Source organism: Pleuronectes platessa, chromosome 11, assembly GCF_947347685.1.
Source record: "Pleuronectes platessa chromosome 11, fPlePla1.1, whole genome shotgun sequence".
Taxonomy (NCBI): Eukaryota; Metazoa; Chordata; class Actinopteri; order Pleuronectiformes; family Pleuronectidae; genus Pleuronectes; species Pleuronectes platessa.
In genome coordinates this window covers 13,055,440-13,127,528 of record NC_070636.1, presented here as the reverse complement: position 1 = coordinate 13,127,528, position 72,089 = coordinate 13,055,440, and the positions used below count along the sequence as shown (strand labels likewise).

General features: G+C 42.0%; 3 protein-coding genes across 4 annotated transcripts; 2 read left to right on the top strand and 1 right to left on the bottom strand.

Moving 5' to 3' along the window:
- Positions 1 to 8,543: 8,543 nt before the first annotated feature.
- pax1a (paired box 1a) lies at positions 8,544 to 13,392 on the bottom strand. Its single transcript, XM_053435329.1, has 5 exons — positions 12,900 to 13,392; positions 11,656 to 12,276; positions 10,485 to 10,609; positions 9,753 to 9,969; positions 8,544 to 9,258 (listed from the first exon to the last, which is right to left on the bottom strand). The coding sequence occupies exons 1-5, from the start codon at positions 13,120 to 13,122 to the stop codon at positions 9,104 to 9,106; spliced, it is 1,341 nt and encodes a 446-aa protein (XP_053291304.1). The 5' UTR covers positions 13,123 to 13,392; the 3' UTR covers positions 8,544 to 9,103.
- A 34,099-nt stretch (positions 13,393 to 47,491) lies between these two features.
- On the top strand, positions 47,492 to 49,168 carry nkx2.2a (NK2 homeobox 2a). Its single transcript, XM_053435144.1, has 2 exons — positions 47,492 to 47,854; positions 48,612 to 49,168. The coding sequence occupies exons 1-2, from the start codon at positions 47,590 to 47,592 to the stop codon at positions 49,166 to 49,168; spliced, it is 822 nt and encodes a 273-aa protein (XP_053291119.1). The 5' UTR covers positions 47,492 to 47,589.
- A 20,354-nt stretch (positions 49,169 to 69,522) lies between these two features.
- nkx2.4a (NK2 homeobox 4a) lies at positions 69,523 to 71,083 on the top strand. 2 transcript variants are annotated; one of them, XM_053434961.1, is made up of 3 exons: positions 69,523 to 69,892; positions 70,395 to 70,837; positions 70,922 to 71,083. In XM_053434961.1, exons 1-3 carry the CDS (start codon positions 69,523 to 69,525, stop codon positions 71,081 to 71,083), a joined length of 975 nt encoding a protein of 324 aa, XP_053290936.1. The 2 variants fall into 2 exon arrangements, with proteins under 2 accessions (XP_053290936.1, XP_053290935.1); XM_053434960.1 differs by having other exon boundaries at positions 70,395 to 71,083.
- Positions 71,084 to 72,089: the final 1,006 nt, after the last annotated feature.

Genomic DNA, 72,089 nt, shown 5'->3' with positions numbered 1-72,089 from the left:
AAAAACTATATATAATAGTTTTTATTATATATTTCAATTTAAATGGTATCTATGAAATAAGTCAGAACAAAAACCAGCCAGTGGAGGTAACTTAAATCATTCCTTTCAGTTAGAAAGGTCTTTGAAGTGATCTGATTCAACCTGCAGCTCTGTGACCTCAGAGTGAGAGCAGCCATCACGGAGCCGCTTCATCTTGCTCTGCTCGATGTGTTTTCATTGGGTCGACCAGTCCGTCCAGCAGGACACTCTCTCTCCTTTGGGGGGAATCGAAGCCTTCCTCCGAGAATTTCCCTGTTTGCATTTGCAGGTGGACCAGAGATGGCATGATGGTGTATCCATACAGTGTCTTGTTTTCAATGGACAAAGCCTCTGCATTCTTTGGCACATTGCAGGCCCCCCGAGTGAAACCCCAACGAATTCATGTGCGTGTTTATTTGTTTTTTTTTCTTCCACGTGACACACGGACGGACAGACGGACAGCCTTGGATTTCACTTATAGGTCTCACTTGTAGCTGAGACCTTGTTAACTCAGTAATGGATAGCCCTGGTGTACATGGAGACATCCTCTCCATTCTTGTGCCACTGCGAGCAGGAAGAGAAGACAAGCACTTCCTTTATCACTCTGACACTCACCTTTTGTCCGACTCAGTCAGCGCTGCACAGAGGCCGGCTCTCTGTGCGGTGGTGGTGGTTAATGGCTCCTCTTTGGCTTTTCCCGTGAAGCAGCACATAAAGGAAATATTTTGCTTTATGTGAGGTGTGTGCGATGTTACTGATAAACATGACTCCATTGTCAACTTACACAATACAGAGTGTGCTGTGTATGTACCATCTGTAAAACAACACGTATACATGATGTGTTAGGAGATGTCTTTATTGAAAACATTTTGTAAAAATCCGTGGATGATTTATATTCTGATATTAAACATTTATTCATTCATATTTGTTTATTTACAGGATTGGTTGTTATCATGCAAACCAATTGTTTGAAATAAGTTGTTTGGACAAAACTTGAGTCTCCACAACTTGGACATACAGAAGCACTTATTCTCAAACACACACGTCTTCTTTTCTGAGCTGCTAAAATACCCATCAGCCAGAGGACGACAAAATGATTGTGTTTCTCAATCGGGTTTCCCATCATGACCAATTTGGAGCTGAAAGACAGACGGCTCACCAGACAATTGAAGCCAGTTTAACTATTTCTGCAGAGGCCCACCTTGCTATTGTGGCTTGGAAGGGTGACTGGTGGTTGAGTCAGTCTGCAGAGGAGGGTGATGACAGGGAGCAACTCCAGTTCAGAGTACAACCACCCACATGGCCGTGTGTCTTGTCTGCAGATGAGTTCGATACATAAGAAGAAATCTTATTTTGAAATGTACTTTTTTGTTGCCTCAACATTTAGCAATGAATTTATTGTTATAAATTAGTTTGTCTCATAAATATATATAAAAATGATATATACTATTAAGCGTGAGTGTGTATTTTTACTGGTCATTATAAAGAGAAATACACAATAAAAATATTACACTGACTGACCTTTGACATATTATATGTTGTTGACAATATCTGCAGCAGTGGTAGCATTTACTCTATTAGAATCGAATTGTATGCAAATAAACGTGATATCATTTTAAGCTACTTTATATTCCACTCCAGTTCATTTTCCAATATTGTACATTTTTCCCCTCTTCATTTATTTAATACCTATATTACTAGTTATTTTTTTTAATTACCATTGTAAATACAAAACTATATTCTCAGCTTTATAGAAAGTGATATGTAGATGATATATATGATGCTGTAAGTATAAATATATGGATTAAATTGCCTAATATAGAATAAATTGGTCTCTATTTAGACCAATTGCTGCACTGATGTGAAATATGCAACAATAAAAACACTATGAAAGGAGCCACTCTGCATAATGAGAGTATTTTTTTCTAATAATAACTCTGTATAGTTAGGTTCTGTTTGTAGTAGTTTATATTAGTATAATGTAATGAATAATAAGTAAATCAATCATTCCTCAGTATCTCTTGCACGTTTCAGCGTCAGCCGGCAGACGTCTTCATTTCCGTTTCCCCCTGTGCACACACCATGTCCTGCTGCCTCTCAGTTATTTTGAATTTGGTGTTGTGTCAGTGGCTGTGGCCTGTGGGGCTGCGCTCTCTCCTCCCAGTGGAGGGGCTATATCAGACCCTTCATTCAGTTTAAAGCCATGTTTTCGCCATGCCAAATTAACAGCCACCCTTTGGGTCAATGCTGCGTGCGAGTGCTGAGATGGGAGAGGCGTGTCTGAGTGAGAAGCACCAAACAACAGCGACATGCACGCTTCTCCACAACTGGCTGCACTCGGTGTTCTTCAAAGGGCCGTTTCCCCTCTCACTGTCTCATTGTCTCTCTGCCTCTCGCTCTCTCAGCGAGCTTGTTTGTAGCTGCAGTGGACTGCCCGGCGCATCGAGCGTCCGTGAGCAGACCCCGAGAGGAAGGGCCTGTTGTTTTTTAGTACCTGATGAAACTGTCAATATGGGAAGGGTCGGACGACTTGTGTAAATGTTTAATTCACCCTGGATGTTGCTGAAGTCAGGTTAAGGTCGGGTGCGTTTGTGTTGATTTAGACATCAGCCTGTCTTGGTTATCAGCCAACAGGTCCCTGAAGAAAAAACCCTGACTAGTCATAGGGGCTGGCGGCTCCGACTGGCGCCGGTGTCACGCACGGCGAGGGAGTGGCGGCAGTGGCAGAGCGCGGTCAAAAGGTTGATTAATGACAGTCAGCGTTGTTTACCTCTCACCCTTTGTTGCATTATCTCTCGGTGCACTGAGGATCTGGCTCCACACATGCAGTATCCAACAACACAGCAACAGGCTCCGCTTGACTCAGACCTGTAGTTCCTGGTAACTCATTTGAATATGCAGGTGAAGGCCTCGCTCCACTCAGAGACCACAGGTCAGGGTGAATGCTTATAATGAACACAAGCTCCTTGACGCCCAATTCTGAAAAGCAGGGAAAACTATCTGAGTTTCCTTCAATAAACGTCGTGGTCTATTCGACGATTCTTAGGCCTCAACAAGATCAAGCACCTTTGTGTGTGCAAGCTAAGTATATGGACGCTACAAAATAAAAGATTTAGTATATTATTCCGCCTCTTTTTTTTTGTTATCTGAAAGTATGTATTTGTAGCCCATGTTTAAAGATTTATGTCTTCAGTAGGAACAAATAGGTTTTGGGCTGAGCGCCGCAGAGGGTAGAGAGGTCATAAAGTTCGTTGGTTTTGGTCTTTTCATGGGATTTGTGGACTTAAACTTCAAATATAGACTAATCCCAAGTCCTAAAATAGAAGAAAATACATGTGATACATCACTAAGCATCAGGTAAACTATCCAGCGAGTCAGATCGCTCCCTTTTCATCTCCTGAAATGTCTATCCACTCGTGTCATATAGCTCCAACCGAGCTGCAGGATTTTCCTCCCCAGGCCCACAGACAGTACCGTGGTTAACCACTCACATTTTTTGGGAGGAGAGTCATCATCTTATTATCACCTAATAAGAATTTGAGCCAGAAATTTACATGAAGACGACCCTTAAATCCAACGTTGCATAGATATTTTTTTTTTTCCAGAGCTGGTAGCCTTTAGTGTGCGGGTGGCAACATTTAGCACAGTATATGTTTCAGCACACTTTAAATAAGTCACAGATGGGCAGCCGGGCAGAACATTAATTCTATAGTCTCCACAAATTAGAGAGGATCCCGCTGCTCCGACGACTGTCTCCGACTTTGCCCAGACCTTTCACCAAAATAGACCTCCACTAGAAAAACTGCTGACAAATTTCCATAAAAGAAAGCCTGTGTGTGGACTCTCCTCCCCTGCACACTCCTTCAGACGTCGATATTTACACACCAATTACCCACGATGCACACAAATCACAACAAATTACAAGCATTCTCAGAGTTTCTTGTGAAAATCAGCCGGCTTTGGTGACGGCGCTCGTTTCAAAGAGTGCATTTTAATTGTGTTTGCAAACATAATTTCATGCTCTTTTAGTCATCTGTATGTAATAATCAGCGCTGGGCCTCTGCAATTCAATGTGATCCTGTGGTTAGTCCCTTTTATTGCCGTGTGTGCCGTATCCCTCCGAGGACCAAAAACAGCGGCGGAATCTCCGGAGAGAGCAAAGAGTGAAATGATACGTTTTCATTTAGAAAGCCAAAATGTCATCATCATGTCTCTGTCCCTTTTGCTTTCAGAGCGCGTCTGGTTGATGTGGTGAGCTGGCAGAGCGAGTAAGAACATGGGAGGGAGACATTTATCATCCTCCAGACTACAGAGCTGTAACTCTGCCTGCTTGGAAATCCTGCGGACAGTCAAAGGAAAGAGAGAAGAGCAAGAAAAAGAAAAACGACGGTGATTGCATTACAAGGATGACATCGTTGCAGACCTCGCCGCTTTGGTGCTTTAGTTTTGGGTGGTAAACTCGGAGATGCATCACTTGCAAATGAATCTAATAAGAACATGTCACTTGTGCATCTGTGCGTCTCTGAGCTCTGTGTAACTTTCCACGCTGTTTGACTCTCGCTGCCCGCTCACTAAACCGTCACACAGTGAAAACATCACGCTATGACCAGAATTTCAAGTTCTCGCTCCGCTTCTCGCATGCCAGTCAAAGAATTACACCCTGCTTGTCAAACAACGTGACAGGGCACATGTTGCAGCGTTGTACATGTTTGCACTCACCGTGTTTCCATAGCAAGTCGATTCATTTTATTTTTTTTTAACTCTAGGCCCTCTTTCCAAAAAATCTGATCCTTTGCCAACTTGCCACTCTCTTTCTAAAAGGTTTCTCGCGTATCTTTCGTATCTTTCTTTTTCTTTCCAGGACCTGTCTGAGCTGCCGTGTCGCCTGTCCTGAGATGCTCTCCTGTTGACTTTTTTTTTTTTTTTTTTTAGTCGAGCAAAGGCAGGAGTGTACAAATGATTCCCTGCCAACTTGGCGAAGGTAATTTCCAAAAAGCAGAGATAATTTTTTTTTTTTAAAGTCTTATATCATACCCAGCAAAGTGTCAAAGGCATAAACTGAACTAAAGAACACTCAATCCCTCCTGTACACATGGCAGACAGTGATGAATCGATACGTCTGAAGATAGCAGTGACCTGTTATTGCTTTTTTTTCCAGAGGCATCTCTGTCGCCATTCCACCGCTGCTCGGATTATGAACAGTGCTTAATATCATATCCATTAGGATCAAGGGGGCCAAGTCCCCCATCCGTCTCTCCAAGTATCTGTTTAAGCTTGTGGTATCTGAGAATCCTTTCAAGTTTAGAGTCGCAGAGGTAACACTCTCAGGGTCATGGAGGTCAGAGCGCTGTATGGTCTGGACCTCTGCACACTTGTGTACATTGTAAGTTTGGCCTTTGCAGTGTCTATAGTCTCTTTTTGTCTCCTTTTCACAGTTTTGAAGTAACATCGAATAGATGATGATAAATAAATAGGGGAGAATTTGTATTTTTGCAAAATTATGAAATAAACAAATGTGTCTCTTCCTTCAAATAGGAAATTCTATCCTCAGCCTTCTAATCTATCTCGTCAGGCCTTAACTCCACATTTGCATCCAACACACTGCACACCAGGATGTAAAAACAACAAAATATCGCCAAATATTTTGACTGTAATAAACTTGGATAGGCATGGTTTCACTACAGGAGGAGATAAATTAATTTACGGCTCAGTGGAAACAATTTGAGCCCTATCTAAAATACACACAAACTTAGTTGGTATGATCATTCTGGGATGTTAGAAGTGGCCCCAGTGGCAAATTGTCGTGTTGCAACCGTCTCAAAACACGCTAAAGGTTCCTAAGAAATATTACATGTCCTGTATAAATAGGAAATACCTATTTAGAATTAGAAGCTGCCCACCTGCTGCCCCTCCGACACAGAGGGGTCTGCAGAGGACGCAGTGGGGGGCATCACTTGCTGCCCTGATTGATGACCATAGGTCCCGCAGGAAGTAACCCCGCCACCATGAAGGAGTGTTTTCTGAACCCCAAGTGGTATCCGGGAAAACATGAGCGACTCCAGTCAGGGAGCGTGTGTTCTCGTAGGCCATCTTAATGTTTGGATTTACTGAGTCACTTGGGATTCCGCCGCAAACGGGGAAATGAATCAGTGACTAAAAAATAGAGTTCACAGGCCATGCAAGTTCCGCTGTGTGTCCTTAAACTTGCTACTAAGCTTGAAGAGTATATGACACCTTCCTTCTGTGTGTTGAGGACCTTGATTGAAGGACCTTAGCAGTGAACTCTATGAATAAATTCATATTTTCTGGGAAATTTTTCTGAAATCTCAGATAAACATGAATGATCATATCTACAGTATCAAGCAGGATGATATAAGACATCTCCGATATTGTTATAGACCTCTGAGCAAAGGCTGATCATGCAATACATTAGATATCAGGCTGAAACAATGTAAATATATTTATAAATATTGCCATTATTGGAATATATAAATTAAATATATATCAAAAAACCTCAAAACTATCTTTTACAACAATCTATTATCTATCATTTTCATTGCAGCTATAGCTTCAGTTAAGAATTAATGCAACTGTCCTTATAGGCAGAATAATAATAAAAACACAAAGAAATGTAAAGAAAATCCCAATCCGACTATAGAAATTATTCCAAAGATTAACAATATATTTTCAATTGATTTGAGGGTAATTGACGTGTATTCATTTGGAATAAAGTGGATTTTGTAATCACTGACAATGCTTGACAAATATTCAATTTTTAAATTCCTTTCCTACACTTAGGTTATAATATTTCTCTCAGGCTATATTCTGACTGACTGTCAAGCTTGATCTGAAACAGTGTGGTACTCATTATTTATATGGTATTCAACCAATCGTCACATTTGGATTCTAGACAGCATCGGAAACTTTTAAGCAGTTTTTGCTGATCAGGTTTATGAATGTTTAGAGTAAACAGGTAATCAATAATCGAATTGGCTGACCTTCCGTTCACCTCAGTAAAATATCAATCAAGCTATTTCTCGATCTACCCTTAAGGTCAACTGCCTATTTACAATGAAAACTACTGCATACGACTGTGTGGTTATGTGCTTATTAAAATGGGAGGAGACTACGTTCATTACACTTTATATAATGAATCATTCTAAGTTACAAAAATACCATCATAAAATATGTTTTCTCTGATGCCATCTACACTGTTGAAAATCACAGAAATGCTCAAACTCAACCCAACTTAATTGGCCTGTCACCAAACTGTATTTCACACATTCCCCCTGCAACCGTGGAGGAGACGCAAACTCTGTGAAGGATTACAAATAAATTCAAGATTTTACAGCTTGAAGCTGCCCAGACAAATACATAACTACCACAGGAAATAATACAATATCTAATCTAAAAAAATGAAATAGAAAAAGCTTTTATCAGGTTTAGATTTATGAAAAACTCCACTCTTCATTCCATTATTTGGGCTGCTGCTATTAATAAGAATAAAATTAGTAAATTATTTACTATGTTGATAAAATATATATATATAATTATGATTCCTTATGATAAACTAAAATTGATTTTATCTAACCTCAAAGATGAACGCAACATGGGAAAACTATGTTCACGTCCAAATTGTCCATTTTCTACAGAAACGAAAGAATACAACCTTAATGGGATCATATATTATTTGAAAACATGTGCATCCTACAAAACTATGGAACTTTATTTAATATTTTAGGTAACGTTATAACACAATTGTCATATATAGACTCGTCATGGAAAAGAAAGGTGAGATCACAAAAGACGTACAGTTCCGTGAAAATTCGAACTTTGGAGAATTTTTCGTTTGGACGATGCCATCGGAATAAAATGTTTTTCAGGCCTGATGCCATTTCCACACGGCTACACACATTATCCGCGAGGCTGAAAGTGCACGGGTGGATTCAGCTGCTCTCTCCTGCACGATCAGCCCTCACATTTCCATCATGGCACAGAGGTATCTATTACGAGTCAGATAGCATCTGTGGAGGCACCCGGCATGTGCGCATGGAGCGCCGTGCAAGTGTGGGGAGGTTACACCTGATCAAAGAAGATCACGTTTCCCACTTATCAGTTTGATTTTCTTCGATCAAGATTTAAATCGTGTCCACATGAGACTGGCTAAATGTGGATTATTCGCTTAAATTAACGAGCGACCCGAATAGGTTTTAGGCCATTTAAAGCAACATGGAGAGCAACATGTCTCCGCCAGTGCCAGGACTGAACCTCCAGTCAGATAAATGTTATATTTCAGTCATGTCCAATTAGAAGAAAGGCAACTGTAATGTGATAAATGGCAGGTATTGAGGGGATTGGAGTATATGTGTCTATGGTGCAGACATGAAAGTGGATGGTTTGGGGTTGAGGCCCTCGCTGGTTGAAACAAAACCGGAAAACAACCATATCTTTAAACTTACACCAACATTTTAACACCAGCTTCAGTTGCAGAATTAGGCAGAAATAACATGCGCTGCAAGACGATGTGGCATTTAAAGAAAGCCTTTATTTTTTATTTTTTTCTATATTTACAATGGAATTATAAAAATATATAATTAAAGCTTTGGCAAATATTTTACATTTACACAATTTAGTTATTTGTTCACATCGTTGAGTCACTGTAGGATCGAGACCATGGCCACATGTTAAATAGAATGGCGGCTTACAGAACAGCCCGTGGTTTTATAAAAAAAAACATCGTTGACAGACTGAAAGGGCGAGACGTGTAATTTTTTTAATCTCCAAAAGAGAATATAGAGTCTAGAAAACATGAAGTAATTCAATGGAGGGAGAGAAAACTATCAACCAATGAGGGGAGACACCGATACATCCATGCAAGCTTACATTCATAAGGCCACGAAGGCCGATAAAGCTACACTATACTGTATTCATAATGCATGTGAATGGGCCTGTGTTTGACTGTGAGTTACAGCACCCAGGGGTGGGGTGGGGTGGGGGGGCAGTATAGAGTTCAGACTTACTGTTGGAGATTGTTGAAATGAGTTCATTTAAAAGGGTCTGGTAATTAAGGTGGTGTAAGTCCCAGTTATGATGATGAGGTAGGGAGACTGAGTCCGTGCACACTGTTCATGTCTCCATGTTGCTGCTGCTGCTGTTGTTGTTGTTGTTGCTGCTGCTGCTGCTGCTGCTGCTGCTGCTGCTGCTGCTGCTTGCTCAGCGGACTGGACGGCTTTCTGTCTCCTGCACAACACAGACGAGAAATGTAAGTGCACGAGTCCTGTGTACGCAACTGCACATTATTTACCTCTTAAAAAATAAATCATCTAACGTGAATTGCTTCAGAGAGAAGTTTCGGTCCACAAACGGTTTCTATTTCCCCTCAATTCTTGTGCGTAAAAGTTGCCTTGGACCTCTTGGCACACATGACGCTGGCCAAGTCTGGAAGATCAGTATTTAATAATTGACGTATAATTCGACGTCATTTGGGATTTGGTAAATGTTTACACTCTGCTGCGGAAATTGCTTGTTGGACAAGTGTACGTGCGTGAGATGGAAACGAAGGAGGGGGAGTAACACCTCAGTCTGGCTCTAGGTCGATATGATAAAAATACTAAAATACCTGTTTATAGCCTATTACTACCAATACTACTACTATAATAATAATTAGTATTATTAAAATTATTATCTTTCATTACATAGGGGATACAGTTTTAAAGACACAAAGACACACACACCTTCTCGGGCATGGTGGTGCTTGAAGGCCATGGATGAGTGGATCTCCCCCGCGTGCATGCCCATCCCGCCGCCCGGGTGGGATAGGGCCTGGCTCTGCTGCTGCCAGTGGTGGTGTCCGGCGGCCACATAGCCGCCCGTCGACCCGCTGTACACCCCGTACTGGTTGGTGGGAGAGTAGGCACACGCCGACACATAACCGGACAACGCAGAGGAAGGCTGCAGGCAAACAGAGAGGACAGCATGAGCACAACCCGCCTCGTTCCCCTCAGGACTGAACGTGACAGTGTGGCCAACAGGGATTCTTAAAGATTGGGGTCAAACTGGTTTAGAGGTGGAGGGAAACAAAATGAGGAACAGCCTACACGTAGAGTTAATATAATTTAATTTACCACAAATAAGACTAATTACGGTATATATAGAAATAAATATCATCTTAGCCCTAATACAGAAACAAATATTATATCAGAAGTTATAAAACTCTCATAGGTCAGATCTTGTCTAACAGTGATCTGTGGCCTGACGTGACTTCTGAATGAGGGTCTTTTATATGGAAACTTTTCACAGGTCTGCCACGAGAGCAATTATTGACTTCAGGCCTCAGCCCACTTTGGCACCAAACATTTGGACTGTTTCCAAGCAAGCAGAGAAAATGGCGTGGACACAGCAATAGAAAAGTTGCAGGTAAAACAAATGTTCAAAGTTGTATTGTCATTATCCATTTTTATTTTTACCTGAGCGTATTTTATGTCGGCGTCAATGGCGGATTTGTCGATCCCGTTGACCGTGTGAGCTGCTGGGAAAGCTGCTCTGTTCCACTCCTCCATTTTCGGTGGATATCCCTCCGCCCCAGCCATGGCTGATTCAGAAACAGTAACTCCGTGTCAAACATGTATAGAACGTCGAATTGATAAAACGTGGGGGAAAACACAGTGCTGCCTCTTTTTAGATGGATAATAAATGATATACAATTTACCTATTTTTAAATGAATAGGCATTGATCCCCTGAGATATTAAACACATTGCATCTTTAAAAGATTATGTTATGGTTAACGAAAGCAAATATCATATTTAATATATAATTTATTGTTAGAATTATTACAATTATCTACATGCGTAATAGCGTGTAATACTTGTGAATTATAAAATTATGCCTGAGATTTAACTTCATGAAGAGAAAATAGGTTGAAAGCAAACAACATTACTTTAAACGCAATATCTATTATATATTTCTGTTTCATTTAATAATTTATATTTATGTTCTTACAATAATTATGTCCAATATAACCTCGCATTTTATTGTCCCAAGTTTGCGTGAAACAAGTTGAATATAAGCAATAACTACACAATTATAAGATTAAACTGTTGACCATTTTAAATAAGGAAAAATATATATTCTTTTGTTACATATTAGTTAATGATTAGACGTAGAATTTGTATAATAAAATACACTGGGCCTTCAAAAATGCATTGGTCCATGGCAACTTAACAGTGACTACACTAGTGTACACACCTGATCAAAAACAGCATGTAAAGGATCAGAAAGGCAAAGAGAAAGTGGCTGTAGAAAGTAACTGAAGGATTAGAGGGATATAGCAGGTGAGCAAGGTGTTTGCTGACGCTTCATCCCATGAAAAGGCCCATTGACAGTGGCCTAATGCCTTGTGGCTAAATACTGAAACGAAAGCCTGTATTACATCCAATGGACATATTGTTGTTCCTGGAGCCAGGCGAGGGTGTGTGGAGTGAAATTCGTCATGAAGAATAGGACAGTAATAACCAGCTGCAAGGATTTATTCAGACCTAAATTGAAAACGTTGGGAGCTGCGGGTTTAGATGTTTGGCACAGAGACGCAGAGGCCTGAGATTTTCTCCCAGAGCACATACTGGCTTTGATTTACTCACCTGTGGAATCCATGAAGGCTCGTATGCCGAGGATGTTGCTGACGGTGTGCGCAGAAGGCCAGGCCCTCGATAAGCTCATATGCCCGGCCGTCACCGGTACTCCAGCAGGGCCGCTCATCTTTGGCGACATGGTGTTGGGGTAGGAATAAGGGTATATGTGGTTGTACGAGAGGCCAGCCTGCGCGGACGCTTGCTTGCCGCCCTCGTACTGGTTGGGCTGTGAGAGATTCCCAATCTTGTTGCGTAAAATCCTGCTGATCGAACTCACCGACGGGACATTGTACTTGTCACAAACTCCGTCCGCCAAAAGCCTGTCCCGGATCTCCCACGCAAAGATCCCGGGGTCGTTTTGTTTGTATTCCCTGATATTCTTCACCACGTTAGGCGTCGTGACCCGCGGTTTGCTCCCGCCGATGGCACCGGGCAAGATGGAGCCCGTCTCGTTGTATCTCGCCAAGATCTTGCTCACGCAGCCGTGCGAGACTCGGAGCTGCCTGCTGATGTCGCAGGGCCTGATCCCGAGCTGAGCCAGCTCCACGATTCTCAACCGTATGGCGTTGGGCAGGGGTCGTCCATTGACGAACACGCCGCCCAACTGGTTCACCTCACCATAGGTTTGCTCTGCAGGAGGACAGATATTTCAAATGAATGCACAAATGACTGAAATAAATAAATATAAAAATCGTCCATGCACTCGTGACCTGCCAACAAATATATTTTCATTAAGCAACAAAATAGACAAAGGAAGCCACAATGTGCTCAGCCTGCACCAGTTTGACGCAGGCCAACTTTAAATTGCAACTTAAATTGTGGGTTTTAAGTTATTAAACACGTGCCGGCCTATACACATCATAGCAACCGTTATTTTTCGACCTAACAAAAGTGTGTGTGGCTGGGTTTACCCTCCACCATTCCTGCGTATTTAAAAACAACACTAAAAATGGCGAGCTTGAGGAATACACACCGGGAGCTCTTCAAAGAAACGCTGTACATAAGATAACTGTTTGCGTTTCCATAAGATTTAAAGATTTACGCAGCAACAGTGACTGCTCAGGGAAAAACTCCATCACGAGATAAACTTGACAAGCTGTCGCCGAAAGATCTTCCTCATATGCACACAATGTGAACTGTGGAGAAAAGGAAACACTAAACGCAGATTTCTGTTTTTACGCAGAGACACCGAGTCTGGATACGCTTCCATAACCCCCCTGCCTCTGAAGCATGCAGATGTAACCCGGGCTTACCCATTTGCCAATATGTTTCGAGATGCTGGGGGAATGTAGGTGCCCCTTCAAATGGCTGAATGCGTCCGAGAGACGGCGGAGAAGGAAGGGGAACTTGTGGTGTGAGCCCCAGAGGAGGAACACGAGACCTCCAGAAATCTCTTCCCACTGCAGCGAAGCCCCCTTCTGGTTTTCTTTTTGAAAGCAAGTGAGAGGTACACAGCGGCGCCGAAGTGATCTTCATCCGATAAAAGCAAATTGAAGTTGTCCCGGGGAGTCCGGGAGTTTGCTGGAATTAATTTGACGCGTCAATCTTCGCTGTTATACGCGGAGCCCGTGCCTCGGTCTCATTGGTCGTCCTGCGCTGGAAACAGCTGTCAGCCAATGCAAACCCCATCCGGTTGGAGCCGTGCTGCCTCCTTGAGATATTTTTGCATAGGGGGAAGTGGCAGAAAGGGACGCCTTTCATCCAACGTGCAGACTTCTGGTGAGGACTGTATACATCACAGGAGATACGCGCAAGGATGACACAGGAGAGTTATCCATGTTTTCAGCTCTAAATTAGACCCCAGCCGCTTTACAGCTGACAGGGAGTAGCATTCATTTAACATGAATTATTAAGTGAGAGGGTGTAATTACAGATAAGTTGCACCAATCACTGTAGCAAAGGTCTTTGATATTCATGCGTAATTACATTTTTACGCATGGGATGTGGGGGAGCTTGTGGCGTGTGGTGTACCTTATACTTAAACCCAATAGTCATGCACAGCGCGGTGAATTTAAGCGCACGCATGAGTGAATGGTTCATGCTTCCAAAGAGAATTTTGAAAATGATCTGTGGGAGATACGCGGTGCCATCTTGGCTAAATAGATTCCATGCGAATCCTATAAAAATATGTATTTCCCACAAGTTACTATTTTTTTTAGACAGTTCTGTTTCGCCATAACACCATATTCTACCCACATGGATTTATATTTCTGCATTTTGATTCTGAGCTATGGTGGGGATCTCGCGTCATCGAGTGATTTGGCGATCAGAGCAGGAGGAGACATTGCTCACGGGCAGCCCGAGTCTATTTTTTTATAAGCCGGTGTGAGAGCATCAAACACGGGCCTCGTGTAATCGATACCTCTGTGGATCGCTGCGCTCCCAGACTATGGGCCATATCGACTGGATTCCAGAGACGCGCATTATCACAGCATGTTTTGCGGAGTTTCCTGTGCAAGTTTAGAAGGTATTGTTTATACGCTCGCAAAACGTCACTTGTAAAAAGTTAACAGTCGACCCAATGGTAACAAGGTGCAGTGTCCTGATACCCCTCTCCCCCACCCCCCCCACCACCCTGTCTATACCACCACCACCACCACCCCAGCACACCCCTCTCTGTCTCGCGGCCACTCCACCACCCAGACCTGGGAGCTGCGGGACACATGGAAAGCATCAGGTTTGGTCAGAGGAGTTTTCAGCTCGTCTTTAAGTTGGACGGTGAAAACATCGAGAGATATGATGTGTCCTGTTTGCATGCAGGTTCCAGGATGTCGATGCAGGAGGGGCGTGATCTCATCTGATGCATGCCGAGCATTAAACCATTGATTTAATATTTCATATTTCCCTCCGTCTCTCTCTCTCTCTCTCTCTGTCTCTGTCAGTGTCGCTCGCTCACTCCCCTGCGTGTGTGGGTGCACCTCTCCTCTGTGGCCTCCATGGCTGCCAGGACTCCCCTCATCTGGACAAGTCTGGAATTACATGGTTTGGTCAGCACGCTGTCTCCCGCCTCTGAATTACGTGCTGTAAATTGGAGTATAGGTAAAGTTTCCATGTTAACATTTGTCCAATAAGTGAGATGAACTGTTTAATTGCAAATAACGAGAATTTGATAGAGAAAATGTGTTGATTTGCACGGGTTATTTACTTATATTTAATAAATCATTTTTCATTCGCAATATCCCAAACCATGTCACTCGTTATGCATCGTTCTCTAAAATACTTCAGCAAGTTTTATGTCGCATTATTTGTTGTTAATGAAGCCTATTACCGGTAATTGTATTGAGAAAATAATTGTTTTATAATTTTCCTCTCACCGCTGCATTCACCTTCGCAGGGTTGACAGATTCAAATTGAAAGAACGAGCACAGTCTGAAGTATTTTTCCTTTGACCGAGAAATATTTTTATTTCGTACGTTCAGACGTTTTAATGGCATCAGAAGCCAAAAGGTGTGAATGAATGCAGCGGTGGTTTGGTTTTACGATTTGGATCCACACCCATTTTGCTAAACAATTTTTATAATGTGTTTTATATAAACGGTATATTGGCGTTTTAAATGTTTGTATTGCAGGATGAAGGGGATATAAAATAAATAATAATGAATATTCCACGGGGTTAGAAGAGACTATTGAGCCGTTATAGTTCCTCTGCACATCATGAGACGTTGCAACCGTCTCCTCGGGTTCGTCATGTGTGACCATACAACAACATAGTTTGGAACGGCTCCCCTCATTCTCCGGGATGCAAAGTGTATTCACACAATATGAGCCCACATAAATACACTGCGGCACAAACACAACATGCAGCAGTATTTCTGTTTAAATGTAAAAGAGGGTGATACCGTTAATTATTGACGTTCTCCTTTCTTTATTCCCTGAGGTGCAGGTTGATCAGGTCACTTCTGAATAAATGTTTATAATTTACTGTGGTCATTGGACACGTTTATTTAGCCTTTTCATTTCGTGTTTATACTGTGTGGTCTAATGAGGATCATGGACTAAATGTCTTATTCACTCACAGCTATGGTTTAATATTGATGCTGAGACAAGTTAGTTTTTCTCTTCCTCATTAATATGAATCAGTCTGTGTTTCCAGAATGACGACAGTTAATTCAAGTGCAAGGATTACTTATTTATTTTTGGTCAATAATTCACGTAATGCTGCCTCAACACACTTTAACTTGTATTTAAAATATTAAAAAATTGATTCAATCAAAATAAACTAAATATACTTATTGATCAAATTATGCTTTCATTGGTCAGATGCTTATTTTTATAAAGCAAGGGAAATATAAAGTTTTCAACTTTCGTTTGGTCAGTGGCAAACGTTCCCTTCCAAAAGATTTAAATGTTATTTTCTTATTGCTAGCTTAGTCTAATAAGATACTTTTATACTTTGAGACGAATAGAGAGGTCCTTAAGTCACCTCTCAGATCACACACACACACACGCAAACACACACACACACACACACACACACACACACACACACACACACACACACACACACACACACACACACACACTGGCACACACACACACACACACGCACACACACACACACACGCTAACTCATGCGATCGACACCTGACACTCGGAAGGTGCAACGACCCCCGTCGGTAAATATTGATGTTGGTTTTAAGTGTCATCACAGGATTCACTTCCTCAAGTGTGAATTGTCTTTAAAGACTTGTGGAGAATTTAAAGGCTCGATTTTTGTATTGTCTTGCAGTATGTGTGAATGCGTGTGTGTATGTATGTGTGTGTGTGTGTGTGTGTGTGTGTATGTATGCGTGTGTGCTTGCTAGACATTTTTATTCTAGTGATGCCTCAGGTGAGTTCTTCATAAATTGCGTTGCAAATATTTAAATAGCTGAAATCAATACATTAGTGTGTGTGTGTGTGTGTGTGTCTGCGTGTGCGTGTGTGTGTGTGTAACTAATATAATCAATGGCTTCTTGTACTGTTTATATTATATTTGTAAAATATGCAGTAGCAGTAATGACACTTTGCAGCAGTCTGAACAAAGTCTCCTTCTCATCAGTTTAACACGATAATCACGTCCAGATAAATGTGTCCTTTCCATTATTTAAAAAGAGCCTGAATCTTGATGTGTTTTTTGACATGGATTCAATTTTCCTTTCACAAATGGGTGAATCTTAAGAGCCTGTTTGGTGCCTACAGTTTTGAGTTAGTGTTTGTGAGTTAAGTGATGTCAGGGCCCGGTGTGGAAGTTAATACAAGGTCCAGATCTGTGCGCAGTAAGCACACTGGGACCAAAATGAGTTAAAACCCTTTATTTCCATTACAGTACCAAAGCAGTGCAGGTAAAAGCAAACGTTGTATCGTATTTTAAACCAGAGCAATAACTAAAAGTGGGAAGCAGCAGTTTAAGGCCTTCACCCATTTTAGAATGTCCTTTTTTTGTAATAACAAAACCTTAAATACATTAAACCTTAAAGTTTCAAATGTTGTCTAAAAGCTACTAAACCCTTGTTGCTCATTATGAGAAAAGAGGGGGGGGAGGGGGGGGGGGGCGATCATTGTTTATTCAGTTCAGAGCCAACCCAGCACAACCTGTGGGCTAAAGAAACACACAGACTCCTCAGTGGAGCACTCGCACACACACACACACACACACACACACACACACACACACACACACACACACACACACACAGGCCAGCACACACACACACACACCCTCCTCTACTGAAAAGGTTTGTCCGCTCCTATCTGATCCGGAGGTGGTGATGTGTAGCCTCTTTGTGCCCCCGCTGCCGAGGTTCTGCTGAAGCTCAGTTGTTTTATAGCCACAGGAGCCACTCGGAGCCGCGGAACACGCCTAATGAGGCCGTGCAGCCGAGCCATGTGAGACACGCCAGCTTTTTACCAGGCAGGGTAATAGCGTGTGACCTTCACTGAACACATCTCATGTGTCTTCATGTACCGAGCATGTAGCTCTAATTGTTACAGTGAGGGAGAAACCTGAGGGTTATGTCTGTACTTTGACTCTTATTGGAGGAAAAGACAAATAATTACGCTTATAATTAAATCTTCAACAGACGGGAGATATTGTTCATTTTAGGTTTTTTATGAAATTGTAAATACTTGAATTGCGTTTTGTGTCCTTCTACCTTGACATACGGGCTGTTATAACATCTCAAAGAATATTAAGGCTGGCAAAATGTTACAGTTAGTCTGCACATGTATTTCTCCATCATTTACCCATTACAATAGTACGTCATCTGACAAATTCCAACTCCATCTGATATGAGTGGTTTCACTTTGTTTTAGATTCATGCCATTGAACGTCCTTGGGAATTCATGACACACTTGTTTTGTGTTGAGGAGCAATCTGCTTCTAATTCAAAGTGGAACCATGTTTGGAAAAATACAACAAACTGTTTTCTTTCTGCTGCTGTGACTCAAGAAACTGTCAACGCAAAATGTGACCAGCAGACGTGTGTGTTGGGATTCAGAGTCCCATCATCATCCCTGATTATATGGATTTAGGGTGTGTTTTACAGATGGAGACTCCCTGTGAGCTCTTAATGACGTTTTTGTTTGTTTGTCACTTATTGAAAACGCTTACAATTTTACTTTGAGTGAGCATTTTCTCTTATTGATGTAAACCAATAGGATCAATAATCAAGCATCAGTCCACACTGGTATTCAGGTCATCCTCTTAGCTTTTTCACTAATACTTAAAAACAAAATAATTATTTAATAAGTGTTGAGGAGTAGAAGCAGAAATCTCACGGGGATCCTCATTATGCTCCATCAATGATTTATAAAAGTATCATTGTTATGGATTCATGATTGTGGTTCATAAGAGGAATTATAATCTGCACCATGCAACCTCTTTATCTTATGGACACCTGTGATCTAAAACATGTTATCTGATCAGGAGAAGATGCAATGATGTTGTTTTTGTTTTAATCGGACATCTTCCCTCCGCCTCCTCTTTTGCTGCGGCACCAAATGACTTTGACTTTAAACAATTTGAAGAATGTGACACTTAAACTATAAATAATGTTGTTAAACTAGGTCAAACCAAAGCTGATTGGCTATTTAATCATCATATTGCATATACATGTACTGAGATCAATACATCTGGATCTGAGTTGGCGCCACATGGCCCCTGTTCGTAGATATCAGCACTCTACACATGTCTGATGTGTCTCTGTGTTATATCTTGACAAATTGATAAAAATGACTCATCATATGCGAGGTTACAGAAAGTGAAAAATAAATCCCTGGATTCCTCCACTTGATCGAGGCTGCTCCTTAGCTTACTGGATGCTTCCATGCCCCCACCCTTTCACCAAGTTTCAAGAAAATCTAATTAAGTAGTTTTTGCATTATCCTGCCAACAGACAGGCAATGAATGTATAACTGTAAGACCTCCACTCGTGTTATATACTCTCCTATAACAGTAGCTATTCCTACTGGGACAATGTGATTTAATGCTCAATAGTAGCCTGTGTGGCTGAAAAATAAGCTGCACTTATCACGATGCACCTCATTGGGATCGAACCTGTGACGTCGTACTGGAACCAGTAACAATAACTCCAGTGAGATGACAACCTCCTCTGCAGAAGATAAGATGAAAGCACACACATGTTAAGAATCTGCTATCAGACTAATAAGGATTCAAAGTGTGACCAGTGTCTTTATCAGACATGGATTCAATTTGCCACCGTTTAGATAAAGATCCAGAGGTCAGAATGTGATGCATATTACACTGAAGTGAAAAATGATGGTATAATACTTCCTACAGATAAATATCCACGAGGGGGAAAAAAAGGAAATAGTCACTGGCAGCACTGATGAGGCAGAACTACAGTCTGCTAGTTTTTGTCATGTCACGATGTTTGTTCCACGTTATCATCAGAACCCAGGTGATAATGATGTTTGGGGGCCGATACCAATATTAGGGAGGAAAACATTTCCAGTGTCAATATATAATCTGATATACATATTCAAGAAAATATCACAATGATTCCTAAGATTTCGTTATCAAACCCTGATGACAAAGACAATTATTGTTATTTTACAATTAGACCATAAACTCTATAATAAATTATATGAATAAAAAGAAAACACAAATACAATCAAATATGTAAAACTTGGTTGAAAAAATGAAAACATTATGCAGTTCTTTATGTCATATTTATAAACTATAATAAACATACACTACTATTTGTCTTAGAAAAACTGTGGAATGACACCATTATTAAGATGCATTTATTTGTCCCAAACACATGCATGCACAGGCACACTCATGCAGGTTGGGAAATTTAACCTCTGCTTTTGACCCATCTGGTGCAGGACACACGGAGCAGTGAGCGACCATGTATGGCGCCCGGGGAGCAGATGTTGGGGGAGTAAGGTGCCTTGCTCAGGGGCACTATACAGGGTAGGGAGAATCCTCTTGGATTTCTGGACAGATCAATCCAGGTTCGTCTTTTTGTTGTTTCTCCGTGGAGTCGAACCAGAGACGAACCTGAGACCTTTTCTTCCCATAGTCCAAGTTTCTGCCACTAGTCCACCGCCTCTCCAGCAACCGTTTCCCTGTGTTGTTTATTCTGTAAATATTAGTTTTCATTTCACCAAATAGAGTTAAAAGCACATTGCTTTATTATAATGCAATGTGTTAGGTAGAGCTCCCTCTGTGGCAGCAAGCAGAATAGATCTGAATGCTGATGAGGTGACAGATAGTTTTTTACTTGGAGCCAGAAAGTTAGGACTTATTTGTTTCCACATACATTATGCATTGTGTGCTGTTACAGTTTATCTTCATCATTTCAGGGTAGACAAACCATTGTTGGTCATGATGTCATTATGATGTCATCATGACCCTAGCCCTAACCCTAGAACATGGATCACGACACCTGCAGCAGAGACTGAATCACGTCAACTTTATAGAATATTGAGAGAAGGAAAAATCATAATTACTACACCATTAGCCCTTATGCTCCCAGTCAATCCATCCAGTTCATAACAGAGAGCTTTTCTCGGCTCTATTAAACGCACCATTTTTTAACGCTCCCATGCTTGGTGGTTGTTTGTAAGCGGGGCCTCGCTGAGCTGTGTCTGTTGTCAATTAGGAGGAGGAACCTTAATAACCATCGGAGCACTTCAGACTCCGTCCCCGGCTGCTGCGGATTCAAGCTGCCCTACTTGGAAATCAGCCCAGAGAGTCGAAAACTGGAAAAAAAAATTGACCCTGACCTTGTGTTTTTCAATTCACAATTCTTCTGCAATGTTTACGATTAACGTTTGACTTTGACTTTTACTGCCTTCCTGTTCGCTAATTGCCTCGTGTCCCCGATTATATCTTGATTAGCTTTTAATTGACTTTCTTGACATAGAGCTCGAAAACACCTGTAATAATAATAACAACCGGGGATTTCTGAAGTGATCCCCTTTCAACTGTGAGTCCTGTCGCGAGTCGTGAATTGCACTCGTGGTGTTGCTCTTTTGCATCCGAGCTTAAGAATGCCAGATCCACGATGGAAACTTCTGCGTGGGGGGACGTTCAAGGCCTTCAATTGGAGGCGGTGTGATATCGTTTTCCGCCAAACCAGAAATCAAGGCCTCGGAAGGGCCTTTCTTATGTCAGGGATAGGGGTGCTGTATGTTTTCTGACAGTTGTTCCCTTTTAAGATTAATGGGCTTATGAGAACCGTGTGTCCTCCTCCAGGAGCCAAGCTCAATATCAGTCAATGTTACCAGCATTATCGTGCCGTGCTGACAAAGGAATCCCGAAGACGGATCGAGTATTCATGTCACAACAACAGGGAGAATCAGCATCAGAGTTCTTATGTGTGTGTTCATGAAGAGGACAAGGAGGATTTCTAACTTACGGGGTCAAAACACATGCAAGCTAATTAATGTCATGGCGTTTCGTGCTACAAATGATAACACACATTAACGCAGCTGAAGTATAAGGTCGTGGATTTAGAAGTGAGGCAAGAAAAAACACAACTAGCTCTTCCTTGTCCGCAATGTGTGAGGTGCAGGGATCTATCCTTGTACGTGTATCAGTGCACTGACCTCACGGAACCACCGCCAGATGCTCATAAATACGTTCCCTTATTTCTACCCTTGTGTGGATGCCAGTTGGGCCGGGAAGCGGGTTTGTTTTGGGTGTTCTCAGTATATTCCAGCCAGCGCCGCGCTTCCACACAAGAGAGCCGTGCTGACGCTCCTGAAACGCAGTCATGTTCTCCTGCCTGCAGTCGTCTGTCACGGCGGCGATCTGTTGAAAGCTGCACAGCCACGGGCCCAGCCTCTGCACAATGGAGACCTGTTGGTCCCGACACCCCGGGATTAATCAAGTGGACGTCTCCCCCCCCCGCCCGGTGAATTGTATTGCCTCACAGTAAACGTGAAAACCGACCCCGGGTTCTGGTGAAGTGAGCAGCTAGGGCTGCCGCCGCCGATGTCAGAATCTCAGCCCACATGATTATTTTTTGGTCACATCTGCACACATTCCCTTTCAGCCTTCGAAGAACACCCATGTGTGTCTTGCAGTGTGCGGATACTCCATGTCTCTCGTCAGCTTTTCCCTTTTTTTAGTACGAATAAGAAAAACGCCTTTTTTCAGAAGTAAAAATTAACACGTTAATCACGCCGAGCACAAATCAGGCCTGTAGCGTTGCGTAGAGATGTTTTGAACCTGCAGCGAAAGAATGGGGGACCTCAGCTCACTCATACTGGTGCTGAAATGTCTGACATGTTTGCGCTGAGTAGGGACAGACAGGCCTGCAACCAAGCCTGGACTTGCTGGCCAAGAAAAAGCCCCTCATAGTTCCCCCATTTTTCCCTCCAGCTCGTCCTGAATGAATGCACTGCCCTAACCCTCACATGTAGACCGAGTGAGTCACTGGGTTTACAATCATACAAAATATGGAACTAGTGTGAAAACAGACTGCTGCTGTCTCTGTTCTAATGTGAATGCTAAGGTAAATATTGAAGTTGAATAGAGTAGACACCGGGAAGCAGCAAAGGCATCGTTCACAATAGACGAGTGAAAGCAGTGGAAGTGAATGAAGAGGGAAGGTGAAGTGAGGTCAAACTGAAAGCACATGCAATATACTGTACTGTACTGTGTGTGTGTGTGTGTGTGTGTGTGTGTGTGTGTGTGTGTGTGTGTGTGTGTGTGTGTGTGTGTGTGTGTGTGTGTGTGCGTGTGTGTGTGTGTGTGTGCGTGTGTGTGATAAAACAGGAAGAATGAAACTAAAATGAAATAAAAAGAAACAGAATGAACTGTTCACTCTGTTTCTTTCCTGTCTTTTGTCATCGTAATTGTCGAGTGTATCTGGTTTCATCGAATGCAGCACAGAAACTATTTGACATATTTGTCAATGAGGCCTCGTATCCAATTCTTTTTTGCTGTCGTTACTTCTTTGGGTTTTGTCTTGTTTTCTATGTACATGTATTGTTATTATTCATGTTTTCCCATCCACCTATCTGTATGATTTCCATTGTTAGCACAAAAAAAGGAGTCAAGTCATTTTTTTTTTTTATTTCATTCTGAAAGGGGCTCCAACAACAAGCATTTGTCTTTGCCAATAAATACAAAGATTCATCCCTCCAATCATCTTCTAATCCTTTCCTATTCATACATAAGCCACACTACTTATCCTTTTTAGGGTCAACTGCCGATAATCTCAATTGACATTGGAGAGAGAGATGGGCTACACCATCGCCCGTCTATCAGTTACTGTGAAATGTAAAATGAAAAAATAGGTAGAATATCCCAGAGGCGTGGTCATATCTTCAAAATGCTAATTCTGCATGAACAATGGTCCAAAGCCTAAAGATGTTGAATGTAAGTTTCTCAAAAAAGACAAATGTTTTTGCTCGAAAAGATACTATAATAACTCAAATTATGGCAACTTAGTTCATAGACATTGTTCCCAAATGTAAAGGTATTAATCCATGATTATTGTTGATTACAATTGAATAAATCAGCTAATGGTTTCTTCACTGTTTGTAGCAATTAGTAGAGAAAGTATAAAATCAGAGGGACACAATAAGTTTGAGTGTTGTCTAATAGAACCGGCTTTTGTTGGATTTTTTCAATTAAACTGCTGTGTATTTATTCCATTGTTGTTTGTTTAAAGTTTACGAAGTGTCATGTAAGATCATTCTTAATGTCCTGTTATCCCGGAGAACTCCCTCTGCTGTGGAAACGGAAACTACAAACACTCTGTGGTTACAGTTACAAATCAGATCGTGATTCATGTCGAATATTGTTGACATTAGTTGTAATTATGATGGTGTGTGCAGCCGGGCCCACATGTGATGATGTTATTTGTTGGAACAGCTTTGGAAAAAAAAAAGTTAAACGACAAACTGCGGTTGCTCAAAGTCACTGTTGATGTAACCATATTTGAATTGTGTACACCCATATTACATCTAATTGCGTGTTTGGTCAGAGGTCTCAGCGAGCGGCCCGGACGACTCATGGTGTTATGGGATGTCAAGGAGAGCTTACCTTCATCCGGCGTAATTGGAGGACGTCCGCTGAAGTTCCCAACATGAGGAAATTATTTTTCCTCCACCTCATTGCGACTATCCTTTCATTGACTCCTTACCCCGACGACAATTTGTCCAGGGCAATGAATTAAGTATCATTTCATGCTCTTCAGTGTTATTTTAGCAGGTTTCGGTTATCACAGCAGATTTGTCGATGGAAAATCTGAAGGGGTGGAAACTCTTTGTCAGCGACTGTGCAGATAAATCAAAGCCTCTCCGGTTTAATTCAAGGTACAATTATCTCAAAGGAGAGGCTCTTGTGGAGGTTTTTTAAAGTGAGCCCATATGCTGCAGACCACAACCTGCTGCCACATCTCCAAAACATCTACAGGGATGGAGCTCAAGGGTTTCCTCCTTCAGACAGAGAAAAATAAAAGAAAGCGCATCTTGTCCAAGAACAGAGAAACAATTACAACATCAAATAGAAAGAGTGTGGCACACTTCCCAGGATCACAGGGGCGAGTCTCTCCTTGGCAGCGAGCGGTGATACTGGCTGAGAGCCCCCTTCACTCAGAGACAAGGCCAGGATTCCCCCCCCATGACACAAGGGGAGGAAGGTACAGATCCAGTTGTGGACGGACATTCCTGCTCTTTGTCACTGTGATGATGAGGATTGTGACGACAACACACGCATTCTGTCATCCCTGTTATCTGAAGATTGAATAAATCAGTGGAGCATGTGATTTTTTTCCCCTCTTTTGTTGAGCTTTCCAAACAAGTGACATCATATTTTGGCAAAACCTTTTAAAATTCTTATAGATTGGGAAAACTAATTAATCTGGAGAAAGGAGCTCACACTAGATGACCTGGTAATATGAGTCAAGGCGATTAATCTGTATTTTGACATCCAAGACCAGAGCCAATAATATGTTAAACTGTCTATCAATATTTCTTCAGTGCAACTTCGAGTGCACTCATTGCACCGCTGTGCTGCCTCAAATATGACATAACTACAAGTGAGTCATAGCACAAGCAGTGTGAATATTAGAGGCCAATGTTGTTATATGCACCAGGAAGGAGTGGGCTTCCCTATTGCACATGTGAGTGAGACAAACTTAAAGAAAAAACAATGTGCTTCTGAAAACAGCTTCACCGGCTGAGATTGGTCAAATGTGTGAAACTCTGCAGGAGGGATTTAACGCCATTTTATACAACTTACTTCCTTTGTTTGGTGTTTTGATTAAGGTGGTGGGCAGATGTCCAGTTGGGAGAAAATGTGAAGTCACATTATTTCCATGCATGGGGATCAGGCACATCGGTGACCTTATACATGGAAACATCTGCACTTGTAATCTTGCTCCACTTTTTGACAATAATCAGGTCATGAGGATGCTAATGATGATTATTATTATTATGAACTGGCGCTCCTTAATAGCATTTATAAACAATAAACAACAAGTCATATAACAACCAGTCTAAAAGAGCTTATCCTCTCTCCGCCCTTTCTCTCTTCTCTCCCAAGCCGGGTGAGGCAGATGGCCGCCCACATCCTGTCTGTAGGTTTTTTTTTGTCTCCACAGTTGCTAAGGTGCTCGCTCGTGAACTGTCAGGTTTCTTTGTAAAGCTGTAGGATCTCAGCCCCTGCACTTTGTAAAGTGACTTGAGATAATGTATGTTATGATCATGCACGATACAAATAAAGCTGAATTGAATTTATTCATGCAGTTTAAGTTTAATTTGTAACTTTGTCCTACCTGTCCTATAGGATCACACGCTGAAAGAACTCGATGAACTACTCTCAGATGTCTCATCATGCTGAAAATAGGATTTATATTCAAACGTGCTGGTAACAACGGAACCTGTTTTTTTAAGCACACATAATCCACCTCCAGCTTCAGTATCATAACTTTACACCACGGTGTGAAGTGTTAATGCTGGGGGAGCTAAGTTTGTGTCAGTGGTGCTCCTGCAGCAGCGCTGTGACCTGTCAACACTGAGGGAGCCGTCTGAAAGTGATACTCACTCTTCGGAGAGCGTCTGGACTAATCCAAGCGAGACGTTATTAGCATTCTGGAGCTAAAATGTTTGAGTTAAAGCTAAAAATGCATTTGTCACTGTCTCTTTGTCTTCAGATGATTCTCGCCCATTCCTTCGCCCTCTTTTCTCATTCTCTGAACTTGAGCCGAGACAAGTGTGAACAAGTCCCGGAGGACGGGTTTGATGGGCGACTTTTAATAGTTTCTTTTCTCGCCATGCACATCGGGGAAAGAGGGACAGCTCTTTGTCCACCTGAATGAGGGGAAAACATAAGGATAAATGCCCTTTAAATTAATAAAAAATACATGATATTCATTATTATTTCTAATTATGATTTAGTTTAGAATTATTGTTATTATTATTTAGAAATTAGAAAATAGCTGCCATTCATTAAGTACAATAGTGTTGCACCTAAAAATAGTGGCCTTTAATCCTTATGAGGGGTGGGACCAATACTGAAACCCATTGAACTGTGTGCCCTTAACTTTCATACATGCAAACATTCCTCCCACTTTCCTTCCCTCACCTCTGGGTCATATCAAGTTCTCCGGGAGAATGCAGATAGCAGCGATAGCATCGACAAGATGGTGCAAAGTGATGACACGTTCGGCGAATCAGCCCGTCTGACGATTGCGTGGGTGTGAGCGAGGAACACGTAGCGCGGCCGCTCACGTCATCTCGGTTAAGTGTTGTCGAGGCCGAGGCGTACGGTTACATGTTTTTCTCTTGAGAAAAATTACAAAAGGCGGACTGAAGTGTCGGGAGGCAGAGTTGCACTGAAGCAGCAACAATTCACTGATTGAGTTAAACCTCAACAGATGGAGCCAAAGAGCCAAAGAGCCACAGGTTCTGGCTTTTTTCCGGGGATGTGAGTGATATTAGACTAGAGCTGCAGTGAAAAGAGTTCTCTGTCATGGACCGCTAATTAAGTAGCTCATATTTTGATAACGTTCTTTCAACATTAGCTGGAAAATGCATTGCAGGTCATTTAGCTGACCCCGTGTGGCCTTTAAACTTGAACTAGTTATAGCAGCTGTGCAGAAGAGTTACTAAGATTGAGAATATCAGTGCTAAGAACATTAAAAATCACAGCTACACGTCTTTACTCCCACATAACAAAATAGTTTTGGCCCAGATTCGGCCCACACTGAACCCTGTCATCCTTCCCACAGAATGCTGGAATGATTGCAATTGGCCAGTCCGCTGCTATTTGCCAGATCTAGGCCACAAATAAGACTCAGCAATACCACATGTCAACCAAAGGAGGCCTGTGCTCTGTGCTCTTTGGGCCATATTAACCATTTACCACATCGGCCACTTTAGTTTCACATCCAAGTTACATCTTGCCCAGAGCCATGTTTGCAAAAAAAGGCCCAATTTGTTTTGGGATATTTGAGTCACGTTTGCTATTTTAAAAGTGGTCCACTTTAGGCTCTCATCTATTTTGTCTGGGCGACAAGGCCAGAAGTGCTGCATCACTGCCAACCTGGATACATTAACTTAGGTTTAGATCCATTTAATTATAAACCCCATATCTCATACTCAACTTCAGACTCAAGCAAAGCACAAAACATCCAAACATGACAACTCAAACGTTACCGATCACCTTCAAAGATTAGCCTTCCTCTCCTCGTTCATTAGCGATACACAACGCAAGATTCCCTCAGGGCTGTACTTGGCCTCCCCCTAGAGGTTGGTTACGTTATTCACTGTCGTAATACGAGTTGCAGTCTGAGCCTCCCCATGCACACAGCTGGACACATATTTGTTGACACACTGATGGAGAAGAAACCAGCAACCTCGGAGGCCAAAGAACCATGTCAGCTACAAGGTATTTGATTTTACACAGATATGACGGGCATGTTTGGCTAAATTACCGGCTAAACTTTTATCGCAATGGGTTTACCTAGCTTCTGATGACAAACTAGCAAGTCAAAATCTTCTACAACCAAAATGCTCGCCAACGAGGGAAGTATGCTCCAAAGTTCACTCCATTGGGTTTGTTACTCGAGACAAAATACAAAGCTTCTTCGTTCCCTCTAACAATGTTGTGTACTTCATAGGCTCTGCCATGTTGTCCACAGCACTGTGAACGTATAGCTAGTTGTCTCTTATAGCGAGCTGCTAGCTGCCAGCTCCAGCTCTGGTTGTTGGTGTGTGTTGTTCACCATAAAGCAGGTTATCATGTTCCAGCACGGAAGTTATGTAGTGCTTACCCACACATCCAGGGGGCACTGTGGCAATGACAGACATGCCAGTCCTCCCTGTAATACGTTTTGTGTATCATTAAACAAATTCGAAGCTGTTATTTTAAGGGTATAAAAACGAGCTAGTGTTGCTTTGACCTTTGTCACTGACCCGAACAGTTTACAGAAAACAGAAAACCTGTCCTCTGTCAGTAATTCTATATCATAAGAAACGTTAGGTGTGAAGTTTGGCAGACAGATGCTCTGGGGAGAAAGGGTGACAGGTCTGTCACGTGTCCGTAGAAAAGTTAATGCCAAACAATCTAGGTATTTATACGAAGTATCTTGAGCCACGTGTTTTCACTCTCCAGAATGTTCCTGCCTCTGCACGTGACACACACAGATCGATGGTGAAGTGTTATGAAAGACAGAGAGAGAGAGAGGTAGATAAAGAGATGGGGGGCGAAGAGGGGGGAAAGAGAGCATGACTGAGCTTTATTGCCAGAGTGACAGAGCAGAGACCTTGGAGTGAACTGCTTCTCTTCTGAAGGAGTTTATGTATAAACACTTTCAACATGCAGGTGGAAATACGGGCCGGTGGGGGTAAATAAATAGCCCTGGTCTTGAGATGTGAGCATTTTGCAAACAATGGAATGTTTAGATAAACTTGGACTTGCACGCTCTCTGGTAAAAAAAAAAAAAGAAGAACATTTTATTTTACTGATATCATATCTGACTTATCTGATTATGTAATGGAAAGTAATTACCATTACATGATCAGATAAGTTCTAAAATCTTTCTTTCTACTGCACAATAGTTTCTTTGGATTATTTCCTAAATTATTTATTGTAGCTCCATATTTCAGCAGCTGTACCTCACAACCCTGCGTACCTATCTGTGCCATACTCACCTGGTGCAAACACACCACCATCTGGTCTGAAGTTGGAAGTTGTTTACTTGCAAGACTTGTTTATCTTAACTCAGTTAACTTGTTATTTACGACCTGATGGTGTGAGTTTCAGCTAATAACTCATACATCCTTTGATCTTGAAAGGAGGAGCTGGGATTTAAACATGTTTTTTCATTCAGATGATACTTTTAGCTGTGAATCTCAGCCGTGATCAAAATTGTTGTTGAGGAAATGAGGCGGATGGGTTTAAAGGTTGAGTAGGTTGCAGAAAATAGCGTTCATAAAGGCTCAGTTTTAACTTTTTTTCATTTAAAAAAAAAAAAAATCCCCATGTCCGGGTGGTTAAAGTCAGCTGAAAAGTTGAGCGCTGCCAAGTTTGTGTCCTCAATTTACACACCATCATTACAGTAAAGCATCCACTAGATGGCAGCATAGGCCTATAGAAAGGATGTGCCTCTGACAGCAAGTCTCTTATAGTGCTGCCTTTTGATTTGACTTGTCCCTTTTGACTTTTTGATAATCAAAAATAACATTTAACATTTTCCACACCCTTAAAATGCCTTTCTTTGCGTAATTCTTCTAAAACCTGATCTATACATACATTAGGATGATAACTACAAAACAATACCTTAACAAAAGTATAGGAGCGCAGTCTGCGATTATACCAGTGGGTGGCAGTCTTTACCCACGATTCTATGAGTGGGTTTTATCACCATCTCTTTATGGGATGAGAAAGGAGGAAGCAATGACTGAAAACAGCAGGCATCTTCTCTTGAGCGCTAAACTGTGACAGTTACCACTTTTATGATTTTGTTATTGTGTCTGTTACCTTGTGTCAACTACCGTTCATTCATGCCTTCTGTGTGTGTGTTTCACTGCAATCAGGGTTGTGTGGAAAAAAACAGGGGGTGTGAAACAAATAATTTCACAAAGTTTATGTTTAATTTCTAAACCTTTTACATTGCACAGTGTTGGGTTTTTGACTTCTTGCAACTTGGAAAGCGGCAGTCGCAGAGATGGTTCACGCTGCCAAGGTCCTCCTCTGATTAGAATATGATTCGAGTGATGAAAAAAAATATGTGACCTCACACTGTCACTGTTAATCACTACACCTCCTTTCATGGAAGCGTTTCGGATGCCGCACAAAAAGATACAGAGACCACACATCCAGCTGAGTTCAGGGAATGCAATATTTCCATTATGAGTGTCCGCACATACAGGACTGCACTGACAAGTTGAAAAGACACCTCTGATTGATGTGACACAGAATGAGAGAGAGAGAGAGAGAAGGGAAGAAAAACACTGACGGCTTAGACCACATTCCTCATCGGGGTTCAGCAGTGTCAGCTTCCTTTTCTCTCCATCCTTCATCCGCTCAGCCCCGTCCCCTCCACGATGAAAGTCGAACAAATCTGCTGACATTGATCCTGTCTCCTCGGCTGGCCTAATTTCATTTCAGCCTGAGAGACACGGCTATCTCCCCGGATCTTGACAGACAATTGTATTTACTATTTTCCTTTCACGGGCCAATAAAGGGGGGAGCAGTTATTGCATCAGATTATAAGAAAAAACGTTTAATGATTCCAATTTATAACTCTAGACTGAATAATGATACAGTTAAGAGCTGACAGGCCGTGATAAATGACGGCTCATATAAAACATATTTAGTGTGAAGAATGGCTGAGATGAATTGCACAGTGATACAAACTCATGATAAAGAACAGTAAGAGCCACTAGAAGACTTAATAATGTGCTATTCATTTTGAAGTGATTTTTGCTGGTTAATAAAAGAGCACAAATTAAAAATATATTTATTGTAGAAAGACGTCAGCGAATATTGCCCCATGTCTCCCGAAAGCACCCACCCTCGCCGATCTAATCGCCTGCCATCTCTTTAGATTGAACCTATCAAGTCCTCACTCTCTCTCTCTCCATCACTGCACACTCCCTGTGCATTGTGTTGTCTGCACATTGCTTGATTCAGTGCATTTATTAATGCATTTATCACCAGCTTGTTCCCTGAGGGGATTTGCAGCATCGCTCGTGCTCCTGTTTGCACCGCAATTCTGAAATGTAAAAAAGTAAAATAAAAAAACCATCACACTGTAAACCAAAGCGAGATTATCTGCGGGGCTGTGTGTCAGTGAGGCCCATTGTGCGGAGGTAAAGCATTTTGTAAACGACTATGGCGGAAGCCTCATACACATTCCTCATTCTTGCAGCATCCTTGAAATGCAGTGGTGAAAACATAAAGTGTATACGTATCGTTTTTAAGGGAAGGACCACATTCACCATCGCTGAATGTGGTGAAACATCATGGTCAAGTGGTGAACCTTTTAAAATCATGGTCAAGGACCAGAGTCTATACGCTGGTAATGGACCGGAGAATGTGTGTTATCTGCTGATCTCTTTTCACCGAGAGATGGGCCATTGAATTTACCAGAATCAATGTCCATTGCAGTTTCTATGCATTGGGAAGCCACTCTGATGTCACCAGTGCTTTTATTGAAAAGAGTTAAACAGGTGTTTTGTATTATTGCTATTGAAAGGGAGGCCATAGTCATCCTCTTTATTGGCTGCGTGAAGCACTGTAAATGTGATATATCCAGGTTTAAAGGCAAAGCCGTCGCACAAAGAGACCTATTTTTTTTTCTTTTTCTTTATTTTTATCTGCAACCGAGTGGAAACTATGGCTGCCTCCATCCTCAGGTGGCTCATGAGAGGTATACAGACCCCATCCCCCCTCCAACACGAACCATTGCTCCTTGTTTAGGGTGGACATGGAGAGCAAGGGCAGCGACAGCATCGCCCATCCGTCCGTCCATCCGTCCGTCCATCCATCTTTCGAGGCAAGCATGCGAATTTGAATGATAAAAGTGCGGTGCTAATGAGAAAATGTAAATTAAGGCCGAGGACAGGCAGACACAGGCCTTCATTTGATGGAGAAGAAGTGAGGAGCGAGGTAAATTATCCCCGGATCGTGCTCGTGCTGACACCTGGGAGACCGATGAAGTAGAGGCCATTGTTTTTTCCTGAGTGCAGATAGAGAGGGGGCAGAGGAGGCTGAGACTTATCAGAATAGGTGACCGCCCCCTCCCCAGTGCAGCTCTATTGGTTTCCAGAAGAAGAGCTGGATCAAACAAGGGGTGCGAGTGGTTGAGAAGCAGTTCTGCCGCATATGAGCCCTCTCTCATTCACTCTGACACAGACCTTGTACTCACACATGAATATTTCTTAAGAGACCATTAAGGACAATACTAATAGTTCAGGCATGTGAGACGTTCATATGAAGTTCAATCCGTCATTGGTAGAAGACAACCTTTTGTGATTAAAGTGGCTCAACCTTGAGGATGCAATGTTTGTTTATTGGTCTCGAGAATAATGATTCTCACCTAATAACCAAGCTCTATTCTAACACTAGTCATTCTGTTCTTAGTGTATGGACATAGATATATATATCGACTGATACGGTCTATACAGAAACTCTACGAAAGGACATGCAGACACATGTATGCATTTTTGTATCCATATTGATAACGTGGCGCAAAAGATGGCAGTGTCAGTTTGTTGGTTGGTCCACCTCTTTGGTCCAATATCGGAAATATCTGAGGAACAAATGGATGAATTGACATGACATTTTGTACAGACATTAACGGACCCCAGGTAACTTTGCCTTTAGCATCGCTATGAAGTTGGTATTTGTGGTTTTGAGTGAAGTATCTTGAAAAATGCTGGATTGGTTGTTACATTGCGTGGTTGAGACGTCCATGTCCCCCCCCATCACTATGAACTTTATTGATCTAAGCTTTTCACTTAGCAATATCATCATTCAACACTTTAGATTGTGTTTTTTGGTAATAAAACTGGTGCAATGTAAGATGGTGACCAATGGTCTATAAACACAGCTTCACAGAGCCAGTAGCACAACTGCAGAAGAAGTCGAGTTGAATTTAGATGTTGCCAGGGACTTGAAGACACATCACAACCTTTTTACCAGCGTGGGACAACGACTGGCCTGAATCCACATGAATGTATATGATTGGTTGGTTTGTATTCTTTTCTCCATCACATCGACCCTAGCCCTGCGATATGCTGATGACTTGTCGGCGCCTCCTATCCAGTCTCAGCAAGGACTGGCTCCAGCTCCCCCCCGCAACCTTCAGCAGTATCAGGGGTATAGATAATTGATGGATGGATGAATGGATGAATAGATGGATGGATATTTAATAGGACGTAATGTGGCGACAATTTAGGACCACAAGTCAAAACACGTCAGTTAAAGTTAAATATAGGGTAAACTCTATGTTGCTAGAGTCTTGGCCTCCACAGTTTCACATGTGTGAGTGTTTTTTAAGGAACAGTGAGCGATTTTTATAGTTTTTTGATTGCATTTCTTTAAACGTTTCTTTTGTAGCTATTTTTAAGATGAAAATGTGTTTCACCAGAAGGATCATTATAATGAAGAAAAAACTATTTCATTGTCAGTAACTGTTTCATGACCAGCTAATAATATGATATAATATAATACAACATAGCATAATATAATTAAAAAATAAATTGACATGACGATTAAAAGAACATATAATTAGTCTCATTCTACTCAGAAGGTTGAGGGGCAGAAATCGGGAAAGGAAGTGAGCACTAAGGGGAAGCGAACCAAACCAGACAGAAGCCAATAAAACCACAGCTCCTTGCCCTCAACAGCCCCCTCCTTGAGATGCAGATCATCCGTGATCACCTGTTAGTCCTGGACACATGGGGAGGGGTAAGCTCTCACCGACCTCTCAGACACTAGCCTAGCAACACCCTGTGTCCTTATCCCTGCGGACACCCACACAGCCTCACTTGCTCTTCTTCGACACCCCCCCACCCCCCCCCCCCCATTCCCCCTCCTCCCCAAGGCCTCCCACCCAGACCCTCAGTCCTCAGCGAAGACCCCAGGCCAGCGGCGAACAAGGGGGCTCCTGAAAGGGCCCTGGACTGGCCTTTGTCTGGCCTGTGCTGCAGAGTCCCTTTATTTACACAGTCTTTAACGCTGTATGTTTTCTTGTCGCTTAATTGCATTGGCCTTTGCTGCCCCTTGGTCAATCAATACCATCTCTCCAATGACATCAGCCGCTCTATTCACAAGAGCCTTTCCAGGTGACGGCTGTTTCGTGGGAGAGACGGTGGGAATGAGTCTTGCAAATGTACGCCCGCGGCCCCCCCTCCACCCCACCCCTAATCACTGACTCCGTCCGTGTACACACATCTGCCCACGTATCCCAACCATGTACAATATGTGTCTTTATTTGTAGTTTTCTTTGTAGCTAATCCATCTATAACCTCTTTGCCTTTGTTAATTCCCAACTGTACTCGATCAGGCTCTCAGGTTGAGGGTGTGGGTGTGTCTGCTTCAGCTGCATGTCAGCTGGCTGGCTCCAGGCTCTGTGAGTCCACGGTTGAGTTCACCGCACGATAAGTTTGGCTGCATGCGACAATCATTGCCATCAAAACAGTTTTGCTGACCCTTGACTCTGGAGGAGAGTGGGAGAGAGAAAGAGAGAAAGAGAGTTGACATGCCTTTACCACTCCTGAGTGTGAAGAGTGTGTGTGTGTGTGTGTGTGTGTGGTTGTGTGTGACCAACCACATTAATCATAAGAGGTCCAAGCCTCTCCTGTGTCCAATTCAGCGATGATTCTCTAGTGCAGCACCATGGCAATGTTTAGACAGAGGCGGACGCAATTATCTTTTTGTGTACTTTAATAAGGTGACATCCGAGTGTTCCTATGACTCGGGCGCACGCACCCAAAAACTACATTACAGTGATATTATCCCCTTCATTCTGTGTGATTAAAACCTAAATGATTAAATGCCACTAACTAACATAACTGGTATGCAAATTTGATGATTTAGAGAGTTGAAGAACACAGGGATTTTTTTTTCGCCAAATGGGGACCATTTAAAGTCGACCTTTGGAAATGTTTTTTCGAATGCAATGTGATGGCGCTGTTTAATTTGAAGAGGCACTCATCTCAAAGTCAACATCTTACTTCTGTTTTCCTGTCACACACTCAGTCGCCGTATATTAGGCAGTAGCTTGGCAACCACAAGAGTCGAGCCGCACCAAATGGATGTGTTTGCAATATGACGGGCCCGGTGTGCTCCTTACCGCTGACCCCGCCTGCCATTTTGTTTCTGTCCTGCGAAGGTGTCAGTGATAAACGTTACCTTGTCTCAGCAGGTGTGCCTGGATGGAGGGCCCTGCCGCACGGAGGGGGTCACCAACCCCACCGTGATTCCCCCCATTTATTTGAATAATGGGCCATTAGGACGGCTGGATATCCAATGTTAAAGTAGCTGTATGTGTCTCCTAGATAAAAGACATAATTACCTGGGAGAGAGAGAGGGAGAGGATGTGTTGGTGCACACTTTTCCTCAGCTGGGCTCCAGGGCTCAGAATTTCACCCACACTCCTGCCTTTAGGGGGCGACAGAGAGAGGTGCAGGAGACGAGGCCGTGGCTCACACACAGCATCAGCGGTGTTAGTGCACAGACAAAGTGAGTCACGAAGTGAAAACGCGAAAAGACCCCAGTAGCAATTCACATGAAACGCTGACAAATTGTAAAATAATGTTGTGGTACACACACAGTGTAATTCAGGTCTCCTGGTTGGTGTTGAATCATCATCATCACAAACTGGACTTACTCGTCTTTTAATTCACATCTTCTCAAATAGGTGATAGGAGATTCATTCAGTTTCCAGGATGAAGGTTCTAGCTAAAACTACAGCATGGGACCTTTTTTTAAAACTATTTCCAGGCAATTACAGTCCCCATTGGGTTGCATAATATCATGGTGAACAGAGAGTGGGCAATTTGTAGACCTTTGGCTTGCCAAGAGATAGAATTCTCCTTTTTGGTCAGAATTGCGACTCCTTTTGCATTTTAATAATTCTGGTTCAAGAGAGACTTGCCATGCAGCCTATGAAAATGCAGACAGGAAATTTGGAGTGGTATTTATATGAACCAAAAAAAAGATTGCCAATTAAAGATGAGTTCTTTATCATGTATTTGCCCTTGGGGTTGTATTCCTCAATTGCTATAAACCTTATAAAAGCTTCCTTTTAGCGCAAAGAATAGGAGCTCGTTTTTGTGACCTCCTCTAATGCATTTCCATCCATCTTCACTGCCTCAAAAAAAGTTTTCACCTCTCCACAAAAACATGTTAATTGCCATCACAGGCCCAGTATAAAGAAGATATCTACACGTAATTATCCAAATATGGTGGCAACCCATCTGCAGAGAGCCATTGAATTTACTAAATTGTGTTTTCTCCTCTTCGTCTTTCATTTTGGACACATTGTTTGTCAAAAGGCTTCAGAAATGTGCAGATGGGTAATCCTTGTGTCTACAAGGAGCAGCCTGGTTCAAGGTGAGTGTTTCATACCCCTTAGCCCTTCTGTTTCTCCATTGTCCTGTTTAGGTTACATATCCTGATGGGATGTTCGCAGCACAGAAATAGAGACTTTCCTTGTACAAATGCAAACACACACACACACACAGGTTTGCACAGCTTTCCTTATTTGGACTGTTCTTTCACTTCTATTCATTGCGGACAGCCTAACCAAAAGCTTATCCCTAACTTTAAACGTGACCAATTCATACCTAACCATAACCATAACCAAGAAGTAAAGAAAGAGTTTATTAATTCTCAATGTTGAAATTTAATTCAAACTTTAAAGAGCTAAACACTAGCCACAGTGTGACTGGAAGCACTTACCTCAAAGATGTATGAGGCGAAGCAAAAAAAAAAAAGACTCACTTGACGATGGCTCCCATTGAGCTACAAAGAACCAAGCTGCACAAGCGGCCGCCCCACGAGGCTCTTCGCCTCTGCAGCGGACGGGGTTCGATTCCAGCCTGGTGCCCTTTGCTGTGTGACGTCCCCCATTCTCTGTGCCCTCCTTTCACTACTAGACTCTTTCGGTCCTATCAGATAAAAGCCCATCAAAAATATACGTCAAAAAAGAAGCACAAAAATATCCAGCCCCAATTCATCTGGGAGTTGTTGTCACAATATGACAGTAACACTTAACCAGTGACACGTTATCTTGCGATAGGAGCAGGTATCCTCCCGTCGTCGGAGTTGAAATCAGGTTTCAAGAGACACTTATACAGAGGATGTTTTTAACTTGTCGATTCCTAATTAAAATTTTTAGATGAAAACAAATCTCTCCAAATGTTTTAAAGGTTGATTGTATCACCTTTATTGGAATACACCACAAGCGAGTCCACTCCTGAAAAAAATCCTCCATATCTGAAAAAAATCCTCCATATCGACTCAACCCCATAAGTATCTTTAACCCTGCATTCAACTCTGTTTGAAGGCAGAGGAATGCTTTTCTCATGAGGACATTTTGCGCCCAGCCTGTCATGATGATAAAGCATTTTCCAAAAGATAACAACTTATTGGTGAGTGCTACTGTCACACTTCACAAATCACTCCCCACTGTTTTTCTTTGGGTTAGTTTTCGGCTGTTTAGCGCAATGTGAATGTTTTTTGTTAGTTTTTCTTTCAGAATAAAAGCAATATCAGCAGAGAATGTATAGTTGCATAATTGAACCATCCGGTACAATATGTTCTATGAATGCAAATGATATATGTATATGTTTGTCATTATTCTCCAATTGTCACAAAGTTTCTTCCAAAACAACTGTATAGTGAGATATGACACTTGCAAAACTGCACTGCAAATTAAAATTGTTTTTATTTGTCCTTTTACCAATGAATTTCTCAAATAGTTTTAATGGGTCTTTTATCATCCTTATTGCAATATACTGTAGACGTTTGTACTGAGAGACCAAAGAGAAACGCAGCAAGACATCCATCAAAACAAAACCTCAGCTCCAGGGAGGTTGTCTGGAAATTCAGACACTTTAACTGGTCCAGATCCTCAGTGTGTCCCTGCAGAAACGTGACCATCGGTATCAGTCATCAACAAGTGGGAGACTGGTCTTTGACTTGACTGGGTTGACGTCTAGACAGTTTTCTTTCAATCCTGCTCCAACTTGTAGCATCGTCTGCTCAAGTTTTCACATCCACCACAAATGACCTTCTTTCATGCACTTTTCAATAGTTCGTCGCTATATTTGATTCCAAATATTGATAAATTTACAGTAATGCGATGTTACTCAGCATCTTAGCAGGTACAACTTCAGTGCTGCTCTGAAGTCGACGGGAGTTTCACAGAGAAAGTGAATAAAGTGTGCACGTGCTCACATGATATTCAGCTAAGAAGGGAACCCTCACACCACAGCCTCTTACTTTGTCTTCACTTGTACTCATGCATTTGTAGAATATATTCATAAGTGACATTTATTTGTTTGAAACTTTGTCCTCCGGGTTTTTTTTTTAGCAAAGATGTATTTGTAAGGGGGAAGAAATGGCCTTGAGGCATCCCTCTTCTAATTCAACATGTTTTGTGTATGCAATACTATTTAAATAGGAGAATTGCGACTTGACTGTGGACCTTCTGTTGAAGGTAACAGTCGATACCCTTGCAATGCTTTTGAATCTGTTGCTCCAAAGCGGCTCCGTGCAGCTGGAGTGAAGGCAAGGACACGCTCGCCCATCTTGTAATGATACTTCCGTGACTCATGCTGTTATCTATTGTTTATTTAAAAAATGAAGGAGATCTTGGAAGACTGAAGCAACCCAACTATAATTACTCCTCTGAATTCCCTGTGTTATCTACGTTATAAATTTGGTGTGAAATCAATACAGGTCCCAAGGCTGGCTGCTTGGAGATCCCTTTCATTTTTAAGGATGTGCCTCTCAGTTCACTTGTGGGTTTTATTTTCCACATGAGTTGGTTCTGCGTCCTTGGTCCTGTTTTATGTGAAGGCACTTTCTAGTGGAGGTAGTCAGAGCGGGGAGTTGATCGAGTTGGAGCCCTGTCAGGTGACCTTGTTGCTTTATTGCCGAGACACACTATGTAATGGTTCTTCCAAGCATCCAGCTATTGAAGAAGTTGACCAGTTGCTTCATTTATATCCTAGTGGCTATACCATCAACATTAGCTTCCCTTTCTAATGGTACGTGACTCTCTCCACATCAGTGAAAATAATTGATTGGATCAATTCTTCATCGCTTACAGCTTTTCAAGCGACTGACCCTGACTGAGGCATTTGTCTTGTACCCACATACGAGCGGGGCTAAAACGCTTCCAGATCCTGTTAGGTAAGTACAGTGCTTTTGGCCTTTAGCCTCCGCAGCAGGGTTTACTAAACAGCTATATGGCTCTCCAAGGCCAAGCACTGGTCTTGCAACAGATGCTTAGTGCTGGAAATGGAGATATTCAAACCTAAAGATATTCGTGTCAAGTCATGTCCATGATTGCATGATTCCATGCAACCCATAAATCTAATAACACACATTTCATGAGTGCCGCAGCGGAACTTCTCTCTTTACTCCCTCTCACACAGCTCACCACTTTCACACAGCAGGGCAGAAATGTTAAGACCGACCCCCCCCCCCCCCCCCCACACACACACACACATTCCGCAGCTCCTCAAATTCACAATGCACCGTTGTCATTTAAGAGATGTTAATATCCAACCGTGTTTAGAGTTGGACTCTTTTGCCAGAAAACAACTCATCCCCTCCGCTGTGCTTCTCTCGAGGGGCCAAAAACACCCATTCAGATGCCTTAACACCAATGGCTCGGTGATCTACTGCTAAACCTCTCTAAGTGCGTGTATTTGTAGAGAAAATTTGCAAAGCCTCTCAATCTGATAGGACTGACTATCATCGTGGGTCTCCACAGTACAAGTGAGCCCTCAGGTTTAATTAAACATTTTTCCCTTTTTCTTTTTTGTAAAAGTGCATCTCCCATGAAAATCCAGCCCGGCATCTGTGTGTCGAGAAGCTCTCCCTCTTTCGGGTTTCTCCTCGAGTGGTCGATACATTAAAACTTGAACTGATTGATTTCAGAATGCCGCGCCATCAGTGTCCTCGCGCTGCCGTTAACTACATCTGAAGTATCTTAGTCATCAGGCTTTAAGGCCGGGGATTGATAATAGCTTGACCAGCAGGGCCTATCTTACCCATCCTTTTTCAGGAGGTCTTGTATTTAGCACCTCGAGCACTTGTGGCAAATCTCAAACACTACAAGGGTATTCACAGAGCGGCTGAGTGGAAGGCTTTTTCTCATTCGTCCGCACCTCATGAATACATTCCAACTCTAACTAACTACTTTGCCTTAATGTGGAATTTCAAACAAGGTATGAGGCCAATTTATTTATTTGTATTCCCTGCGTCTTAGTGATACTCTCGAGCACCGGGATGGCAGGGAGGATAATCTCTGTCTTTCATCAGCAAAGTGGCCCTGCACAAAACCCATCAGTAAACGTATTCACTATTGATTGATGGTCGCTCCTGCACTACTAGGCAACACTATTATTATCATGCATAGATTCCAGGCTAGCCACAATAAAATCATTGTCTTGATTTAAGGTATCCACCCCCCAAAGGTGTCATAATAGCTCCACCGGTGTTTGCCTCATATTGCTTTCTTCCTCAACAATTACTGGCATTTCCTGTCATCATCATCTTCACACCAACCATCTAGTCTCACAGCCGTGGCAGATGAGGAGGTTTTCTTATGTGTTGGTGTGCAACAGGTTTAAACACATGGGCAGAGGAGATTCAAGTCACCATCAAATCTTTCATCATTTTATTTCTTCTTCTCTCTCCATCTAGGGTAGGAGGTTCAACATAAAAGTGAAGAAGAAAATAAATATAAATCGTATTTTTTACACATTTGAGCTCTTCACAAACAAGGCGCGCGCTGTGATCGGACTTTGTTGATATAATTTAATATTTGTTTTTATATATATTGGTTATAGATATCAGACATGTAAATGATCAAAGTATGTTAGTATGTAAGTCAAATATTGTTTTATTATTATTATTGTGTTATATATGCACATAAAAAAAGGCAACTTCTGTTAGGGTTAGGGTTACAGTCAGGTAGATAACCATAACCCTAACTTGTATAATAATAATAATAAAATAATAATGAGTTTTTATGCTTTTTCTACAAATGTGGGTAATTTTTGCGCCTCTTTGTCATATTCCTGTGCAGACATTGCGTAATGTGTTGCTAAAATAACATATTATTATCTAACTCTGATAATGCGGTAATAATAACATTTACCTCTTATGTTTCTGTGGCTCTAAGTCCGTGTCGACACATGTGGATCAATATAACAAACATCATGTGTTAGTTGTCTGCCTCCTGGGAGAAGCCCGGGTCCCGCAGCACTGTGAATCACTGTGACCTTGGTTATCAATCATTGTATCAGGGTATCTAATGTAAACGCCACTGTGGCGTGGATAACATGCCACATCTGCTCTTTGGCCAGCGCTGCTTCTTGGTTACCAAGCGATTTATTAGGGCGCGCTGGGTGAGGAATAATAGGTGTCAGTGTACAGATCAACCGAAGGCTCTTCCACAGGCGCACTATTATCTCCTAAACAGGCTGTTGTGACATTATCGCTCGCCTAAGTTTTACACCGGACAGTTTCGAGTCCCACAAAACATCCCAAAGAGCGAGCGCCACAGTCGCACGGGTTAAAAGCGCCGTGCGCCCAGCGAGCTGTGTGTTTGCGCTGGAGACCAATTTATTGCCGATGAACATATGGCCAATATTTTGCCACACGTCATAGCAAGGGGGGAAAACAAACACGGTGAGATGTGAGCGAGTCAGCAAGAGCTGAGCCACTTGGCCATCCGTGCAAACGCTCTTGGACAATATGAGAAAAGGAGCACTTGCTTTCTGGGTATATAAACCACATCAGGCTTATCTCTGCACGCACTCCTGACTCCCATTTGGAGATATTTCATTAACTCCGCGCGCAGTCTTTACGCTGGCTGCTCATCCGGCCCCCTCTCCACTATAGGTAAGCGCTCCAGTCAGTTTGCATACACGGGTTTCTCTGTTTTCTTTCACAGCTTCATAGACACTGCTTATTTTCTGTTTTTGCTGCAGTTTTCCGCGCACCCGCGTGCACCTTGCTCTCTGACTGTTAAAGGACCCTGAACCTCTTTCTCTACTTGTATCTCTATTTTAAATAACGTGCTTATTCAACGTTTAGGCCTGGGCGTTTATTTTCTTTAGCCAGCAGTGATCATTACGCTCTCACGTGGGTAGTCTGAGCTTGGGTGAATGTTTTCTTTGTGGTGGCACATAGTCCGTGGCCTGAACCTCGTTCAGGAGAATTAATGTACACAGCATTTGGAAGAGTCTATATTTCTTTGAAAATTGGAATTGCAAATATGAAGAGTTTTTTTGTTTGTTTGTTTGAATCCATCCAGATTCACACAACCAGATAAATTAACACTTGATAAACAATAAACTAACCGCTCACATAATTGTTTAGCTTGTAATTTGTTATTACTGAAGAGTATTTTGATATATATTAGACATAAACGATGATAATGTATGTTTGCGTGCAGCTTAAGTATTCAAAAAGTACCATTCCTTATATCATAACATGTATATGGATCCATTGTACATCTTCCAAACTATTGGTTATTAGAAGTTGCCTAACTGTACACAAAAAGCACCCCCTGTTGTTTCTTAAAAGTGCCGGTAGAGACCGCTAGAGCTCTTCAGATGTCAACAGCTGTCAGTGTTACTACTGCACACACACACACACACAGGCACACGCACGCACACGCACACCCAGACACACACGCTCACACTCACACACAGGCTGACGAACAAGGAGGACAAGTTGTCTGCACTTGTGCCATCCAGAGCAGAGCAGGGCCAGATCAGCTTCTCGTGGAGAGGATGATTTATAATGATTTATCTATTCATCTATTTATTTAATTGTTTGATTAAGTTGCATTAATAATGTTCCACATCTTTGCAAAATAAGAGTGGTCCAATTTGATTTATATGAAGAAGTTTCAGGGATTCAGTCAATTTTGTTGTACACACACACACACACACACACACACACACACACACACACACACACACACACACACACAAACACACAGGTCAGAGCGATACTGAAAATAGGAAGTGATTAAAAAATAATAAACCTCTTTTCAGCAATTCGTCTTACATAGTAGAGAGGGTAGGAGAAAAAGATAAAGGCGATGGCACAGCGTGGCATGAAATTCACCGTTACAAATAAACTGGTGGTTTAACAAATGAAGGCATCTCCTCGGGGCACGGGCGCACCGCTATAATCTCGCCGTGACATGTTTAATCATTAGAGGAAAGGAGAGGAAGAAAGACGTTGTGCCCGGGAGGAGAAGGTGGCGGGATTTCCGTAAAAAAAATCCAAACGGGTTCCAAAATGATTTGTACCCTGCGGCCAAGTGTCCTCGGGCCATGGCTTAGCCCCCATAAATAAACCGGACCCGGCTTTACCTGCATATTATATATAGGCTTTTAATCATAGAGGGAGGAAATCGGTCTTGTCACTCTGTTCCATTTATCACGGACACCCGGAGGCGGGCGGGGTTACCTTTATCAAAGACTGACTCTCTGCCGGAGGCGTCAAAACGCGCTGAAATTCCGCGATTAAAAGCAGACGATGATCAACATTATTATGGATCCTCCCGCGGCATTTTTTCTTATTTGCACATTCAATCGAAAGATTTATTTAATCAGGAATATAAAAAGCTCTTTCTTCACTTATTTGGCAACAATCGTGGGCTTGAATTTTTAGGAGGGAATTATCATTAATCAGACGGGGCCCGTGTTTTTTTTGGAAGGGGAGGGGGTTCATCCGCAAAATTAATTGTTTTCGGACGAGTCCATTGCTGCTGTGTTTGAAGAAGAAGGAAAAACACATGTAAGGAGCTGTAATAACCAGTCAGCTCTGTTGCTTATGATTTCAAAGTGGGAGCAATGGAGAAAGTGTTGATGCCACAATTACAGCAGCAGTGATCACGTGGAAAAAAGGGTTGTGGTTGTTCATGGTTTTACGCACAGTTTTTACGCACAAGAGTTTAATATGCATCACAGAGAGTATTGCTACTACAGCTAGGATCAGAAAGTCTCGTTTTAGTGTCACGTGTGAAGATTTCGTGTCAACATGGACTCAAATCAAGCACCGGCCTCGTGCCCCGTATTGTCCCTTAAATCCGGACGCATCTGTATAGGCCCTTTCTTTACTGTCCATCTTACCACTCACACACACACAGAGGACTGTCCGGGGAGGATTTGGGGAAAACCAGCAGAGCAACTTCCTGAGATTGTTAGGATCAGAATATTTAATATTGCAACTTAAACATTACAGATACAAAGCAAATAAAAAAGAATAAAATGCAAGAATAACAATAATAATAATAATAATAATAATAATAATAATAGGCCAATAAAATAAAAACAAATTCTCAAAACCTACCGTGTCCTCTGATACTAAATTAACTTCCCATGACTGCACATGTAAACGCATCCTGAGCGGATCTACTGCACTCTGAACATTTTCCAGTGTTGGTCCCGTTGACTCGTCCCACTTTGCACATGGCCATTGTCAGAGCGCAAAAGGCGAGCGGCCTGTTTGAACTACCTGAGAAAGTAAACAGGTAAACAGAGAGCGATAGGCTCTCCAAGTGGAGTACGTCCACTTAGCCTGTGTGCACATTTACCTCTTCTTTCCGAAACCCTCGGCTCAAGTTGATCAAATAGTACATCCCCGGCAACTGGCCACATGCACCAGTCTGCACCCCAGTGCGCCTCCGTGCACGCACCGTCACCGAACCTACTGTGACTCCCCTCTTGTCACCGTGCCACACTCACACTCACACACAGCTAAAAGCAGAGCAGAGTGACACGGGTGACAAGTCTGTGTGCTCTCACACATGCCTGATTTGGCTCCACACACTTTCAATAAGTCTCAGTGAAATAATGTCCTTCATGGGCCAAGTGAGTTTCCTGTGCGCGCGGAGGTTGCAGCCTGGGCCATTCCTCCGCGGTGCGTAAAGCTCTCTGGGCTTCTTGTCTTGTCTCCTGCGGGCTGGGTGTCCCTTCACGGGCTGGATGTCCCCCTGCACATGACGGATTTAGTGCATCAGGTCAGTAACCTCTCTTTCCCCCTTAGTGGGGGCTCAGACGCAGCTCCATGTTTGTCCATGCAGCCCGTGCGGCTCAATGGAGCCTTTGTGGGATGTTGAGACTTGTGATTAATTCTGCCAGTGTGGTGAAATATTTAACTCGGGCCTGTGTGTCAGGTGCATACAGATCATCTGGCAAGTAAAGCTTGAACAGATAATATTAAAATGTAAATGTAAAATAGGCTGATACATTTAAGAATCTTCGAATAATGCAAAAAATATAGATAATGTGAATCAATATTGTTGAATATTACAATAAAATTATTAATCATAATATTTTCTAAATTTAATTAGATTTCAGTATATATTCAAATATTACAGTCTCCATCCATCTCCTCGAAAATGAGACAACTGTCTGCTGTGTGTGTGTATGTGTGTGTGTGCTGAGATGAAGGACCTTCCTTAATATTGTGGAAGGGCCCAGGAATTGAATGAAGAGATAGTCCATTGAAAGCAGTTGAATGCCATGACAACTAGGAACAACCTCAGATTTATTCCAAACAGTTAGAAAGCATTGTGCGCGGGGCGTCAATCATCCATTATTTCGCCCCTGAAATAAATGCAAAAACTGCGGCCGCACAAAAGCTTCCAACAGGAGCCGGACATTTGTCTACATTTCCCCCATTGTCTGCAGCTTAGCAATCGGTTTGTATTTGTGTTTGCCCCGGGTCCGACCACCCAGGATGCGCAGAGGACTTGGTTAAAAAGAAAAAACGTGAAACATTGTCACCCACATCACATACTGGATAGGAGGCAGAGGGAGGAGAGCGAAAGGGAAAGTCTTGAAGGGGAGGAAAAGAAAGTAAGCAACAATGATACTCGGGTTTCCACAGGAGAAAGGAGGGGAAAAGGCAAAGATGGAGCACTTTAAAGGAGGGAGGAAAACAAATATTAGGATGCGCTGCCATGATGAAAGTGAGGAGATTTATTGAGGGGAGGAGAAGAAAAAAAAATTGAAATTATGAGTAGAATTAATTCATGCAAAATATGCATAAATAAACTGGTTTAGGCCTTTTGTTTTTTATTGTGAGCCTGCGTGGATGCACCGTTATTAATATTACTATTATTATAATAATCATTGTTATCGTTATAAGTATCATTATTATTAATAGCAGTGGGCTGTTAATATTATCGGTGTTGTTATTGTTGTTTTTATAGGCCTCATTATCACTCACTCATTTGGATGGGCCCAGTGTCTTAAACACTTTGCTTAGCGGTTTCAAACAAACACGGTCCTGCTTCAGTTCCACACACATGCCTCTTGTCCTTAAGCCCTGGCAAAAATATTGACTCAGAAGGTTTACATAAATTATCCGGCGAAATATTTGAACAACAGCTGCACTTTGTGGCTGAAAATAATATAAATATATATATATATAACAACTTCATGAACGTACATCCCCAAAAAGAAATGCACGTGAGAAAAGTCAAATAAATAAAAAATGTAAAAGCCAATTGTTCAAACGTGTTGTTTTTGTAAGTATTGCGAGGATAAAGCTACTTGGAGGTTCTTTGTATGTAAATAGGGTGGTAAAAAAAAAAAGGAAAAGGCCCTCCCCGTCTTTGTAATTAATTGACACGTTACACCACTCATCATGCTCTGAAGCACCAATGGTAGAGGCTCGGATCTCCCCAAAACCCACAATTTCACATCTGCAAACACTGTCTTCATCCACTTGACTCCTAAGACCCGCCCACACGTGGCCAACCTTTCGCGGTTTTTAATGTTTTTTCACTGCAGGTTCATGTGTTGAGACCAACCTTATATGGACCGATCGGACAAGGTAATGGCTTATTTCCCTCTAGCACCCAGCAGTAGCACAGTATCCATGAGCCACACATAGCACTCCAGCCACTTTGGCATCCTCCCTGGACTTAACAGAGGCTGCAATCCTCCCCTTGCTCGGCTCGCTCAGGCTATGGTTCACCCACAGTGGCTGCTTTGACTGTGTCTCCGCGCATAGAGCGAGTCCTACTCATCCTTCTCCTCCTGAAACATCGCCTCTGCTTTCTCTCTTTTCTCCTTTTTTGTGTTTGTTTGTCTGTTGCAACGACACAAAAACAGCCGGATTGTCCGAAGAGGAAGGAAAAGAGGAAGAAGGAGAAGAAGGAGAAGAAGAAGAAGGAGAAGAAGGAGGAAAAAAAAGCTGGTGCAGCAACTTTTTTCCCCTGCATATTTCCCCCCCTCCACCAGAATATGTCGTTGACCAACACAAAGACGGGCTTTTCTGTAAAGGACATTTTGGACCTTCCCGACACGAACGACGAAGATGGATCTATCACCGGCGCGGAGGAAGACACGGAGGGATCGGAGACCACGTCCACGACGAAAACCGCTGGAGTTTTGGTGCAAAGTCCTCTAGAAAACGCTCAGAACCTGCCTTTAAAGAACCCCTTTTATGACAGTAGTGACAACCCTTACACACGATGGCTTGCTACTACGGACAGCATCCAGTATTCATGTAAGTAGAGTCTCACAATCCTTGTTGATCACGTCGATAATGACTTGTGTCGATTTATTTTATTTCCTGGATATATGCCTTGTGTTGCATTAAGACAAAATCAATGGCATGCAGCCTCCTATGTTCCACGGTAACGATGCCCTTGAGTGGCGTGCATGCGTTCATCTCCATGCACCGTGCGCTCGTCTTGGGGCGTTTGGCTGCTCAGCGAATGCATGCAGTGTTTAGAGGCTCACCTCATTTGGAGAATTTAATGAATTTGTGGAAAAGAAACAAAACAAACCCCCCCAAAAAACACGGGGCTGTAAGTTGCTCGGAGTGTAACTGCGGTGCGAAACGCATGGAGCTGCATTCTGTGGGGATTTGTGTGCAGACAATGCATCTTTTAATGCTTCACTGACTCGAGCTGCTTGTGGAAAATCTGGGCTGGAGAAAATGTTTTTGTTTTTTTTGGTGCTTCCCACGTTTAAATGGCACCGAAGTGTTAAAATCATGAAAACGGCCGGGCTGTGTTATAATCCAGTCATGCTGTAAAAATGTTGTGTGGCTTGTAAATCTGTGCGTAATCCGTTTTTTTGACAAGTGCTCGATCATTAACAGTTTTTTGTTTATTTCTCCTATTACGCACCAGCACAGTTAATTTCCAAATGCATGGAAACTTTTTTGATGGCCTGTGCTTGAGATGATAAATAAAATTGCCCACTGAGAACTTCACAACATAACATTTTGACAGTGTTTCTCCCGTTTCTTGCCGCAGTGCACGGTCTCTCCGCCAGCTCGCAGGACTCAGCCAAGTCCCCGGAGCCGTCCGCGGACGACGAATCGCCGGACAACGACAAGGAGACCTCCAGCAGCGGCGGCAGCGACTCCGGCAAGAAGCGGAAAAGGCGGGTGTTGTTCTCCAAGGCGCAGACCTACGAGCTGGAGCGCCGCTTCAGGCAGCAGCGGTACCTGTCCGCCCCGGAGAGGGAGCACCTGGCCAGCCTGATCCGCCTCACCCCGACCCAAGTGAAGATCTGGTTCCAGAACCACCGGTATAAGATGAAGAGAGCCCGGGCCGAGAAAGGTATGGAAGTGACCCATCTCCCTTCTCCCAGGCGGGTGGCCGTGCCCGTCTTAGTCAGGGATGGAAAGCCTTGTCACACTCTTAAAGCTCAGGACTTGGCGGCCACTTTTCAGGCCGGGATCCCCTTCTCGGCTTACAGTGCCCAGTCACTCCAACACATGCAGTATAACGCGCAGTACAGCGCCGCGGCCACGCCACAGTTCCCCACAGCACACCATTTGGTGCAAACGCAACAGTGGACTTGGTGAGAGAAATGATAGAGACTTGGCTTGGAGGCACGATAGGGAGTTTCACCACAAAGCAAAGAGAAAGAAAGAAAAAAGAAACACAAAAAAAACAAAAAGACTTTTCATTTTTGCAGCTTGACTCATATATATACTACCATTTTTATTCGGGGCTCCTGTGTGCGCCGTGTTTACGTGTTTTCGTTAAGAGAACTGGGTCCAAACCTCTCCCTTATAGATTTTATTAAGAATGTCAATGCTCTTCTTGTGAATTTTTTTTTGATTTGTAAAAGTATGTTGTGTGTTGGTTGTAAAGATGTTTCCTCTTTTTTTATTTTTTTTTTCATTTATCCCTTCGTGTTATTATCAGCACGTACGAACCACTTTATAATTATAGAAATTTTTAATTTCTTGCTTCTTTTATGGACCGAAAAAATATTTATGGCCACGAATAAACACTGGCAACTTTTCAGCTATTTTTCCTTTTGCGTTTTTATTTCCTGTAATTATCCTGTGGCACATGTTTGCAAACCTAGAGAACTTTTCGGGAGCGTTGAGCTGAAATATCGACCTATAAATATATATTATATTTCCAAATTTAAAAAACAAGGACAATGAGGGAGTGATTTTTTGGGCTAAATCACAAATGTAAATATCAGTGTATAGCCTCGCAGTGATGGCTGAAGATCCACATTTTTATAAGGATTTTTTTCAAATAAAAAGCTGTGTTTCTGAAAGAGGGTTTGGTTTATATACAAGTGTCATATCCCACAATGAAAGGTTAAGAAGCTAAACGCCATATTGTGGCACAGAATGGAGCTCGATTATGGGAATAAATCTCCAGCGCACTTCAGCCTTTTCTCCCTTTTTAAACAAATTAATCCAGGGAATATATTTTTCTTTTTTCTGAATCCGAACACCTCACTAATAAAGGGCCCAAAGTCACTCGTGAAATGAGACTAAAAACCACTTACTTAATATAAGAGGGCTTCTCCACATAAGACGCCTTTGAGTCGAAAGCTCTTGTTTTCACTGCATCGCCAGCCACTCCCGGCCTCGGGTGTAAAGTGGACGGTTATGGAGGAAGAAGAATTGGGGGGGAAATGTTTCAACTGCAATAAATGTTTTGTTATCTCGTTCAGCGCTAAACTGCAAATAGAGCTGGCATAATCAATGACGCACCAGCCTCTCTTTGTTTAACCACGAACAACCTTCAACTGAAAAAGGCGCACGAACCTCAGGGGCTTTAACCGCCTAATAAAAGTGATCTTTTTTTTTTTTTACATCATCATATAATGTATTAGCAGCAACACCCCACAGTCAAATACACTTTGCTCTATTAGACACCACGGTCTTTTGAGGTGGAACCAAAACAAGCGCAAGTGGCTCCCCAGTGAACCGCTGCAGCGCGCACTGCGGATTACCAGACCCCAGTCAATATCTTGGGTAAATATGATAACCGCAGTAGAGAAATCCATGCATTCTGTTTGTCCCGGGACAGAAACAAATCCCAGAACAGATGTCGGAGTCGCCCCTATCATCACTGAACAAACAGCTAAATTGGGCAGATTTGCTAATTATTTACCGAATTGAGTCTCAGGGGGCTACTGCTTTTGTGGAGCGACACAGACTCAATTTGTCACTGACAGACCGGTTTTGTTTAGCGCCGCTGGTCGGAGCTTGTAGGTCAAATTAATTTAGCAACTTGCTTGTAGATTTAGTTTATTTCATTTATTCGTGGATAAATACATAAGAAAAAGAGAAATAAGAAGCGCTGCTTTGATAATCGCTCCTACACACCTCTGAAATGGTGGGAAAGTGGATGTGGGGTAGAAATGTGATATGATCCGCAGTGCGCACTGTGGAAACATGAACTGATCCGTGGCAGTGATAAAGGGCTGCCTCGCTGTGATTGGATTTTAGTTAACTCTGGCTGGCTTCTTTCGAATCAGTCTTAAACTGAACCAATCTGAGGAAAATACAGTAAAAAATAATAATATCGTGCGTAAAAGTAGAATGCAGACTTTAAATATGGCCAGGATCTTTGCACTGTAGATTTTGCATCTCTCGTGGAGATAGCTCTGCGACCACATCATTGCGTAACACAGCACAGAGATACAAGCTCAGGGCCTGGTGTTGCAGGATGTCAGAGAAGTGCATGTTAACGAGCTTCAGGGTTGAGGATGCAAACAGTGTGGATAGAGAGACTGACAGAGTTTCTTGGTGCTGTTCAGAGTCAGGGAGATGTATCCTTGGGCTTTTTGTCCCGCCTGTCACTCGGTGCCATTGTGATCTTTGCTGCACACGTTGTATCCCATATGGGCAGCTGGGCTCGGACAAGGAGAAAAGGATCTCTCACAAGCCCCAATTTGTATCAGGCCCTCAAATAAAGCATTGTTGTCTCTGAAAGAAAAACGAATTAAAAATTCGTGCTATATCTATTCTGGTCAGAAAAAGGAGCCCCATTCACAGATAACAGGGAGTCCTTCTTCCTTGATAGAGCTATGCCAACAACAGCCCTCTCATTTCTCCTCACCCTCCATCCCACCATGCTCCAAAGTGAAAGGCTGATTATTGTCTGCCCCTCAAAAAAAAAAAAGTGGCTCGTCACAGCGCAAAAAACTATTTTTAATTCCAGACAGAGTACTTCCTTGTTTGCGTTGACTCCCACTGGAAAGCGCCGGCCTATAGCCTCTTATTTCTGAATAGACCGATGGAAAAAAAATGATAAAACACCATTAGAGTAAGGACTTCCGCGTGAGGTGTAAAAAAAACCCACAACTCCACCTAAAAACTGGAGTTCACCAGCCCTTTCCTGGATTCATACGCCGACACAGAGTGCAGTCACATGGCGCTGTTCATACACTTAGAGACATGAGCAAATATTAGCTTCCAGTGATTCATTTAAGATGTAAATGTGGAAGCTGCTGTTTTCATCTTAGATTTTATTAGGATCCGGAGGAGATGCTGGATGCAAACTAACGATACTGACAGGTGTTTGGTGGAGCTGTGCGTAAAGATAATTCGTCGTTGGAAAGATTAGAACTAATCGCGTGTACGCATGGTTTGGAAACGTCACATTTTAATATCTCATTTATATTTCTTAATATTTTCTTAAAAAACACCCACCCACACACACACACACATACACACACTCACATTTGTGTGCACCAGCCTTGTTCTTATGTTTCTCCCTAAACCGAGACCCAGATAAAACAGCAAACTGCGTGAAATCCTCTGTGGGTAAACTTTTACGCACGACAGTCCTCTCTCTTGCACCCCTTGTATTGTCATTAACGTACCAGAAAATTACACCACCTTTCCACCGGCTCAGCAACAGGGTCAGATTCATCGGAAATTGCTTTTTAGCTGCTCGGAGGGATAAAGCGGCGTGACTTTAAGGCGAGCATCTTGGCGTGCAGTGTAGTTCAACCCGCGTGGATAACGATATTATATACCTTGGAATACAATACTCGAGGAAATGTGCACTTGGGACACCATGGATCTTCGTCATCCTGCCCATTTGAACCTCGACATGAATCATTTTTGTCCCTCTATCGCGCACATCGCCAAATAAACGAGGATTTCAAAGCTATAATAGGCGGCGCTTTTCATTTTAAAGGAAGCTATCTGGGTTTTATTGCCTTAAAGGAGATCCAGATTAGATTCGCCACGGTGCCGATATTAAATGGAGAGGGAGTGATGGAGAGAGGGGAGGGCGAGGCTGGAGAGGCGCGGGAGGAGATAGTGGCGACGGGCGGCCACTAGATGGCGGCAGAGGCCTGCAGTTGGCGTCATGCAGCGTTTGCCCCTCTGCGCACAAACGGCTCGGCTGCATGCGCTTCTCCCACCACAGCTGAAGTTACCGCTGTTGTTTCCCCCCCTAATGAACAGGCGTCCCCACAAACTTGACTTGTCTTTATGACACTGTTCTGGATCTTGAGAGCATAATCACCATCGATGCTCTTGAGAAACCAACAGTCCACAGCCAATTAAAAGCCAAACGCGGTCTCCGTTTCAAAGTTGGAGACAGCGCGTGAGAGAAAGGGACAGAGAGGGGCTGGGGGACACCACTGTGTGGCGCAATAGGATAGGCGGATAAATATGGTGCGGATTAATTCACCTCAGTGAAAGTGAACAATAGAGCTGAAGGGAGGAAAAGCCTTAACTCAGTCACCGTGTCCTTCACGACAAAGAGGGCTGTGTGAGTTAAATGTCCTATGAAAATATGTGACACTTGCATCACTGGCGTTTCTGCACTGAAACTGGTCCGAGGCAGATGTTTCTCCTGCGAACATGACAGAAAACACGACAACACCGTGTCCACCTGGAGTTTCTGGTGACAAAAGTCACCCTGCACATCTGGTTTTCTTGGAAATCCCATCGAAAATAACAACCACATTCTGTGTCCGACGCTTACATTTAAATGCCCGTCACGTCCCCCCGAGCTTGGCTTTATTTTACAGTGCCTCGAGCACCATCATCTCCTCATGCAGAGAAGAAAGTATGCAGAAAAATGGGTCAAATGACGTCAAAAAAAAAGAAAAAAGGCTTCCATCTCTGAATGCACCTGCTCAGTGCAGCATCAGTGAGTTCGCACCCGTAGGGGGCCTCATTGGGTCAGGGAAGATGCAGCAGCAGCCGCAGCGGGGGGTTGGAAGGAGGCTGAACATGATAGAAGGGAAGGGATGGGGGGGAGTGGGGGGAGTGGGAGTGTTGATGTGTAAGAGTTGGGGCCACTTAGTGAGGAAAACATCCAGAGGAAGAACAAACAGGACAATAATATTCAGAAGGTGTTATGCTTCAATTGAGGTGTTTGCTTTTAAAAAGGGAAAGACAAAGATGGACATGTAAAAGTATGATAGCAACTTAATCTACAACCAACATGCTTTCTAAATGCTGGTGAGATCAGCAGTGTGTGTGTGCATGCGTCTGTGTGTCTGGGTTGTGTGTGTGAGTGTGTGTCGTGAGTGTACGCGGTGGCAGAGTGTGGTTCAGATCAGCCTCTCCCATCTGCATGAAGAGAAGACCCCGGTGAGCTGAGAGCTGATGATTGACACAAGCACACCTTCGTGTCTGTGGGTTAAACAAGACGAAACAGAAGAGCTGCTGCCCGACGACACTTTTCTCTGGAGCTGCTGAAGTAAAAGAGGAAGAAAAGAAAAGAGTCCTCCCTGCAGCATCGCTGAGCATCTCCGGATCCGGTCATGTTGTCTTCATCCATAAAAAAAAAAAATGGGATTTGTCTTTTAGGGCTGGGCGATTGGGCCCAAAATGATATCAAGATAAAAACGATCCATCAGATGATATTGATAATCATCAGTATAAATGTCACATTATTATTTTCTTTCCAGTTTAAAGACAGCTGTTTGCTCCTGAGAGAGCAGAGAAAGACAAACACTTGATAAACTGCAAAAACATTTTACAGATCTGAGGTTTATAAATCATTTGATACACCGTGCTTATGCAATTCATACAAATTATATCGACATATAATAAACCTTTTTCATATGAATATTTATTTGATAATTATATTGTGATAATTATTGATATGTGTTACTGCCCAGCCCTATTCTGTTTACAACTTAAAAATGTATATTCACGATCATTTTTACTGGGATAAATACAGAAAATCTAGGTATGATGAAATGAAAGGTTCTGTTATTTATTTCATGACTAAACAGGAAATCAATTCATAAAACATTTCATCTTATTTTCCAGATGTGTTCACAATTTGTTCATGGCTTACTTCACATGTTTAATTCTTGGAATAAAAGCTCACAATAACAAACCCCTCATTCCTGCTTACAATTCATGTCCTATACTTAAAATGTCTTGCTATTCATTAGGCAGTGTCAATTGAAAGGAGCTGATTGGTCGATTGGACAATGTTCTGTTGAGCAGGATGACAACGTTCAGTTTGTGAAAGTAAATGGAGAAGAATTTGTGATACAGCCATGACCATGAGGAAGAATGATGCCACGCAGTATCAGACACTTCAAATTTCATATTTTCACATCCGTGCGACAGTTATCGCTTGACACTTGCATGTATCCAGCAGATAGACACAACCCGACAACATTGTTTGATTTGTTTTACTCCAGCAACTCACTGAGAGGTGCGTGACTCTTGCTTTTAGCTCCCTTTCCTTACCAGCGGGCGCTCAATGTTGTTCTTTCACACGCTTGAAAACATGGCTGAGAGGAAACGCAGAACCCATTTGCTAAAGTGTCCTTGTCTCCATGTAAGGTCATTTTCACAAACTTAACATTGTTGGGAGTGTAAGTAGATGTGGGACTTTTTTTGGCTCCTCTTTTGTTCCGTATCAGTGTGGATCTGAGGTAAACGCAGGCAGAAGAGGCAGGTTTCTGAATCCTTCTCGAGCCATCAGGGATATTGAACAGAGCCAGTGAGCTGGAGCTCATGAGTGCTTCACCCTGGAACAAACGGACGTGCGTTTCATCCTTCCTCTCTCAGGCGAGACCGAACACGCAGACATGTTTCGCACTGGGAGACGCTGACGATGCACTTCTTAAATTGTGGCAGCGGAGGCACAGGCCCGAGTTTGAAGTGCTGCATGAGACCAGCACCCAGACAGGAGTCATGTTTGGTGGAGAGAGAAGTGAGCGTCAAGGTTCCTGACTTCGGTTAATGTTGAGATTAGGAGAACAGCAGAGTCTGCAGAGACACATGGGGCCAGGGTGAAAGTCGTCAGCTCAGACAGGGACAGTTCTTTTTTCCACCCAGGTATTCTTTTACACCATCAATCAAATACTCCCATGTAAAAATGTACATGTGTAAATTGGATGACGAAGCAAATAAAGGATTACAACAGAAAATCTTACTGACTTTAAATGTTGGTCGTTATTTCTAAGAAATGAGCTTCAAATGTGTATAGAGGTGAAAATAAAGGGATTTTAATGAACTTATCATCGAAACATAGTGGACCTCATGACTCCCAGTTAAACATATCATATATATTGTAACGGTGGTTGAAGCATATATTCCTCACAAACAGTTCCTTAGATACAGCTTCTTCCTGCTCTCTTATATTGACTCGGTACATTACTGCACCAGAAATGTGTAGAACTATTCATCCATCACTTTTCAAGCTGCATTAATGTCAGATGTAAGAGTCCAGGGGGCAAATCTACTGACCTTTGGTGATTTGCGTGCCTGAAAGTCTCAACTTCCTCTTTTTACATTTTGAGAAGCTATTTACGCAGCGTTGTTTTCAAATGAATCATCGAACGCCTCACACGAGCAGCAGTGGATCAAATGCTTGGTAACACTGAAGTGAGTCTCGTGCTTTCACGTCGATGAAAAAGTCGTGGAATGAAATAGGGACTTTTCGTCTGTCCTCTGTTTGTGGGTTCTAGTTGAAGTGGAGAACATATAATATGTTGGAAAATTATATAAAATCTTACAAAATGTAAAATCTGAAAAGATGGAGATTGGTTTAGTTTTATGTTGCAGCATCTTTGTATTTCTCAGTATTTCTTGTGGTGAGCAAACACACCGGATCGTTGTCAGTAACAACAGACTGAGTGTGTTTGCAACGAGCGTGTGAATCAAACCAAAGTCAGAAAGCACCTGTTTTTTACTGTTTAATACAAACGGTTGAGAACAGTGTTTGTAATGACAAGGACGCACAACACTGTCCAAATGTTTACTGACAGCTACTTGTATATTTAATGTTTCAATTCAATTGTTTCTGTCCAATGTGACATTTGTGCCATTTTAGATTTAATTTCGAGTCGACGATGATAAAAAACGACAAGTCCCAACATTTGAATGACACTGTACGGTTTAATTAAATGAAAGTAAACTTACTGATACACAAACATGTGTTTCCACCCTCAGCAATTTAAACAAACCAGAGATATTAATGCCATTTCGTGTTGAGATGATTAAGGTTAAACTAAATTGCCCAATAACAGTAGAAACACATGTTTTGCCTGAGCACAATGCTCATGTTTTTAATTTAAAGAAGTCATGGTTTACAGGGGAGTAGATGTGGTTCATTTAAATTGATGGAATTGTGAATGTTTTCCATCTGTTGCAGGTGAATTTAATCCCTCGGTGCACGGTGATTCATATTTAGAGCCAACTTACTGCCTCCTTCTATTCAAAGTTCTGCTTCTGTGTTGTGATGTGCACGTTGCCACATGGTCTCATTTCCCTTTGTCTTCTCTCTCTCAATGTTCCACCTCAGGACTTGAGTTGTCATGTGTAAAACCCACAATGCACTGCTGCGGTCAGGTGGGCTGGACGGGGGACAGCGGCGACCGTCTGGGTCCCAGAGTTGAGTGTTTGTGCCTTTCACTTAGTGGACTGTCTCACCTTCTTCAGAGGAGGAACATGCGGTGCTTGAGATGCCAGCACTGCCGATGGATCCTGGGGCTCTGAGGCCGAGGCAGCAGCCGGCCGGCGTCAATGAGGCGACAATATGGGCGCGGTGTGCTTTGCCAAATTCAAGGCGCCCTTCTTAACTTCCTGCTTAAAGCGAATGTAAAATATGTGTTGCGACTCCTGCTTGTCCTATGTGTGTGCTCGTGTACCCTGTCATGGATTTATAATGTGTAAGTGCACTGAATGTAAGAATAAATTCTAGAAAAAGGCCTCTCTATTATTAATTTTGTGGACTTTGCTGAATAGAAACATGTTTGGATCAATGCTCAGATCGATGCTCCATCTGACCTCATTGTATCATGTGTCACGTTCAGTCATCAGGGTCCATGTGAAACTTGAGACAGAAGCAATAACCTTCAACTTATTTATCTCCTATGGCCGCAGACGTCGTCTGTCGTCCATGTTTTCAGCATCCGAGCACAAACAAGCTCCCATCAGCCCGCTGTCCTTGAGGAGCGTGTGTAGCATGCTATGCTAAGGAAGCTAAAGGAAGTCCCTGATGCTTTAATAAGAATTAAAGCAGTATCAATAAGAACTATTAAAGCATTGCTGTCTGATCAGACCAAAACAAAGACGTACGAGAGCAAAACAAATATAAAAATGATTGGGACTTACAAGCTAATTACTGCCAAACTCCTGAGCAAGGCACAACAACCCACTTTATAGTGGAAGTGCAAGATTATTTATTTATTTTTAACCTTTGTAATAAAATGCAGATGTATTTATGTCTGGAAGGGAAATACAATCACATGTGCTTGTCTTTATGATTTTATGTGGGCGTTACTTTCTGTCTCAGCAGAAAAGCTCCCCAGAGGCTGGAACTCTAATACACAGCCTGTCTTCATTGGCCACATATCAAATACAAAAGATATTTTATGTCTGTGACATCACCGGGCCCCCACTCATCCTCCGGGCCCCTCAGATCCTCTCGTCCAGTCGCTCGTCCCTGTGGCCCCCGTGACTGATAAAGCACTGTGGAAGAGTTTAGTCTGAGCTGTCACATCCTCCCCTGCTACATTTATGTATTCATTCATATATGCCTCATTTTTTACTTGAGCTCGATCTTCACATCCACAAATACAAACATGAATACGTGATTGTTATAATCTATTTTTATCACGGGTTTCTGTGTGCCTCACTTTTTGTATTGAATGTAGTTGTAACTTATCTGTACAGTTCTCAAAGTGCTCAAAGTGTGTTATTTTGACATATGCTAAATAAAATTGAATGAACTTAACCTCAGTTGTCATTTTATATAATCGTATTTTTTTTAAGAGTTACAAAAAAGTCAGTGAATTACAAACAGCACCTCATAATACTATAATACTAGGTTTTATAATCTGTAGTTTTGTGCAACATTTGGGAGAGAAACTACCGCACACTTCATTCCATTGTACTTATGCAGCAGCTCTGTGCATAGTTAGCCTGACATAGTAGAGTACAGTGTGACATATAGTACACATGATATATTATTATAGTTTATAATACTTAGCAGCAGTATATAGGTGAAAAAGCACCTTTACCATTAAAAACAGCTCAAACTCATAGAGTGACCTTCCGTCAGTTTCACGTACTTGTGACATTAAAATAATCAGACAGCACATCTACATATATGTTTAGCATGCCTTACATTTGTACATACTGTATCTGTTATTTGACATATTGTTGCTTTGTGGTATTATTATATTTACTCAAAGTGTAAATTCTCCCCAGTGAGGTTTGAGTCTGATGCCTTCTACACTGGGTCTTCACAACACCTCATACAGTTATTCATCTGAATTACAAGAGGTTTCCCCTTGGAAAAAAATAACTGATGCTCAGGTTTAATTCTTCAATTAAACTTAACTTTAATGTTGAAAACATAGAGACGTATGTGTATGGTGCAAGCTGATTACCAGGACATGAAGAATAATAGTAAGTACGGACATCAATGGGACATTTTTGCCTTTTTAATACACAAGTACATGAGTGCAGAGGTGAAACTATTTCATTCAATGTTATTGTTACGTAATACTTTTACTTTTGGAGTTTTGTTTCGAAGCATGCAATGGAAGTGAAAAGCACTAGTGTGAGTGGTTTAACATGAGACGCCATAGTCCCGTTATCAGTGGTGTTGTTTGAGCGGTGACCTCTACACTCCACATAATGTGCATCCCATAACATTAAAGAAGGTCATGACCATGACCCAGCATGCACTGCAGTCAGAATACCATTTGCCTTAGATACATTTGTCCTCCATGAAAAAAGCCTGTTTCCTTTTCGGGCCTCAAACCATTGTATACATTAGTGGAATACATTTTTTTTAGGATAAAATAAGATAAACATCTTCTAGGTCATCACTTACACTTACTTATGATGCAAGAATATACAATTCATTGTTTTAATTTGATTTCCATTAAGATGCAGGATTAATTATTATTGTTGCTTGGGAAAGATCCACCACTTTAATGCTTTTTTAAACAACTGGGTATGTGGATAATGTCACGGCGGATGAAAAACTGCAAAGATCAGCAAACCAAACAGAAGCTGTGAGGGGTGACCAGTGGCAGGAAGCCATGGGATGTTTGGTGTGTCTGCTTTTTTTTTTCTTTGACTGTTGACTGAGCCGCAGTTATCTGAGTGGAGGAATCTTTTCCTGGCCCCTGCACGCGTGGCTGGAGGGATGAGAGAGAGAGAGAGAGAGAGAGAGAGAGAGAGAGAGAGAGAGAGAGAGAGAGAGAGAGACGGGAACAGTCTGCAGCGTTTTAGCACACAATTTCATGATGGTTTCAGAGAAGAGGCCAGCCAAGCATTTCAAGTGGCGGAGCAGCGAGAGGGCAGCATTGTGGAGGAGAGCAGGTAGTGTAATGATCAGGTTGACGAGATGACATCAAGCGTCCTCAGGGATGGCCAGGCACACAGAGCCGACATCCTTCCAGAGAGGAGACAACCACAGGCACAGGACCAGACAAAACCAACAAACAAAAGAGCCATTGGCCTCAGGTAGACTTGTTATTACTGTACGGCAGCAGACACATGCACAGCTCACACAAAGAGATTCAAACACTGGAGGTAAATCATGAAAGACGTCCGTCTGTGTGTGATGTTGGTTTGCGGTCTCTCAGCAGTCAACAACAGCAGGATACACGTGGGAAGACACTGTTTTATTTACAAATCACTATCACCTCCTCCAATTCTTGGCTCTAGAAAAAAGGACTTATGGGAAATGTAGTATTTGTATCAGTGCAAAAAAACAAACAGTAAATATAAATAATTTCTTATTCAATTTTGTCATGTAGCCAAAGGAAAGAAAAACTACAAGCAATTGTTTAAAAAAACCTGGCTCAGGATTTAACCTTGACAGTGGTTACAAATAATGTATTGTATGTAAGAATTTGTATGCTTATACACATGCAACATCACAATTCATACTTAGTTCAGACTGCATGGTGATTTGTATATGTTATTATCATATATAGACACAATAGAGTAGTAAACTTAAAACTTGTACATGCTAATCGTGATGAAAAGTGGTGAAAACAGGATGTGGAGTCAATAAAATTACGTAGTTCATTTATTCAGCTGTAACTCCAACACAAAAATGAGCTTTTTAAATACGTTCCAACTGAAATGCATTTTTTGTCATTTCTAAAATAATGTTCAGTATTATACCATCTTTCTGCTTTTTTTCTCCCAAATTCAGGATTTAATTTGATATATAACACAACGAATGTCAGGTGTGATAAACCCACAGTGACAAACACCGCGATGATTGAAAATAAGTATAAAGAATAAAATGCCAGACTTAAATGTTCCTGAACATCTTTCAGATATTAAAAATGAATTCAAACGCCTTCCTCCTCTTTGCACTGAAATATATTATGTAACATATATGCAATAAATAAATATTCTACACACAACGTATGAAAAATTACATTAAAACACTGATACATTTAAATCACTAATTAAAGTTTATAATCTCAGCTCATCCTATTGTGTTTATAGGTTAGGATGTTAGTTAAGCTGCCATAATTTTTTATATAGTTAAGTCTTTTTCCTTGAGCATTGTTCTCACTCATTACATTAACAACTACAATTCAACCTGAGACCAGTTTAAAAACATGAATCCTCCTGCATCAAAGGACAGTGATTTTGGTCTTGTGTGTCACTCTAATATCTAGATTCATCTCCATGTGCATTAACACATAGAGACATGATTCATGAAAAGGAAACTTTATAAACAGCGGGTGTTGTTGCTCCAGTTCTCAAAGGACATGAGTGACTTTTATATTCCTCCTGTAGTTCCTCAGACGGCCACTAAAGACCAAAAACAGCAGCAGCATTTCTTATAAATTAGGTGATTAATGACAAATATCATGTGTATGGATGTTATTATAAGAGAACGATGTAAAGTTAAATCAAAAAATGCCATAAAATGGATCAGCTTTTAAATTTCATGTTAGATTTGAAGTTTAACTTTTTACACATAATTGCTGGTTCAGACGTGACAACATGGTTTCATACTTGTAGTGAAATTATCTGTCAAATAAACAACTGATTAAAATATGATAAGGTATAGTACTCTCTGAATTTGTACGGGGGGGACGGGGGGACTACATGCTTTTAATGAACTTATATTGTCCTGTTGCTAAAGAAAGAGTTTGATGTTATAAGAGAAACCAAATGAAAGGTTGCCTGTCTATGGGGAAAACAAATGTGACCTTGAGCAAGAAAGTCAAAGACTAAATTTAATAACTTGCTTTGTGCTGGAGCTTGTATAACTTTGCAACTCTGCATGAAAAGAAGAATTTAAAATGATGGCACTGATGATTTTTCAAATACAAATATTTAATTTACAGATCTGTTTGTCTTATGAACAAGAATAAAAAATATATATGACCATGAAAAAGGAAAACAAAATAAAAAATGTAGGCTAAAATGTGTGTACAAGTTGGTTAACAGCTAAAATATATATATATAACTTTTTTCTTTTATATATATACATATATATATATATAATTAATATTTTATTTCATATTCATAAATCCTTCTTTATTTTTTGATAGAGACAAATTTGAATTCATACTATAGAAGATACAATCCATTAGAATCTAGAGAACAAATATCACAATGGATTAATCCCACAAATCACCTTTTATTAAACAAAATATTTGTTTAGAGCGCTATTTAAATTTGGGTCAAAATCACATTACTACAATTCTATAAGAAACAGCACAACTGTGATAATTTGCAGACATTTGTATAATTATGTTTACTTACTTTCAACAAAATAAAAGTCTGATAAATGTACTCGTGTTATTCCATTTGATCAAAATGAAGTGGGTGATACTTTCCTCTCAGAGGATTCTCTCCTCTCCTCCATGGATCAGTTGATTTGAGCAACGTTCACTTTCTGCAAAGAAAAAGAGCAGAAATGGAAATGAATGAATCTCTTCACACTGTGCAGTAAAAAAAAGGCTTTGACTTCATAGTCTCAAATTGTAGCACGTGGTGCGCGCTCACATCCGTCAGGATCAATACATTCAGAAGTTGAAGTAGTTTAGTGATAGTGTTTATGTGGATTCATCTAAATAATGGTAGGCTGTCAGGTGGCCTACTGGGTAAAAGCCTCCCAAAGTGGGGGACAAACACACGTGCAGACATTGATATGCAGCCTCAGTGCACATTTCCATTGTTGAGTTGTGGAGCCGTTTGAAAAAGTTTCTGTCTCCGCATGCAGCACTCTGGGTGAAACTTTTCATTAGAAGATGCATCTCTTGACTGTTCACGTGAAAACAAGCCAAAATAAATGAATTCCAGCCTAAACGGACGTCAGGAGATACTTGATGCAGATTGCAGCTATTTGCATGCATCGCAGATCCAAAATCATATATTATTATTATTATTATCATCATTTCTTTTACCACTGAAACAACCAGATAGGAAAGTGTCAGACTGTGAACTTCCCTACATAGTAATGGAACTAAGGTTGAATTAATAAATGAAAACACACACAAAGTGAAAAGCCCCCAAAAGAGGTAGTTTGCTTTGTTTCCAGTTGAAAAAGGCACAAACATGTGTTGACCAGTTTACAATTTATAATCATATTTTATACAAACCTGTCTCATTTAAAGCATCTGTATTCATACACGCAGAAAATACCCTCAGCGTGATGATGACAGTTTAGTGAAAAATGTACAAAAACCACTGGAAAGAAACTTTTAGCATTTTGGCAACAAGAAAAAACACCAGCTCACACATTATAATTCCCCAGACGCTGGTCACTGCTTGAACATGAATATGTTTTCTGTGGTGAAGTAAAATTTTATTTCTAGACACAAAGTGTTAACATGTTAGCCTTCATCTTACTCCAGCAACTGGCTCTCAGGGGCCACTCTAGGCACAGGGGCCGGCCTGAAGAGACATTTTGCCACATGAGCAACTGGGCGCTGAGGCCAGAGCCAAGCCGTGGCTGACTCACAACATCCAGCGTCCCTGCAACAGCTTTGTTTACCTGCCCTCACTGCGGCCACAATTAATGCTGCAGAGAAGTGGACGGACCAGGTACCCTTGGATCCAAGCGCCCTGTTCCAAGTACACTATCTCTGCTTTGTTCCGCCGAGCACTGATCTGCTGCTGTAGTTTTTTTTTTTTGTTAATTGTTGTGACAAAAGAGAGCAGCTATGCTAGAATGTTGCCACTCAAAACAGTGCAGAGGACGGCGGCACTCACAGAGCCCCGTGTAACGTAAACTCAGGGAACCAGACCCAGGACGATGGATGGTTTTATCCTCTGAATCTCTTCAAGGTGACAGGCTATAGAAATATAGAAGTGATTTACTGGTGTGTGTGTGTGTGTATATGTATAAATGTATTCCTTATTAATTTGATGCTAAGTGATAAGATGACATAAACGACTCATCACATAAATAGTCTACAAATCTGACCTTTAAATGTTTAATGTGACTCTTTGAGTTTAACTTTCCCAGGTTATAAGATGCAGGGTTGTATGTCTAGAGTGAAGAATCAGCTTCTAATTAAAAATCTGAGTCACGTTCAGCCCTTAGGAATTCCATAATCTTTTTGCCTGCTCCTTGTGACATGAGTTATTTCACTTAAGAAAAAAACACAGAGGTCTGCACAGGTTTGGAGAGAGATGATCGGTTTGTAACATTGTTTATTGATTTGTGAAACAAAAAGAAAAGACACCAGCTTCCTCTCACTGTAGAAAAGATATAAATGATTATAATTTAGTTCCCGCGGCTCATCAAACACTCAGTGTGAACGTTTTTTTTTTTGTTTGGAGTTGATTTAAGTTCAAAATTGTTTGGCTGCTTGATGGAGGGTCACGTTTTCAACTTAATATAATATCACAAAAGTTAAAGCCTAAAATATACCAAGCAGCTGGATTTCATGTCCTTTCATGGCTTGAACATTGTTTCTTTCCGGTGACATGGACAGTTTTAACACTGAGCCTTTCAGTTTAATTTTTTTAACGCATACTGTTTCCAGTGGGAACAAATCAATTTGCTTACTCCTACATCAACCCAGTCTCATCAGTACCCAGTGTCTGCAAACTGAGCTGTATAAGAAACCAAATGAACCGCTGCACATTTACAGTGAAACTTTAAGAATAACTTCCACACTGTAATCCTATTACTGCATTTTTGGAATCTACTGCTCTCGATTAGCTGTCAGATTATGGTCAGCATCCTGGAGAAAGCCCATATTCTGTTTTTGGCGCCCTATTAGCATCATTTCGTCCATCAAGCGACATTAATTGTGAATGAATGCAAACTCCTGCAGAAGAATACGGTCTTCAAGAGGCCTGTCACATACTTTCTCCACTTGGGAGGACCTTTAACCTACTTAGCCGAGGAACCGCACCGTTTCAAGTAGTGCAGCTGAAAGATATGCACCTGCCCGCTTTTTACTCTCACATTGCTCGGCGATTTAAGAGGAGAGAAAGTATTTGATCTAAACGGCACTGCACTGACTGCAGGTGCGGGATTTCCTCCACAAAATGTTTCCAGACCGAGTCAGTCCAAAGAACCGGCCACTGTACAGATGTGGGGGGAATTGTAAGTTTCTGAGGAAGATAAAATTTGATTTCAGTGATTTCAGTGTTCATATGGAAGATTAGGAATGAGGTTTCGGCTCCACGGTAAACTAAATGGACCTGATGCATTTCGTGCGTAATAACGCACAATAAGTATATTAACAGGATGGATGAAAATGCGTAAAGAGTCACACGTGTTGGCTTCATTTAACTTACTAACGGTAAGAAATCGTCCATTTAGCTTTAGCTGGATTCTAAAAAATATATTTGTACATATTATATTTATTATTTAAGAACTGCAGAGCTTCAAATAGATTTAGCTTCTTTGCTCATTTGATATTATTGTGTTTTTCCTTATATAGAGAGATTACAATCAAGCTCCTTAATTAAGAAGTTTGGTGCGTAATCGAACGTTTTCGGGAAATATTACACCAAAACATGTACTTTACACGTTACTGCGTCTTTCTAAAGAAACATGGTCACAACCAAGGCGCATTATTTACAATAAATTAAAGGCTGATATTCTGATAACAAATACTCCAAAGAAATTAAGAAAAAATGCACCAAGAGGCCCGAGACAAAGGAAAAAAGACGATCATTGACCGTGCGTAATTTACGCACGCCAAAATAAAGCACGAATCAGTCATTACAGGTTTGAGATTTGTGATAGGAACACACTGTTATTCATCATTTAATCTTTAATGTAATATACTACATATGTTTTGGTCTTTCCCCCCACTTGTTCAAAATCATCCAAGCTGTGAAGAGAAAATGAAAAGAACCTCTAAACCATTTTTGGTGTTTGTATAAAATGTACCCGCATCACAGAGAACATGAGATAAAAGTTAAGTTTGCGATTTGTGTATTGCGAGACGAAATGACCCCCCCATGTTTTTGCACTTTGTAGTCGGCCGGTGTGTGGCAGGGGTTGCAGGTCAGGACCCCGGCCCTTCAGCCATCTCCTCACATCTCTCAGGGTATTGAACTATAGTAACGACGAGATGGAGAAAAGCACTCCAGTAACCAGGCGCTTTGCTCCATCTGTTGTGTTGTGCTGAGCTGAGGGGGGTGATGATATCGGGAAAAGGTTGTCTGTCTGATATAAACTAGCAGAATGGACTGTTATTATGAGCGGGTTAATAACACATAAATAGTCCGACGACAGCGTATGGACACTGTGCAGGATAACTAGTTCATATGTCATCATAGAAACGGAATCGACACAAATCTACAGCATGATTTAACAACTGCATCTTATTTGATAATGGAACCTTTGTTTAACAGGTTTTTATATTTGATTTCAATGTGTATGTTGACAATTAAGTGCTCTTTGAAAGCCTGTGAAATGTTGTCCGAGGTCAGTTATGGAGAAAGTTGGACAATAGCAGTAGCTGATCTGTAAAAAGTCAAATGGCAGAATTTTAAAAGCGTGTCAGAACAGTTACACCGCAAATTAGCGCCGTTCCTTTGCATCGTTTGGGGAATAAAAAGCACGTTTCTTCGCCAAGCTTCCACCAAGTTACCACTATTTCTCTGGGGCGGCACGAGAGATACACGCTAGATTACGCATACGCTTTTTATCCAGCAAATGCATACCTAACTGCTCAGTTCGGTTATTATCAACAGAAACATGTGGAAAATATTTCTTATTTGAATATGATTTCTCTATAAAAGTCGGAGGTTTATTAACCAACCTTGGCAGGGGCCTTCTTCACGAGCTCCTTGGCGCGTCCGTTCATCCCGCTTCGGCTGCCATGGCCACGTCAAATTCACTGCTTGTAAAAAGTTAACTTAGATACACAACTATATCTCACAGTGGACAATGTAAGCTCTCAGAAAACGCCGCATGCAGTCAGCCAGCTCCAGATTTTTATGGGATCCTAATGTGGAGGGTCTGTGGACCAGGGTCCTGCTCTCTGACTCAGTAATCCACAAGGTTGAGAGCTTTGCCTCATTTACATAATGTTGGAGGTCTGGGGCCGAGGCCTACCTTTCTTTGCACCCTGAAAAGGCAGCATGCGGCCGCTGGCAAGAGAGTGGAAAGGGCGCACCGAATAATAGGATTTCCAGGTAGGATATATTACTTTTTCTCTCCAAGAAATTGTATTTCTTGACCTAATTTATCTATTCGTTGACAGAAATATAATTTTACATTTGGTTTACATCTGTTAGCCTCTTTTTGTTATGGGGGGATTCGTGTTTTTTTTCAATGTCTTCCTCATAACTCCGTCCAACTTTACGCAGGTATACCTTTGTGTTTTCCACAACACCAATAAGGTCCGAGCACTTCACATTGAAATCTGCTGCGGAGTCCAGGCATCTGAGAGAGGAAGCAGGAAGGGGGGAGGAGAAGAAGTTCATCTCCTGAAATGTGCACACGAACAACGATTTTATTACAATCAGGCTATCGACTTCACCGGAGATTGGGGTTCTCGATGTGTTCGCCGTAATTGATGGCTGACCATGTCACAATCTTCATTTGTTCAATTAGGGTAGGCAGCTACTTGGTGCCACGACACGCTAAATTACATTAGTGGCTTCACGCATGCAGAGGAAGATGGTGGCACTGAGTGGGGGGGGGGGGGGGGGGGGGGGGGGGCTCCTCCTGCTGTTGTCTGCTGCAAAAGATCCTGATGATGCTGATGATCACAAACATCCAAACAAGCATCATCACCATGATCACGATTTATGAGCAACACAACAGCCTTTTTTTTTTTATTCTTTTCATGTTATGAACTATATGGATTCCATAGATACATGCATGACGCACGTTAGCCTATAATGGGAAAGCTGTATTAACTGGTCGTCATTACTGCAATTTGTAGCACCTCTTTTCTCCTGTGACCCCCTCTGTTGTGTGTCTCTTCCTCTGACTCTTCCCCTGGCGCCAGTCAGTTTGCACAGAGATTACAATGTCAGGTCAAGACTGCGAAGTGTCATTAATGCATGTTGGCCAGACTTGGAGGGGCTTTGGGACGCGCAATATTGTCTCCAAATTGCGTTCAGTCTAATTATTATTATTATTCATTCAGTTATTTGATAAATAATTCTACGATGACGCAGGACATAACTATAATATTATACCGACCTTTAAAAGTGTATTAAAGAGACGTGGAGAGCTTATTTACCTTCCTCCCCCAGTTATAAAATACAGGAGAAATACAGGATGGAGGTTTATATGAGATATTGAGCTTCTAAATCTAATCTTCTCATTTATTTGTTGGGTGAAAATATAAATAAACACCCCATGTTTTATAAATGCCCTCCCCTGCTGATTATTATTATGTTATATATAGTGCAATACTCACAGGTTGGATCCCTATTCCCGTTTCCTTTGCGCATTCTGAGCATATTTGGACTTGTCCCTCTCTGCTGGGGCAAAATGATGCTTAAGAAGCATAAACGAGCTGGTCACACAACTTCATCGTGCCTCTGATGATACTCGGTGGCCCTCATGTCTGTTCAAAGTGCTCTTAAAGTTTCTAGAAAGAGTGGAATTCCCTCCTGACGCAAAATATTCATATGTGGCCAGAACAGCTGATGCGCACAACATAATGGCTGATTCTCACCTGTGTATAGTTGTAAGGACGGAATCATAAATGTGTGCCGTCGTTGTGTTCATGTAATGCGACTTAATATAAAAGAGCAAAGTGCATTTTCATGAACTATTTCCCCCTAAAAATGTCAATGACTATTGTTTGCTGGTTTAGGAGTTTCGCTCCGCCCCCTGTGTTTGTCGTAAACCTGGCTCCTGGCTCCAATAAACCCGGGCTAAGAGCGCCCTGGGCTCGCCTCCTTCTCCAAGGCGATCAATAGGATCTCAGGCGCACTACAAGCACTCTCTTACGTAGACATCCACCAAGGAGAGAGCCGATACAACAACACGGTTGATCTGCTCAAACACCAAAAATCTACCTGCTCTCTGAATCATGTCGTTGAGCCCAAAGCACACTACGCCTTTTTCAGTGACAGATATTTTGAGTCCAATCGAGGAGACCTACAAGAAGTTCAGTGGCATGGACGGCGCAGGGAACCTAACCTCTCCACTGGGAGCCTACCGACAGCAGCAGGTGTCTCAGACCGGCATGCAGCAGCACTCCATGGGCCACAACGGCTCCGTGGCCGCTACCTACCACATGCCGCACACCGTCTCCCAGTTCTCCCACAGCGCCATGGGGGGATACTGCAATGGAAGCATTGGCAACATGGGAGACCTCCCGTCGTACCAGGATAGCATGCGGAATACTGCAGCAGCAACAGGGTGGTACAGCTCCAACCCTGATCCCAGATACTCCACAAGTAAGTTCTGTCCTTTATTTAAACACACTTTCAGCATTTTTCATTTTCTGTGTTTCGTTGTAAATAACGAAATGAAATGGACATTTCGGGAGTGCGAGGAAAACGCACAGGACTAAATATACGATTAAATACTTTTCAAAACATTGAATCTCTTTGTTAACGATAGAAAAGTTTATACATATATTGAAGATTGTTTTAGAATTATTTAATGTAAATTTACAGTTTATGAAACTGAAAAGGAGATCATTCTTTCAAGTCCAGCTCGACTTTTTTTTATTACCTTTGGCACAGTAAACATTTAAAGGAATTATTATTATTATTATTATTATTATTATTATTATTATTACTATTATTATTATTATTATTGTTATATTTTGATAAACATCATTGTTGCTTTCCAACTTGAACAATTAAGCTATAAAAGTAATCTTTAAAGATCAGGCGAAATAATGTTCTCCTCTTCTGTTTATTGAACGCATGTATATGTATGTATATTTTTAAGTTTCTAGATTCATGGGACCTTCCACAGGTATGAACATGACCGGCATGGGCAGTCTGGGAATGGGGGACGCCAGCAAATCCATGCCAGCTCTCCACTCTGCGCCCAGGAGGAAGCGGCGCGTCCTGTTCTCGCAGGCTCAAGTGTACGAGCTCGAGAGGAGGTTTAAGCAGCAGAAATACCTGTCGGCGCCGGAGAGGGAGCACCTGGCCAGCATGATCCACCTGACACCGACCCAGGTGAAGATCTGGTTCCAGAACCACCGCTACAAGATGAAGCGCCAGGCCAAGGACAAGGCGGCGCAGCAGCAGCAGCAGCAGCAACAGGACGGCAACCTGTGCCAGCAGCAGGCGCAGTCCCCGCGGCGCGTCGCCGTGCCGGTTCTGGTGAAGGACGGTAAACCGTGTCAGAACGGCTCCAACACGCCGACGCAGAACCAGCAACAGGTTCAGCAGGGCCAGCAGCAGAACCAGCAGCAGCAGAACGGAGCGGGAGTGGTGCTCGCGTCCTCGGCCGGCAGCCTCAGCCAGCATCAGAGCCAGCAGCAGGTGAACGCTTTGGAGCTGGAGGAGATGTCTCCCAGCCCCCCCTCACTGCACAGCCAGCTAAACATGGCCCAGATAGACACATCTGCTGTAGATTACACCAGTAACATGGTCAGCTCAAACCTCCTTTACGGCAGAACGTGGTAGGACCTAATACACAGTACTGTCACTTTTTTATGTCAACCTGCGGACGAGCTCGTGAAAGAGCAATACACACACATATATATATATATATATTTATTTATATGTATGTATACACACATATATATACATACATATATATACATATATATGCATACACATATATATATTTGTATGTGTGTATTCGAGGGGCCTTCTATGGTGTTGGAGGGGACAACAAGGCGCACAGACAGAGGCGCACCAGCTGATCAGGGCACATTTTCTTGACATCTCTGAGAGGGGAGTCTATTTTTGAACATTACAGAAATGGCTGCCCTTGAAAGCAGTTATATCATTTCTGGACCTTTTGTAATCCATGTTTTGGACCTTCCTCATGATGTTTTAAACGTTTAGTCCATGTTGTTCAGGCAGAAAGGAATGCTGCTTCACTTGAGTTCGGACTGGACTGGACGTGGGGGGCTGTGGGATCAGGTCTGAAGTACACTATAAGCCCTCACTCCTCATTTGCGGTGATAACCTGGTATTTTATCATATTAATATTGTAAACTAATGTATTCATTTAGACTTATTGAATAAAGTAGGGACTTGTATATTTGGCTAACACACAAGAATGCGTTTCACTGTATAATACTCGTTATTGCGTCCTACTTTTCCTGTTTTTCTTTATTCTTTTGTAAGTTAAAAAGGAACAAATGCGTGATGGCTGCTGTATATGTTTAAAAAAAAACCAAGTGAACGTTAACAATAAATAACTTGAAGTGTGAGAGCTATTCCTGAAGAAGTAATTTTTTTTCTAAAAAGCGATCTGTTGTGGAGTGCATTTTCATTATGTTGTGATTGAGACCAAATTGAGCTGGAATGCAAGGTCGATGAGGGAGCCAGCATTGTTCAGGTGACATTTTGGAGGGCTGCCTTTCATGGAACATGTCTGCAAGACTGAGAGCTGGAAATCACCTCTCCCAACACACAGCAGCAACTTAAACATTTACATTAATTCATTCATCCGTGTATG

Coding starts and splice junctions, on each gene's coding strand:
- nkx2.4a (XM_053434960.1), top strand. CDS start 69,523: ATGTCGTTGAGCCCAAAGCACACTACGCCTTTTTCAGTGACAGATATT. Junction 69,893..70,394: donor TGATCCCAGATACTCCACAA/GTAAGTTCTGTC, acceptor TATATTTTTAAG/TTTCTAGATTCATGGGACCT.
- pax1a (XM_053435329.1), bottom strand. CDS start 13,122: ATGAAGATCACTTCGGCGCCGCTGTGTACCTCTCACTTGCTTTCAAAA. Junction 10,610..11,655: donor AGCCTTCATGGATTCCACAG/GTGAGTAAATCA, acceptor TTTCTGAATCAG/CCATGGCTGGGGCGGAGGGA. Junction 9,259..9,752: donor GCACCACCATGCCCGAGAAG/GTGTGTGTGTCT, acceptor TGTGTTGTGCAG/GAGACAGAAAGCCGTCCAGT.
- nkx2.2a (XM_053435144.1), top strand. CDS start 47,590: ATGTCGTTGACCAACACAAAGACGGGCTTTTCTGTAAAGGACATTTTG. Junction 47,855..48,611: donor GGACAGCATCCAGTATTCAT/GTAAGTAGAGTC, acceptor TTCTTGCCGCAG/TGCACGGTCTCTCCGCCAGC.